Below are 72,089 nucleotides of genomic sequence, written 5' to 3'. Positions count from 1 at the left end.
TTGGTGGGGACACAGATCCAATGCATATCAGGCACACATGGCTGAGCAGTTTCTGCCTTGTCTCCCAATGTAGTCTATTAGAAGTGGCTGCTTGAAGTGCTGTGTAGAGATAGATAAAGCCACATCCAGCCTCAGGGGAAAAGAGTGCATGATTAATTAGTAATGTCTTATCATTAGTACAGGATGGAAATAATAACAAGCACAAAACAGATTTGACATTTCTGTTCCAGGTGCTTGGACGAACAGATTACGATTCAGCATATATGCTCAATTCAAAGTGGAATGTTGGGGCCAGGCATGGTGGCTCACACTTGTAATCACAGCACTTTGGGATACTGAGGCAGGAGGATCTCTTGAGGCCAGGAGTTCAAGATCAGCCTAGGCAACATGGTGAGACCTCATCTCTATAAAACATTAGCCAGGCGTGATGGCATGCACCTGTGGTCCCAGCTACTTGGGAGGCTGAGGCAGGAAGATCACCTGAGCCCAGGAGTTCGAGGGAGCTATGATCATGCCACTACATTCTAGCCTGGATTCTTCTACAAATTCTTTGACAAACTTACACTCCTAATAAGTAATGGGAAGATTACAGGTAGTCTTACTTTCCCCCAGAGGCTGCTCTTATTAACTGACTCCAGCCTGCCTGTACCTTCCGGTACCTTTCTCTGCCACCTGGAAGCCTATTCCTTTGCACCAGCTTTGGCCTGAACCCTGTGGCAAGTTTATTTGCCACCAGTAGGCTGCATGATCCTGTGGCAGCCATGAGCTCTCCAAAGAAGTTTTAATCTCAGCCTTTGTGGGAAGAGAAGGGGAGGTGAAGAGGGGCCCTTCTAAGCTCTTAGTATGTCATCCTAGTTTATAAACTAGTCCTGTCCATCAGTTTTTGTCTAATCCAGTTGTATCCATAAAGTTCAGTTGTAGAAAGAAACACCCTAGCTATTTTAAGTAAAAAGGCAATATGATATGGAGAATTACATGCTTAAAAAATAATTGTTAGGGTTGAAAGGCAGCTCTGGGCTGAGTCTCCGGAAATGGTTCCTAGAACAACACACAGAAGTGGGCTTCCAGGGAAGCTGCTACCTCTGCCATAGCCGGGAAGGTGGATTTAAAAAAACTATCAAATTCAAGAACACCACCTCAAGCACCGTTCACAGCTTAAATGTGGCTCACTCTTTGCATGCTCTGTCTCTCCGAATGATTTCCCTGCTCTCCCATCTGGTTCTGTGCCCTGGAAGCTGTATTTTTTCTCTCTCTCTCTCTCTCTTTCTCTCTCTCTCTCTCTTTCTTTTCTGGCTCCCATTGCCATTGTCACTATTATATCCTGACCCAGGTTGCAGGGCTCAGTCATGACTGGGTGCTGTCAGGACAAGGGGAGCTGTAAGCCTTTGGTCTTCATCTGATTTAACCCATTATCAGAGGACTTTGCTGATGGAATTATTTTGGTATAGTTAGTGGGCATGGTTTTTTTCAATCAATGCTTTGTGTCAGAAGACTCACGTGTACCAGGGCACTCCCACTGAACAGCTGCATCTATCTTTGATCCCACCCACAGTTTACAGCCTGTCCTATTTCTAGTGTGTGTCCCACAGTCTAGCTTGCATGACCCCTGACCCTCAGGTAAGCAGTGCTCCTGCCTGAGTAATGACTGGAGCCAGCGGAACCCTCCTTCACCCCTCTAAGATGTGAGTAGGACCAAGAGATGGGCATCCCTCCTAAGCCCACTTCATGAGCGCAGGGCCCTCAGAAATCTCCAGGGGAGAAACAGCTGCCCACCCTTTTGCACAGACACGTCCCCAAACTTTGAAGGTTAGGGGCCCAATACTCCTTGAGGAAGGAGAGACAGGAGACATAAGTAGCAAGCACTTTTAATCTCTACAGATTCTGCATTCCCCTTATAAGGAAACTTAGATATCAATGACTGCTAAGGTCTCAAAAACAGAAACACCAGATGTGATGTGCCTCTTATAGTCTTGGCAAATACAACCTACAGTCCTGCCAGAGGGATTAAAGCTGAGCCTGTGTCTAGATCCAGCTGTCAATTGCCAGGAAATACAAAGGACAGAGGAACATGAAGAACTACACCAAAAGTACACAATCAGCAAAGTCCAGGCTATGGACCCTCCACAAGTCAAACAGCCTGGGTCCATCAACTGGTGAGCTGTCACAAAAGGAAGGAGATGGAGGAGGTTTGCACAGATTAAAAAACATTTAGAAGACACACCACCTTTTTTAAATGGGCTAGACTAAACCAAATCTTGGAATGTATACATGGATGATAACACTACAAAAAAATATGTGGAAGTGACATAAACAATGCTCAGGAATTTTTTTTAATGGGGAGTGGAAGGGGATTTTGACAAAGTCCTTTTCTTGTCTCTAGGTGGAGTTCACCTCATTATAATTCATTAAGCCACCATTTGAGTTCTGTGACTTCCAGTATCTGTGTCTTATTTACGATAACGATTATTTTTGGAAAATAAAGAAGTAAGAAAACAGAGGTGATTTGTTTCAGAGAGGAGAACGGCTCTGGGTGAAAGGTCACTGGGCCTGATGAGGAGTCCTGGGTTGGAGTACCAACCATCACTGTCTCTGGAAAGCCCCGCAGCTTCTTGGAGCCTCAGCTCCTTACTTATGTGGCAATGGACCAGTGTGGCCAACTCTGAAAGCTCCAATCGCCCGTATTCCAAGGACTCTATGGTCAGAAGTTTTGGCAAGATGAAGTCATGGATTGCCTCACTTTTCTTTTTTTTTTTTTCATTTTTTACAGACAGGGTCTTGACAAGGTCTTGCTCTGTTGCCCAGGCTGGACTGCAAAAGCACGACTGTGGCTCATTGCAGCCTCCATTGCCTGGCCTGAAGCAATCCTTCTGCCTCAGCCTCCCAAAGTGCTAGGACTAGAGGTGTGCATCACCATGCCTGGCTAGTTTTCTATTTTTTATAGAGATGGGGTCTTATTATGTTGCCCAGGTTGGTCTTGAGCTCCTGGCCTCAAGCAATGGTTCCATCTTGGCCTCCTAAAGTGCTGGGATTACAGGCATGAGCCACTGCACCCAGCCTGCCTCAGTTTTCAAGTTGATATGACCCTGGGCTATTACTAAAGTTCAAAAAGTACTTTCTAAAAAGGAAACTGTCATCTAGAAAAAGGACATGTTCAATACGACGGACATTAGGAGTTTGCCCAATATCCATATAGCCTGCAATCTTGTTTCCTTACTAACAGAACCCTAAGTATTGAGGGCAGCAATTTGCCCAGCTAAAAGAAAGTGGGTTTCCCAGGTACCCATATGCCAGGGGTGGCCTGTGAGGACAGTAGGTGGGGCTTCCAGGAAATCTATTGTTTGTTTTTCTGATAAAAGTAACAGGCTCAACTGGCTTATGATTTTTACCTTTTGTCCTTCCTCGGCTTCATGCCTGGAATGAGGATGAATGCCTGGAGGCACTACAGCTGTCCATTGAGCCTGAGAAAGAGGGTCACATGCTAAGTATGGCAGAGAAGGAAGATGGCAGAAGCTTGAGGGATTTTTGTTTTTGTTTTGAGACAGGGTCTCACTATGTCGCCCAGGCTGGAGTGCAGTGGCACAATCTCGGCTCACTGCCACCTCCGCCTCCCACGCTCTAGCAATCCTCCCACCTCAGCCTCCCAAGGAGCTGGGACCACAGGCACATGCCACCAAGCCTGGCTAATTTTTTTATTTTTTGTAGAGATGAGGTCTCACCATATTGCCCAGGCTAGTCTTGAACTCCTGGGCTCAAGCAATCTGCCCACCTTGGCCTCCCAAAATGTTGGAATTATAGGCGTGAGCCACTGTGCCTGGCTAAGCTTGAGTTCTTATTGGTTTCACAGAGTCACTGCTCAATCCCTGGTTGCTGCTTCCAGACTCCTGACATGTAATGAAATGAAACCTCTTGGTTGTTAAACCCTTGTGATTGGGTTTCTGTTAACTGCAACCAAATAACTCTCTAAAAGATTGAATTCCTCTATCTGCAGAATTAGAGTACTCTCAGAATTAAAGCAGGGATTTACCTGAAAACGAGAAACTAACATTGTAATAGTCACACTTATACTGCCAGGGTATCTAAGAGGCGATGTGAGAAGACCTTTGCTCTTGCCCAGATGTAGAAATGGCACCAATATAGAAGTTCCCTTGGTTTTGCTGACTGACAGTGAGGAGTAAATGTTTTCGGATAGGCTGGGTGTGGTGGCTCACACCTGTAATCCCAGCACTTTGGGAGGCTGAGGTGGGCAGATCATTTGAGGTCAGGAGTTTGAGACTAGCCTGACCAACATGATGAAATGCCGTCTCTACTAAAAATACAAAAATTAGCTGGGCGTGGTGGTGCACACCTGTAATCCCAGCTACTTGGAAGGCTGAGGCAGGAGAATCGCTTGAATCTGGAAGGCAGAAGTTGCAGTGAGCTGCAATTGTGCCACCGCACTCCAGCCTGGGTGACAGAATAAGACTCCGTCTAAGCCGGGCGTGGTGGCTCACGCCTGTAATCCCAGCACTTTGGGAGGCTGAGGCGGGCGGATCACGAGGTCAGGAGATCCAGACCATCCTGGCTAACACAGTGAAACCCCGTCTCTACTAAAAATACAAAAAAATTAGCTGGGCGCAGTGGCGGGCACCTGTAGTCCCAGCTACTCGAGAGGCTGAGGCAGGAGAATGGCGTGAACCCAGGAAGCGGAGCTTGCAGTGAGCTGAGATCACGCCACTGCACTCCAGCCTGGGCGAAAGAGCGAGACTCCGTCTCAAAAAAAAAAAAAAAAAAAGACTCCGTCTAAAAAAAAAAAAATTATTCTGGATAACAGAGTGGACAATAGGTGATTCTGAGACTTCCAACAGAGTTCCCAGGAAACTAATGAGAACGTGAACATAGAAGAGCTTAATAAGCAATAGGACACCATGCACCTAGATGGGGTGGTTATGTTCATTTTAAACTCTTTTATACATGGTAAAAGTAAAATAGAGACTTCCAAAATATGAAGAACCATAGTGGGAAGAGCACTGGATTTTGGGCCAGAGGGATCAATGTTCAAGACTCGTCACTTGTTGGCTGTGAAACCTCAGGCAAGTTCAGTCATTTTGCTTCTCTAAGCCTCATTTTCTGCACCAGCTAAACGTGTGATGTGCCTGCCTTGTGAGATCGTAGGGAGGGCTGGATCTGATGATGTGGGTGAAGGTGCCCACCGCAGCCTGTGTGACTCTCAGCATGTGCTCTACAAATGTAAGCCCTTTGTCCCTTTTCTCTTGCACCCAGTAAGTTCTCATTAACTAACAGTTCAAGTTAAATCTAAACTGTGATCTCAAGACTAAACAGAACTTAATTATTCTCTGGTCCAGCCCCCTTCTGAGGCCAGTAACTCGGCTTCAATATCTCTTCCAGATGGAAAGCCAGCCTCTGCACACTCTCAGGAAAGGATACTCACTCGGCCTAAGGCAGCCCCTTCAAGCTCTAGGCAGCTCTGCCTGTTACCAGGTTATTTTCTGGACTGAGTTGAAATCTGTCTTCCAGGTCTTCCTCCCAGGAACCAGACTATAGCCCTTTTCTGACTGCTTGAGCACTGACTCCTTGAATTTGAGCCATGTGCAGCCCCTTCCTGGTTCTCTGGATGACACAGTCACTCTCTGCCAATGTTACTGCCTCTTCCATTGCACCGGGTGGTTGGTCTGCATTGGTCAGAATTACATCTGGAGTAGCCATTTCCCACAGCACACACTCCCTACAGGTCAGATGCTGGCCATCAACCCGCAGACCAAATCTGGATTGTGGATGTGTTTTTTGACCTCACAGTGTTTTTTAAAAAATGGAATTAACCAGAAGCTTTCACATTTTAAAAAATCCAGGTAGGCCGGGTGTGGTGACCCACGCCTGTCATCCCAGCACTTTGGGAGGCCGAGGTGGGTGGATCACCTGAGGTCAGGAATTTGAGACCAGCCTGACCAACATGGTGAAACCCCGTCCCTACTAAAAATACAAAAATTAGCCGGGCTTGGTGGCGGGTGCCTGTAATCTCAGCTACTCGGGAGACTGAGGCAGGAGAATTGCTTGGAGGCGGAGGTTACAGTGAGCTGAGGTTGCGCCATTGCACCCCAGCCTGGGCAACAAGAGCAAAACTCTGTCTCAAAAAAAAAAAAAATAAATCCAGGTAATTATAGAAAATTTGTCAATACCATTACCAAGTCTTCTTTCCCATATGCTAGGATTTGGCTGGAGCTGAGTAGAAGCTACCCCAGACACAGGGGCACAGGGGTCGGCCATTCACCTAGCTGTCTTACGCCCACTGGCCCACCATTTATGTTTAATACTTGTTTCCTATAGGCATTAGAGTTTGCAACCTGAACTCCACTCAACGGGGTCCTCCTTGTAGGTAAACAGTTCACTTTTAGTCAGGACCACCGTAATGCACATCCTCAAAAGTAACTTGACTTTCTGCAAAATCCTTTTTGGATACCACCTTTGAATACTCATCCTAAAGAAACACTTCCATGTGTTCTTAAGTAACATGAGTAAATATTTTATCACACTATTGCTAATAATAAAGATTAGCTGAGAATAATTTAAATACCTATCTACTTGGAAGTGACTAAGTCAATTGAAGTATCTCCATGTCATGGAATACTATAAAATAATAAAATAATATAGACATAAAATGATATAGTATATTAAAGTAGTATATTAATAATTAATATACTATAGTAATAATAAGATAGTAATAATAGTAATAGGCTATATGTTCAGACTTTAAAAAATCTCTATATTAAGCAAAAATAGTAAGTTGCAATATAATATAAAATATATAATTTATATGTAAAAAACAAATAACGTATTTACATATAGGTACATGTATGTAAATAGGTAGAAAAAGCCTGAGAAGACAACACACTAAATTTATAGCAGTAGTTATTTTTAAAATGGGACTGGAGGTTGGGTGCAGTGGCTCATGCCTGTAATCTCAGCATGTTGGGAGGCAGAGGTGGGCAATCACCTGAGGTCAGGAGTTCAAGACCAGCCTGGCCAACATGGTGAAACCCCATCCCTACCAAAAATACAAAACCTTAGCCCGATGTGATGGCACACACCTGTAGTCCCAGCTACTTGGGAGGCTGAGGCACAAGAATCGCTTCAGCCTGGAAGGCAGAGGTTGCAGTGAGCCGAGATCATGCTATTGCACTCCAGCATGGGCAACAAGAGCGAAACTCTGTCTCAGAAAAATAAATAAAATAAAATGGGACTGGAATTAGGGATAATAGTCAAGAAAGACTTTGGCTTTATTAGTATTGTTTTGATTTTTTTAGTGAGAATGTATTTATGTCTTGTTTGGGTTGTAGAAATCAAATTAAAAAGACAATTCCTGCTGTGCACAGAAGCTCATTTCTAACACCAAGACTGAATGTGAAGAAATAAATAACCCAGAATCACATTCTGTTTGTGAGCTTAGTTAACATGTCATGCATTTCTACAGAGTCTGTAACTCCAGGCTTTTTTGGGGATAGTTCCAATTTCAAATATTCTGTGTCCTCATAACTACACTCATTCTTGCCAGACGTAGGCTTCTGACTTTAGGTATGGAAAATACAGTCACTGTATACCTTATACAAATTGCTGTTTCTAAGCAACTACGTATCAAGGATATATCAAATTTACCAAAAATATACCCTGGAAGCCTTTGTGTCCCCAAACAGGGTTCCATAATGCATCACTTCTGACCAATATAAATTCTTGTGGGCTCAGAGGATGAGGGAAATTCATCCAAGTGTTCCACCTCGGCTCCAAATGACATAATGACAGCCCAGTTGAAAATAGCACGCAGAGGGCATTGTGCTGTGGGGACGTGATGCCTGCAGGCCCTCGCATTCCTTCAGAGGCTGAGCGCTGAAACTGGCCTCTACCAGCACCCCCTCACCTCCAGACAGACGCCTGGCTCTGTGTGAGGCAGTCCAGGGAGAGGCTGGCTGGGGTATTTCCACGTCTCACAGGAGCCTCCTATCTAAGACATCTGAGACAAGACTGGGATTTGGTCTCGGAGCAGAGGAGGAGAGGACTACTCACAAAATCACAGACCTTCTGATGAGACATAACCTGATGTGTAAAGGTACTAACAGGACCGGACAAGCCCAGGAGGTAAGCTTCCCCCAGAGAAGGAACTCAGCCACAGCAGAAGGATCTGAAGTTTTTTAATTTCATTTTTTTTTCTTCTTCTTCTTCTTCTTTTTTTTTTTTTAGAGATAGGATCTTGCTATGTTGCCCAGGCTGGTTTCAAATTCCTGGACTCAAGTGATTATCCCACCTTGGCCTCCGGAAGTGCTGGGGTTACAAGTGTGAACCACTGTACCTGGCCCTGGATTTTGATTGGGCCAAGAGGAGTGATACAAATGTAAAGAAAACCACAGTGAGATTCCTCTTCACACCCATTAGTATGGCTGTTATTAAAAACAACAACAGCACAAAAACAAAAAATAACACATGTTGGCAAGGATGTGGTGAAATTTGAACTCTAGTGCATTGCTGGTAGAAATGTGAAAGGGTGAGTCTGCTGGGAAAAATAGTCTGGCAGTTCCTTGAAAAATTAACTTCAGGCCGGATATGGTGGCTCACACCTGTAATCCCAGCACTTTGGGAGTCCGAGGCTGGCAGATCATGAGGTCAAGAGGTCGAGACCATTCTGGCCAACATGGTGAAACCCCGTCTTTACTAAAAATACAAAAATTAGCTGGGCATTGTGGTGCGTGTCTGTAGTCCCAGCTACTCGGGAGGCTGAGGCAGGAGAATCACTTGAACCCGGGAGGCGGAGGTTGCAATAAGCTGAGATTGTGCCACTGCACTCCAGCCTGGGCGACAGAGCCACACTCCATCTCAAAGAAAGAAAAAAAAAGAAAAATTAACTTCAGAATTACCCTATGATCCAGTAATTCTACTTCCAGGTATATCTCCAAAAGATTTTGTTTTTGTTTTGTTTTGTTTTTGATACGAAGTCCCACTCTGTTGCCTAGGCTGGAGTGCAGTGGTGCGAGCTCACTGCAGCTTCTGTCTCCTGGGTTCAAGCAATTCTCCTTCCTCAGCTTCCCGAGTAGTAATTGGGATTACAGGCATATGCCACCACAACTGGCTAATTTTTGTATTTTTAGTAGAGACAGAGTTTCGCTATGTTGGCCAGGCTGGTCTCAAACTGACCTCAAGTGATCCATCTGCCTCAGCCTCCTGAAATGCTGGGTTTACAAGTGTGAGCCACTGTACCTGGCCAGAAGATTTGAAAGCAGAGACTCAAACAGATATTTGTACACCAATATTCCAAACAAGGGCTGAAAGGTGGAAGCAACACAAATGTACCTCGACTGGTGAACAGATCAAGAAAATGTGGTATGTACATATAATAGAATATTACTCAGCCTTAAGAGGAAGACAATTTTTATTCATGCTACGACAGGAATGAACCTTGAAGACATTTTGCCAAGTGAAATAAGCCAGTCACAAAAGGGCAAATACTGTGTGTGATTCCACTTACATGAGGTACCAACAATAGCCAAATTCATGAAGACAGAAATTAGAATGGGGTCTCCAGGCCAGATGGAGGAGTGGGGAATTATTCAGAGTTACTGCTTAATGGGTACAGAGTTTCAGTTGGGGAAGATGGAAAAGTTCTGGAAATAGATAATGGTGATGGTTGCACAACAGTGTAAATGTACTTCATGCCACTGAATTGTACACTTAAAATGGTTAAAATGGTAAATTTGATGTTATGTATATGGAACCACAATTTTTTATAAAAGGATGAAACTCAGAAAGCCAGAGTCACCTCAAAGGTCTCTGCTGCTGCTCAGGCCTCAGCCTACTGTGAATGGACGGGATTGTGGGAACAAAGTCTTAGATAAGGTATTAGAGCTGGTTATGTGCCATTCCACACGAAAGGCCATCGTAATCCAGAGGGAGTCAAAACTAATGACACCTTTGGATGGGCTGAGCTTGGCTCTTTATTCTTGCTTTGGTGGTTGTCAGGAGGGTAGAAATTTATCTTCAACGCCACACAGTGTGTGTTGTGCTCAGCTTCCCTTAGAAGGTTATGCTTTTCTTCTTTACATTTTTCCCTTCCTTAGGAGGGAAAAATTTTTCAAGGAACTGCCAGACTATTTTTCCCAGCAGACTCACCCTTTCACATTTCTACCAGCAATGCACTAGAGTTCAAATTTCACCACATCCTTGCCAACTTGTGTTATTTTGTTGTTTTTGTGCTGTTGTTGTTTTTAATAACAGCCATCCTGATGGGTGTGCCTTCCTTAGGAGGCAGCCACATATGAAATCCATGTGCCTGTGTTAACGCAAAGGTGGAATTTCCTGTGGCTGGCATGCTCCCTGCACAGGGATGGAAGGCCAGTTGGGTGGAAAGGATGAGAAAGCTGAGGTCCTGGAGGGCTTTGAGGGACGGGGTATTATTGTAGAACCCTGTCGTATGTCTGCGGAAGATGGGGAATGTGAGATAAGATTGCTGCATGGCCAAGAGGGTAGGGTGTGAGTATTGAAGCACTGGAGGGGTGTGGTGTATATTACAAAAGCTCTCATTAAGAGATTCTTATCCCAACTCCAGGAGGCAGGCATGACTATGGACTATCTCTATAGATTGGATAAGAAGGTGAGGCTTAGAGACCGGGAGCGGTGGCTCACGCCTGTAATCCCAGCACTTTGGGAGGCCAAGGCAGGTGGATCACCTGAGGTCAGGAGTTCAAGACCAACCCGGTCACCATGATGAAACCCCATCTCTACTAAAAAATTACAAAAATTAGCCCGGCATGGTGGTGCGTGCCTGTAGTCCCAGCTACTAGGGACTCAGGAGGCTGAGGCAGAAGAATCACTTGAACCCAGGAGGCGAAGTTTGCAGTGAGCCGAGATCACGCCACTGCACTCTAGCCTGGGCAACAGAGTGAGACTCCATCTTAAAAAAAAAAAAAAAAAAAGTGAGGCTTAGAGAAAAGAAGAAATGTATCTAAATTGCTGCAATGAATTAGCAGTGCCGCCAGAACCAGAACCATATTTCCTGTACCCAGGTCCAAGGCATTTAGTACTTGTCCTACGGAATCTAAAAATTGAGGGTCTCAAGCACATTATTGGCTCTCACTGACACATTACATGGTAAATTAGCAAGTATAGCAATTCAGACTGAAGCTAGAATAATTATTGATACAATAGGTGTGGCTACAATTCAAAAATGGCCCCCATGATCTCTTCCCTCTGGTTTCATGCCCTTGGGTATGGGTGTGACCTGTGACCTGCTTCCAACATAGAATATGGCAGAGGTTATGGGATATCACTACTGTAATTACATTATATTGTATAGCAAGTGACAGGAGTTTGCAGATGTTATTAAGGCCCTAATCAGTTGACTTTGAATTAATCAAAAGGCAGATTATCCTGGGTGGGCCTGACCCAATCAGAGGAGTCCTTTATAAAGGGCTCAGGCATTCCCGAAAGTCAGAGATTCCAAGCAGCAGACAGTAAGGGTCCTTTCTCTCTCTCTCTCTCTCTCTCTCTGTCTCTCTCCACACACCCTCTTTCCTCTGCTGCTGACTTTAAAGAAGCAAGCTGCCATAAATTCTACAGCTACAAAGAAGTGAATTCTTTCAAAAACCTGAGGAAATTTAGAAGCAGTTCCTCCCCTAGTCTAGCCTGAAAATAATGCAACTCAGACAGCACCTTGATTTTAGCCCTCTGGGATCCTGAGAAGGGAACTCAGTTAAATCACACCTGGATTCCTGATCTTGGACTTCCAATGCAGAAAATAGTAAGGACGTTGTTTTAAGCTGCTTCATTTGTGGTAATTTGTTATGCTGCAATGGAAAACCAATATAATAGGTAAGTAAATTGGTTCTGTCCAAAAATATTTAGAGAGAAAAACCGTATCCTAAGGGGTTACCAAATGAACGTAACTTCAGAAGGTATAAGAATCCACCTACCGGCCGGGCATGGTGGCTCACGCCTGTAATCCCAACACTTTGGGAAGTCGAGGCAGGTGGATCACTGCATGAGATTGCTGCATGGCCAAGAGGGTAGGGTGTGAGTATTGAAGCACTGGAGGGGGGTGGTATTTCAATATTTTCAAAAGCTCTCATTAAGAGATTCTTATCCCAACTCTGGGAGGCAGGCATGACTATGGACTATCTCTATAGATTGGGTAAGAAAGTGAGGCTTAGAGGCCGGGCGTGGTGGCTCATGCCTGTAATCCCAGCACTTTGGGAGGCCGAGGCAGGTGAATCACCTGAGGTCAGGAGTTCGAGACCAGCCTGGCCAACATGGTGAAACCCTGTCTCTACTAAAAATACAAAAATTAGCCGGGCGTGGTGGTGGGTGCCTATAATCCCAGCTAATCAGGAGGCTGAGGCAGGAGAATTGCTGGAACCTGGGAGGTGGAGATTGCAGTGAGCCGGGATCACACCATTGTACTCCAGCCTGGGTGACAACAGGGAGACTCTGTCAAAAAAAAAAAAAAAAAAAGCACCTACCTAGCTGAATCCTTATCCTCTTCAGCTCCTCTTAAAGTTTAAAGATACATAAAACTGTGGAGTTCAGGAGGTGCTTTGGCACATAGGATTTCATTGAGTCTTGCTAACAACCATGCAAGGAAGGTATTATTTTTATACCCACTTGACAGATGAGGAAACTCAGACTCACGTTTGGAGAATGGTTCTTTTAACACATATTCATAAGGCACTTTCTCTCAGACACTGTTCTAGGTACTGATGATGCATCAGTGAAACAAACACACGAAAGGAGCTTATAGTACAGGAGAGCTTACAGTGGGCATTAAATGATGTATGCAGATATTAAATAATCTGCCTAGAATTCTGGTGAACAAAGAGTGAAAATTAGAGCCCTGATCTATCTAGCTTCCAAAGTCTATATTTTTGGCACTATAAAAAGATTTAATTTGAATTCCCTGCTCTGACATTAAAATTGTTTTGTAAATGTGTGTATACACATGTATTTTCCTTTCTTTCAGTATTGTATTCCTTAAAAGGAAGTTACTATGCAGAACCCATGCTTAAGGAGTGGGGTAATTATGCGCTCTGTTTTTTAGGGTGGAATATCCGCATAATTTATTTGGAATTCTCTCTCTCTTTTTTCTTTTGAGACAGAGTCTCGTTCTTTGCCAGGCTAGTGTGCAATGGCGTGATCTCGGCTCACTGCAACCTCCGCCTCCTGGGTTCAAGTGATTGTCCTGCCTCAGCCTCCTGAGTAGCTGGGATTACAGGTATGTGCCACCATGCCCACCTAATTTTGTATTTTTAGTAGAGATGGGATTTCTCCATGTTGGTCAGCCTGGTCTCGAACTCCCGACCTCAGGTGATCCACCTACCTCGGCCTCCCAAAGTGCTGGGATTACAGGCATGAGCCACTACGCCTGGCCAGAATTCTTTAGCATAGGATATTTATCTCTTCTCCCCCATTCATTTATTTATTCAATAATTTATTTGTATCAGTAAGGACTCAGAGACATTTATTTCACACTTTGGGTTATAATAAAATGCTATGCATTTTGTTGCTCACATTGTTCCAGCTATGGTTACTGTTACCTCTTTCAATGGACTCTTCCTGTATCCCTTTGACATATCCCCAACAAAGTTGTTGCACAAATTTGAGCACTTCCTTACTTTCTGGCACTACAAGATGCTCCAGGCTCATCTTATATATTCCGGCCCCAGTCCTAGAATCAAACATTTCTCCAAGCAGCCCTGATTGCTCATACTGAAGAATGGTATTAGCAGTCAGGATCTGCCCAGTAGGTGCACTCACTGCTACTGAGGCACTTTTACTTCTGTATTTTTAGATTGAGCACTTTATCTCTGAGTGAAGTAATTATAATTAAGTCTTCCATATTTTGTATACAGGTTGATTCTAAAAGTTAAAATAAGTAAACAGCAAAAGAATGAATTTGGGGCTGGGAACGGTGGCTCACGCCTGTAACCCCAACACTTTGGGAGGCCAAAGTGGGAGGATCACCTGAGGTCAGGGGTTCGAGACCAGCCTGGCCAACATTGTGAAACCCCATCTCTTCTAAAAATACAAAAATTAGCCGGGCTTCGTGGCAGGTGCCTGTAATCTCAGCTACTCAGGAGGCTGAGGCAGGAGAATTGCTTGAACCCGGGAAGCGGAGGTTGCAGTGAGCCAAGATCATGCCACTGTACTCCAGCCTGGGCAACAAGAGTGAAACTCTGTCTCAAAAAAAAAAAAAAAAACAAACAAAACAAACAAACAAAAAGAATAAATTTGGATCTCTACTTCACAACATATGTATAAAAGTAACTCAAAATTGACCAAAGATCTAAACGTAAGAGCAAAAACTTAAATGCTTAGAAGAAAACATAGGCATAAATCTTTATGAACTTGGATTAAGTAATAATTTTAAAAATACGACACCAAGAACATAAGTAACCAATAAAAAAGTAGGTAAGTTGGACCTCGTCAAGTTAAAAACTTTTGTGGTTCAAAAGACGTTATCAAGAAAGTAAAAAGACAGCACACAGAATGGAAGAAAATATTTGTATATCATATACGATCTTACATGATAAGATTCTAGTACTAGAATATATAAAGAACTCTTAAAACTCAACAGTCAAAAAGACAACCTAATTATTAAATGGGCAAAGGATTTGAATAGACATTTTCCCAAACAAATATACAAATGGGCACTGATCACATTAAAAAGAAGCTCAATGTCATTAGTCATTAAGGAAATGCAAATCAAAATCACAATAAAATACCACATCACACCCACTAGGATGGCTATAATAAAAAACTTGGACAATAATAAGTGTTGGAGAGGATGTGGAAAAATTGAAACCCTCATAGATGGCTGGTGGGAATAAAACAATTTTGAAGTTTCTCAAAAGGTTACATCTAGAGGCCGGGCATGGTAGCTCACACCTGTAATCTCAGCACTTCGAGAGGCTAAGGCAGGCGGATCATCTGAGGTCAGGAGTTCGAGACCAGCCTGGCCAACATGGTGAAACCCCATCTCTACTAAAAATACAAAAATTAGCTGGGTGTGGTGGCTGGCGCCTGTATTCCTAGCTACTCGGGAGGCTGAGGCAGGAGAATTGCTTGAACCCGGGAGGTGAAAGTTGCAGTGAGTGTAGATTGTGCCATTGCACTCTTGCCTGGACAACAAGAGGGAAACTCTGTCTCAAAAAAACGAAAAAAACAAACAAAAAAAAGAGGCTGGCACAGTGGCTCACACCTACAATCCCAGCACTTTGGGAGGCCAAGGTGGGAAGATCACCTGAGATCAGGAGTTCGAGACCAGCCTGACCAATATGATGAAACCCCGTCTCTACTAAAAATACAAAAATTAGCTGGTCCTGGTGGCATGCACCTGTAATCTCAGCTACTCGGGAGGCCGAGACAGGAGAATCATTTGAACCCGGGAGGTGGAGGTTGCAGTGAGCCAAGATTGCACCATTGCATTCCAGCCTAGCCAACGAGAGCGAAACTCTGTCTCAAAATAAAATAAAATAAAATAAATAAAAGGTTAGATCTAGAGTTACCATATGACCCACAAATTCTATTCCTAGATATCCTAGATATATATTCAAGAAAACTGAAAGAACATGTTAATAAAATGTTTATATCAACATTATTCATAATAGCCAAAAAGTGAAAATAACCCAAATGTCTACCAACTGATGAATAGAGAAAGAAAATGTGGCATGTCCATACAATGGAATATTCTTCAGCATTAAAAGGGAATGAGGTACTGATGCATGCTACAACATAGGAACCTTGAAAGCATTATGTTAAGTGAAACAATCCAGACACAAAGGCTACATGTTATATTATTTCATTTATATGAAATGCCCAGAATAGGTAAATCCATAAAGACAGAAAGTAGATTAGTAGCTGCCAGCAGCTAGGGAAAGGGGCTATGGGGTGTGACTGCTAATGTGCACAGGGTTTCTTTTTGGGGTTATGAAAATGTCCTGAAATTAGCTAACAGTGATGGTTACCCCCTCTGTAGATCCGCTAAAACCCACTGGATTTTATACTTTAAAGGGGTGAATTTTATCACATGTGAATTAATCTCAATCAATAACTAAAGCTTAGAGATACTTTTAGGCTTAAAAAATGTTTATAGCAACATTATTCACAGGCTGGGCACAATGGCTCATGCCTGTAATTCCAGCACTTTCGGAGGATCACTTGTGCCCAGGCGTTCAAGGCTGCAGTGAACTGTGATTGAGCCACTGCACTCCAGCCTGGGTGACAGAGTGAGACCTTGTCTCAAAAAAAAAAAAAAAAAAAAAAACTTTTAAAAAGTAATAAGCAGCATTACATTATATAGTAATTAGATACATAGATGATAGATAATACATGTTTGAGTCACGTGGGGTAAATTCCTATGAGTGGAACTTTTACATGAAAGTGTGTATGCATTTTTTTTTCTCTAGACCTCCTCCATAGTCAAGTTATAATAAGTGTTTTTTTAGTTTAGTTTTGTTTTTTTAAATAGAGTCTTCTAATGTTGACCAGGCTGGTCTGAAACTCCTGAACCCAAGTGATCCTCCCACCTTGGCCTCCCAAAGTGTTGGGATTACAGGCATGAGCCACCATGTCCAGCCTTGTATGCATTTTCAATTACAATAGATGATATTCCATGGAGGTTGTCCTAATTTACACTCCCTACAACAGTTTATAGGGGTGCCTTTGGCCCCACACCATTGCCAACAGGGATATTACTCAGCATTTTAGCTCTTCCACATCTCATAGTGTCTCACTGTAGTTTAATTAGCATTTCTCTTATGTGTAAGAATAAGCATCTTTTCATATATTTTTAAGACATTGTCCTTTTCTTTTGTTTGTCCATGTTCTTTGCCCAATTTTCTATTGAATTATTGGTCTATATTTCATTGAGTTTTAAGAATGTTTAATACACTACTAAAATTAGCCTTTACTGATTCATTGATTCATGTGTTCAAACAGTTTCCCCAGGCTGAGCACGGTGGCTCACCCCTGTAATCCCAGCAATTTGGGAGGCTGAGGCAGGGAGATCACTTGAGGTCAGGAGTCTGAGATCAGCCTGGCCAACATGGCTAAAACCCATCTCTACAGAAATATAAAAATTAGCCTGGTGTGGTGGTGGGTGCCTGTAATCCCAGCTTCTTGAGAGGCTGAGGCAGGAGGATTGCTTGAATCCGGGAGGCAGAGGTTGCAGTGAGCTGAGATCGAACCACTGCACTCCAGCCTGGGCAACAGAGAGAGACTGCGTCTCAAACAAAAACAAAAACAAAACAGAACAAACAAACAAACAAAAAACACTACAACATCAAAGTTTGCTAACTGCTGTATACAATCTGGTGTTGCTTCAAGAGTTCCAGTGACCTGTCTTTCGGGATGTTTCATTCTCCTGCTTCAATCCACTCTACTTCTTCAGGTCTCTTGCTCAATTGTCTGCTGGGACAGCCTCTACTGCTTGCCGGGTTGGTTTCACTGTTCATGGAACCCGTGTCTTTATTTTCCTGGTATTCTCCTTCATTTTCCTGTTGCACTTTTTGGTTGTTGTTGTTGTCCCACTGCTTCACTGCCCTTCCCCCACCAGCAGAACTTGGACACTTTTGAGCTCTGTGATTTGGGACAAGCAATGGGACCTCCCTGACCCTCAGCTTTCTCCTCTGTGAAGATGATAACACCTTCCCCACAGGATGAATTGAGATGATGGAGTGGAGAGTGCTCAGGGCTGTGGCTGGCATGTTGTAGGAGATCAGAAATGGTGGCCCATCTGGAGCTAAGCAGTGACGCAGCTAACTCGGTGTTTCGGTGCTCCTCCTCCCTCCGCTCCTCTCCCCATCTCCCTCAACAGGACTTCTTCTCCAGCCCTCACCTTCAAAGAAGGATTATATGGTCATGCGCACCAAGGCATCTCCAGGAATCAGAACGGTTCATGAGTTTTCTAAAAAGTATTTATTATGGAAAATTTCAGATGCACACAAAACTAGAAAGAATAGCATAATAAATCACCATGTACCCAGCTACAGCATGTATTAACCCATAGACACGTTTATTTTATCTGTGTCTTCATGCATTCTCCACGCCCCACTCTTCATACATAAAGGATCATTTTGAATCATATCCCACATCTCACATCATTTCACTTGTAAATATTTCAGTAGGTAGCTCTGAAAAATAAAAATTAAAAACATACAATGCCGTACATGCATCTACAAAATTAAATAATTTATTAGTATAATACCATCCACTGTTTAGATTTCTCTGATTTTATTATAATTTTTAAAAATGGTTGGTTTGTTGCAATCAAGATGCAAGCAAAATCCACGTATGGGGTTTGGTTAATATGTCTCTTTAGTCTTTTTTAGTCTAAAGGCTTCTTCTCTCTTTTATTTTCTTCCTCTTGCCATTTATTTGTTGTTGTGTTTTCACTTGCGATTATTGTCCTATATCTAGATTTAGCCACATTCTAGGGTTTGCCAGTTGCAACCTTGGGATGTCATTCTACCCAGAGGCTGATTCTTTGGTGCCTTTGGTCCAGTGTAGACATGCAGCATGCAAGCAGGAGGGGGCTCAATGAAAGAGCAGTAGGTCATCTTTTCCAACCTTGCCACGTCAGTGCCCTGACCAGCCACACCACTAAAGTGCTCTGGTGAATTTCTTTTCCAACACCCTAATGCTGAGGCTTTCCAGCCATCCACCCATCCATCCATCATTCATTTCCTTGGCCATCCACCAGCCATTAAATGTGAGGATACTATGGCCCAGGCACTGAGCCTAGTGCTGAGGATACAGGGCTGAATCAGACCCAGCCTTGATCCTCAGGGTGGTCAGGGCCAGTGCAAAAACAAGCAAGGAGATAAAATATGCTGGTACTAGGCTTTCCTGCTGCATTCTCATTGCAGACGTGTGAAAGGGAGCTTACAGCAGGAGTCCCACTGGACATTAGAAAAAGCTTCCTAAGGCCAGGTGTGGTGGCTCATGCCTGTAATCCCAGCACTTTGGGAGACCGAGGCAGGCGGATCACCTGAGGTCAGGAGTTTGAGACCAGCCTGACCAACATGGAGAAACCCCATCTCTACTAAAAATACAAAATTAGTCGGGCGTGGTGGTGCATGCCTGAAATCCCAGCTCCTCGGGAGGCTGAGGCAGGAGAATCGCTTGAACCCGGGAGGTGGAGGTTGCAGTGAGCTGAGATTGTGCCACCAGACTCTAGCCTGGACAACAAGAGTGAAACTCCGTCTCAAAAAATAAAAAAATAAAAGAAGAAGAAGAAGAAGAAGAAAAGAAAAAGCTTCCAAAGTGGCTCCTGAAATGTCTGTCACAGGACTCAGCCAGGCAAGGGGGAGGGAGTGAAGGGCGAGGAGGAAAGAGAGAACATTCAGAACAGGCGAACTGCAGGTGCAAAGGCCCGGAATCTAGGGAAAGCAGAGTCTGTGGGAGGAACAGCCAGTGTTTCAGGATGGCTAAAGCAGAGGTTGTGAAGGGCAGGGACGACTTTAGACCTTAGAGGCCCCAGGCACTGTTATTTTCCAAGGCCCCACCCCCACACTATACCATGCTTATTAAAATTCACCCACATCACACAGGAAATATGAGTTATATATGGCTACCTAAGGTTGAGGCCAGTTGCAAAGACAATTGACATGTTACATTTTGTAGACATTTAATTACATATTTATCAATTACAACTTGACGGCTTTCTTGTTTTATCAGTTTTGGAGGATGTACATAAATATATAGAATGAGAGTCTCAAAACTAATCTTGTAGCTACGCCTGTGATGGGCTAATTGATGAATCAGTGCTGGAGAATGGGTCACAGTGGCAAATGAGGCTGGAGAGGCCCGTGAGCTGCCGTCCCAGAGGGCCTGGGATGTCCTGCAGGGAGCTTGGCATGAGAAACCTTGGAGAGTTTTCAGCAAGGGCTGATGTGGGCTGCCTAGAAACGCATGGATGAGAGAAGCCTGGAGACAGGGATCCCAGGGAAACACCCATGCAATTAGTCTATTTCTGCTGCAAGTAAGCATGCATTTGTAGGCTTGATGCTTTTTTTCTGCTTCTCCAGCCCTGGCCTGGGTCAATCCTTGGGGCCCAGACTGAGCACGTGATGGCAGAGGAAAGGAAGCCCTGCTTCCTCCAGAGGGCGTCATAGGACAGCTTTTCCTAGACAGGGGCTAGTATGTGCAGCTCCTGCACCGGGATACTGGTTGACAAGTTTGGCTGGGCTGGAAGCCAGCACCTAGGGAGGTCCCTGGAAGGGGCCAGCCTCACCAGGAGAGGAGGGACCTGGCCCTTCAGGGTCGAGCTCAACAGAGGAAAAGATCTCAGGGCACCCAGAACCCAGTGGCTTTCAGCACCTGCATGAAAATCAGAGATCAACCAGATTACCCCATATTGCCCAAGAGAAAACTGAGGCCAGAAAGTGATGGAGCTTGCCCAGGACCCCAGAGGGTGTTAGAGGCAGGCCAGAACCAGGGGACAGCTCTGTCCCAGCACTTGCCCTCCTTTAATTAGGTGGGTGGTCATATCGCAGTGGTCAGAGACATTGCAAACAATAATAATAAATATTGAGCACTTGTTACATGCAGGGCACTATGCTAAGCACCTTGTATTTGTTATGTCCTTTCATCCTAGCAACTTCTCTGGAAGCGGAGTAATATCTCCCCCATGTCCTACATAAGACAATGGATACACTGGAGGGTTAAAGCCATGCCTTGCCTAAAGTTACACAGCTGTGCTTAACAGCTGGAAAACCCCAAAGGGTCCCTCTGACTCAGCCCCTGTGTGCTCAGTTTTAATTTTGGGAGGGAAATAACAATGCCACCTTATAATACTTTCTAAGAACGAGAATTTTGTTCAGTGAAGTGGCCTTCTAGAGCTGGAAAATGAATTCATATACTCTTCATATTTTTAACAAGGATGTCGTAGTTAATTGATCCGTAGCCAGGAAGTTAGATTAACCAGGACACTTCTGGCCCCAAGCACTCTAGCTAGTTGATTAATGGAGACATTGCCATGCCAGCTAAGTGGCTTTGGAGTGCAAAATAGGATGAATTGCTCTTAGCAGAGACCTAAATCCTAAACTCAAATCCTCGCATTTGGGCAGGTGATCAATGCTTAGGGAGCATCTCCTGCCCAAATGCAAGGATTTGAGAGGGACAGTCGCCTATACAGGTTCACAGAACTGACTGGCAGGACCCACGAGTCCTCTTGTATCCGAAGCCCAAACCCTTAATCTTGAAGCTCAGTAGCAAACCAACAAAAGACTGTTGCAGTCAGGCGTACGCCACGTTTACTTTTCCATTGCCAGGACTGGTAAGCCGAAAAGTCACCACAGAGGATCCATGAGAACGTGTACGTAAAGCATACAGATTAGAATTTTGGCTTTGTCAAAAAGGCACTTGAAGGAGTCAACCCCTTGGAGGAGACTTTCAACATTCATTCAACAAATATTTACTATGGGCACTGGGGAGCCCACAGTGAACAGGATGTTCAAGGCCTGGGCTCTCAAGGATTTTACATTCTAAGGACGAAGAAAGTGGGGCTGGGTGGGGACGGGGAGAGACAAGAAATATAAAGAGAGTGTTAAGTGCTATTAGGGCAATAAAACTGGATAATATGACAAAACAGGGATGGAGTGGGACTGTTTAGTTAGTAGCCAGGTATGAGAAATTTGAGTTGAGATCTGCATGATATGAAAGAAGGAAGCTGGTTGGGCGCAGTGGCTCATGCCTACAACCCTAACACTTTGGGAGAACGAAGCAGGTGGCTCACTTGAGCTCAAGAGTTTGAGACCAGCCTGGGCAACATGGCAATACCCTGTCCCTACAAAAAAATACAAAAAAATAGCTGGGCGTGCTGGCAGGTACCCATAGTCGCAGCTACTCAGGAGGCTGAGGTGGGAGGATCACCTGAGCATGGGGATTCGAGGCTGCAGTGAGCCATGATTGCACCACTGCACTTCCAGCTTGGGCAACAGAGTGAGACCATGTCTCACAAAAAAGGAAAGAAAGAAAAAAGAAAGTCATGCTGAAAGAAAAGCATTGCGCGCAGAGAGAAAAACAACTGCAAAGGCCCTGAGGCAGGAATGAAGCCTGGCCCATTGGAGAACGTCTGGAATAGCTCTGTCTAACAAATACAGTGTGAGTCATGGGCATCATTTTAAATTTTCTAGCAGCACATTTTAAAAACAAAAAGAAACTGGTAAAATTAATTTTAATATGTTTAATTTATTACTATTATTATTATTATTATTTTTTGAGACGGAGTCTTGCTTTGTTGCCCAGGCTGGAGTACAGTGGCATGATCTGGGCTCACTGCAACCTCCGCCTCCCAGGTTCAAGTGATTCTCCTGCCTCAGCCTCCTGAGTAGCTGGGATTACAGGCGTGCGCCACCACGCCCAGTTCATTTTTGCCTTTTTAATAGAGACAGGGTTTCACCATTTTGGCCAGACTGGTCTCGAACTCCTGACCTCAGGTGATCCACCCGCCTCAGCCTCCCAAAGTGCTGGGATTACAAGCGTGAGTAACCACACCCGGCCTGATTTTATTATGTTTTATTAAGCCAAGAGACAAAAAAAAAAAAATTAATGACATTTACCTTTTTTTTTTTTTCCTACTAAATCTTCAAAGTCTGGTGTGGGTAGGAGCACATTTCAAGCGCTCGGTGGCCACATGCAGGTACCTAGTGGCTAGCATTGGGCAGGCCAGTGTGGGTGGTCCTAGGAGCCTTGGGAGGGTTTAAAGTCAGGGGTCAGAACTAATGGATTCTAATGATTCAGAACATCCCAGCTAGTTCTTGGAATCTCAGAGGCGAAAGCTCTCCTTGTACTCTTTGGCGACGCTGCCTCCTGGCGCAGGTCGCCGCACACAGAAGGGAAAGCCCCCAGCTCTCCTTCCCGGCGGAGGCTTCTTCCCTCCCCCCAGAGTCTGGTTCAGAGGAAGCCAACGCCTGTGCACGTGGGAAAGCAGCGTGGCTGGCCCTGGGCCTGGAGCCACCTCCCGGGCCCACTCTGCCAGGCCCCATTCTAGATGCCAGCAGGCCGGCCCCGCCCTTTGGACATGGTTTTGGTTTTCGGGTGCAAACAGTCTACATTCCTCTGAAGAGGCCCGCTCCGGCCTCATCAGAGCTGGCGAAATCAACGAGAGAAACCGGGGACGTCGGCCCGCAGTTCCCGCGAGCGCCACGAGGGGCGCACGCAGATGAGGCTCGCAGCGTTGGCTGCCGCTGAAGCTCCTGGAAGTCCCCCTTGTCCTCTTCCCCGTGGAGACCCCAGGCGTACCACCACGATGTTCCTTCCACCAGCCTCACCCTGAACCCAGTAAACTCTCCCTCGAGCGATGACTTAGGTTCTCCAGGGTCCCAGGCCTTGTGGGAAAGTGCCCGCAGAGCAGGCCAGAGACAAAGGAGAGAGCGGGTAGCTGAGACTCGGGAAGCCCATCCGCTTGATATGGGGATAGGTGGAGACTACGGTGAATCCAAAGTCTGTGGGTTCCGAGACTGGAGCCAGGAACAAAAAAAGATTCCACTGTTCAGATGTTTTCATCCCTGAGGCTGAAATAACAAATGAGGCCTGACTACTCACGTGGTGTCTGTGGCCAGAATAGGACCCACATAATAATGGCTTAGCTCAGGGAAGGGACTTTCTCATTCCATGGCGCAATACCGTCATAAAGGCAACAACAATGGACGCCTCGCCTCTGCCCTCTCCATATTTCTGTGCTTTCCAATGGCATCCCCAAAACAGTGTGACAACGCTTCACTACTGGAGGACCCTGGAGGGACCTAGAGTTGGCCGATTGCTAGAGGAGTGAGAGATTGGCCCAGATGGTTCCTCACCTGTTAGTTCACCCTCCCTCAGCCACTTGTTAGCAAGAGAAGGCTGTTTGGGGTGGGCTTTCTGGTAGGGAGGGGGTCATACTCATCTTTCTAGAAAAACTATCCCTGAAGGGGGTCATACTCATCTTTCTAGGAAAACTATCCCTGGATTGTGTTTGACAATGCTTTTGCAAGAAAGCATCCAGCTTGAGGAGTAGCTTACCTCAAACAGCCCTAATGATATGGCACAGCCAGCTCACCAAGGAATGTACAAGCTGCATTTCCAAAGCTGCAAGATGAAACCAAATGACTACGTATGCCCTGGACAGAGTACGATTAGGAGGATATGAAGAAAGCAAGCCTTGGCCAGTCGCGGTTGCTCGTGCCTGTAATCTCAGCGCTTTGGGAGGCCGAGGCAGGGGGATCATTTGAGGTTAGGAGTTCGAGACCAGCCTGGTCAACACGGTGGAACCCCGTCTCTATTAAAAATACAAAAACTAGCCAGGCGAGATGGTGCACGCCCATAATCCCAGCTGCTCCAGAGGCTGAAGCAAGAGAATAGCTTGAACTTGGGAGCCAAGTTCGTGCCACTGCACTCCAGCCTGGGCGACAAAGTGAGACTCCATCTCAAAAGAAAAAAAAAAGGAAAAAAGAAAGCAAGTCTTGGTTTGGGAAGAGCACATTGACGAGGTGGGTCATAAACAGGAAAAGTCAAAGAAAAAGAAAACAGTCTGGGTGGGGCACAGTTGCTCATGCCTGTAATCCCAGCACTTTGGGAGGCCGAGGTGGGCAGATCACCTGAAGCCAGGAGTTTGAGACCAGTCTGCCCAGCGTGACAAAACTCCATCTCTACTAAAAATACAAAAATTAGCTGGGTGTGGTGGTGCACACCTGAAGTCCCAGCTACTGGGGAGGCTGAGGTGGGAGGATCACCTGAGCCCAAGGAGGTCAAGGCTGCAGTGAGCCATGATCACGCCACTGCACTCCAGCCTGGGCAACAGAGTGACACGCTGTCTCAAAGAAAATAAATAAATAAAGAAGACAGTGTGGAAGGGGCCTGAGAAAAGTGTAGGATTTGGAAACGGAAGGAAGAAGAGAAGAGTGTGACCTCTTATTAAGTGCCTTCTGTACCTCCAATGGACCATAGCCTCTACTAAAAAGTACTTGCATGTACTTTGAATGTATTTAGTCCTCATAGTAACCCTCTGAGGGCAGGTCCAAATCCATAATGTCTGCAATTCCAAGTTTCTGAAAGCTCTGAAAAAGTGGAAACACTTTTGTAACTTATTTGGTGGTGAAACCTAATTTATAATAACATGAGTATCCCACTCAGTGTGAATATTAATACTTTTGCTGTGAAAAACAGTAATGTGTTTGATATTTGCGGGCTGCCCTAGACTCCAGTTGGGTGTTGTGTAATATATATACATGTACTTGCTGCCTTTCTAAAATCCAAAACATTCTGAATTGAGACATATCTGGCCCGGAGAGGTTTTTTTGTTTGTTGTTTTGTTTTGTTTTGTTTTGTTTTTTTGAGACGGAGTCTGGCTTTGTTGCCAGGCTGGAGTGCAGTGGCATGATCTCTGCTCACTGCAACCTCCGCCTCCTGGATTCAAGTGATTCTCCTGCTTCAGCCTCCCGAGTAGCTGGGACTATAGGCATGCGCCACCAGGCCCAGCTAATCTTTGTATTTTTAGTAGAGACGGGATTTCACCATGTTGGCCAGGATGGTCTCAATCTCTTGACCTCATGATCCGCCCACTTCGGCCTCCCAAAGTGCTGGGATTACAGGCGTGAGCCACTGCGCCTGGCCTGGCCTAGAGAGTTTTAAGTCAGGGATTGTGGGCTTGTATTATTCCCACTTTTTTTTTTTTTTTTTTTTTTTGAGACAGGGTCTCACTCTGTCACCCAGGCTGGAGTGTAGTGGCACAATCACAGTTCATTGCAGCCTTGACCTCCTGGGCTCAGGTGATTCTCCCACCTCAGCCTCCCAAGTAGCTGGGAGTACAGGCATGCTCCACCATGCCCAGCTAATTTTTGTATTTTTTTGTAGAGATGGTGTTTGCCATGTTACCCAGGCCAGTCTCAAGCTCCTGAGCTCAAGTGATTAGCCTGCCTCGGCCTCCCAAAGTGCCAGGATTACAGGTGTGTGCCACTACACCTGGCCTATTATTCCCACTTTACAAATGAGAAAGCTGAGGCTCAGTAAGGAAAGCAACACGTACTGGGCCACTGAGGTGTCAAATTTGATGTCAAAGTTGAAGACTGCAGTCCTGGTTCAGTTTCAAATAAGGGACTGTGATGCCACGAAGCAGAACAAAGACTGAGCCTGGATCACAATGCAATGGCCTGGCTGGAGAGAAAGTTGCATAGGTCATTTATAGCTCACAGAGGCAAAGGTAACCTACCTAAGAATGGATCCAGAAGGCGAAAGGGACTGGCCTGCCCTCAAGAGATGTCGGTATCTCCAGTGTGCTGGGACTGGGGCTCTAAGTAGGGCAAGATGCCTCGGCACGGTGGCTCTGAGATCTGAATCCAGAGATCCACAGCTGTGGATTAGCAAGCTACTCTGTTTCTCTATATGTTGGTTTCGCCTTCTACAATATGGAGCTAGTAATCATATTTGCCTCCTAGAGCTGACATCAATATTAAATAAAATATGTTTGAAATAATTGAGCATAGTGCCTGGAACATAGTGAGCCTTCAATGAACATTAGCTATGACTATTATTACTCTGAAAGATGAGCATGCATACCTCTTGGGGAGTTCCAAGTCTCAGTATAGATGTGGTGAATATTCTTGGATTGCCAATTTTACTTGTTTTCAAGTAATTTAAGTCTTTATCCTTTTCCCCATTAAAACTGGCACAGAATGAATATACTTAAAACTATTGAAACTTAAAAATAGTTGGGCCGGGCGTGGTGGCTCACGCCTGTAATCCTAGCTCTTTGGGAGGCCGAGGCGGGTGGATCACAAGGTCAGGAGATCGAGACTATCCTGGCTAACACGGTGAAACCCCATCTCTACTAAAAATACAAAAAAATTAGCCAGGCGTGGTGGTGGGCACCTGTAGTCCTAGCTACTCGGGAGGCTGATGCAGGAGAATGGCATGAACCCAGGAGGCGGAGCTTGCAGTGAGCCAAGATCACACCACTGCACTCCAGCCTGGGCGACAGAGTGAGACTCCGTTTCAAAAAAACTAAAAAAATAAAAATAGTTATGATGGTAAATTTTACGTTTATTTTACTACAATTAAAAACTGGTGAAACCCTGTCTCTACTAAAAATACAAAATTAGGCTGGGCGCAGTGGCTCACACCTGTAATCCCAGCACTTTGGGAGGCCAAGGTGGGTGGATCACGAGGTCAGGAGTTTGAGACCAGCCCCGCCAACATAGTGAAACCCTGTCTCTACTAAATATACAAAAAATTAGCCGGGCGTGGTGGCGGGCGCCTGTAATCCCAGCTATTTGGGAGGCTGAGGCAGGAGAATCACTTGAACCTGGGAGGAGGAGGTGGCAGTGAACCGAGATTGCGCCACTGCACTCCAGCCTGGGCAACAGAGTGAGACCCCATCTTTAAAAAAAGAAAAAAAACCTAAAATTTTAAAGACTGGCACAGATCTATTAGGGAATAGAGTGCAAAAGCACTTGAATAAAAATGAGATTTTAAGGACTTTCTAGCAGTTGGGGTTTGGGGGATATGGACTGAATGGGGGGAAGGTAGAGAGGCAGAGTTTACAAATAAACTCTCTCAGAGGCCTTGTCTGCCCACTTTACTGAACTTGACCCAGGGTTATAGAGTTTGATGAGCTTTGTAAGCATAGGCAAATCAAAGTTCTGCAAATCTTCAGAACACTAATATTCACGGGCACTTTTGTCACATGTTTTAGGTCCTACGCTGGACATCAGGGCAGACACAGGTGTGACAAGCTCCCTGGGTTAATGGTGGGAACATAAATGTATAGAGACAACATTAACAAGCACAGAACTCACTAAGTGCGATGAGGGGTGTTTGGAATTCTGTGAACACTTTGAAGGGCTTTGGGGAAAGAATAACTATCTCTGCAAAGGGAACAAGGAGTTGGGAAAATGTTGTAAAAAAAAAACAACCCCCAAGCATGGTTGAGAGTGCTTTCACTAGTCAGTGATTCTCATCAGCAGCACCTGGAGAGCTTGTTTGAACACAGGTGGCTGGTCCCCATGCCCAGTGTTTCTGATTCAGTAGGTTTAAGATGGGGCCCAACGTTGGCATTTCTTTTCTTTGTTTTTTTTTGAGACGGAGTCTCACTCCGTCACCCAGGCTGGAGTGCAGTGGCGCGACCTTAGCTCACTGCAACCTCCACCTCCCAGGTTCAAGTGATTCTCCTGCCTCAGCCTCCTGAGTGGCTGGGATTACAGGTGCCCGCCACCACCCAGACTAATTTTTGTAGAGGTGGGGTTTCACCATGTTGGCCAGGCTGGTCTCAAACTCCTGATCTCAGGTGATCCGCCTGTCTCAGCCTCCCATAGTGCTGGGATTACAGGCGGGAGCCACTGTGCCCAGCCCACATTGGCATTTCTAACAAGCTCCCTGGTGATGCTGCTTCTCTGGCCCAGGGGCTGCACTATGAGAACCACTGAGCTGGATCAAGAGGAGGAGAAAGGACCTACCACGAGGTTGGGGAAAGGATGTGCAAAGACACAGAGGAGTGAGAAGGCAACAGGTGTTCAGAGGGCGATGAGCAAATCCGTGAGGCTCCAGCATGTGGGCTGCCAGGTGCCAGATGATGGAGGGTTCATGTGCCAAGCCCAGGAGTTTGGACTGGATCCTGGAAGTGAAGGACATCTAAAGGAGGTTCTTGTGGAGGGAAGAATACAAACAGACTGGCAGTTCTGCAAGATCACTTTGGAGGACAGGTGGGGTGGGGAGGAGAAAATGGAGGCCAAAAGACTAGTTAGGAGGCTGTCACCACTAGTCTGTCAGATCCCACTAGCCTTGATCTTATGCTACCCAGAGTCCCAGGAGTAGGGAGAAATCAGAAACTTAGACAAGCAGCAGTTCCTGTAAAAGAGCAACCTGGACCACCACTGAGTGGGCAGTAAGTAGTGAGCCCAGGAGCAAATACTTTATGTGCTTCACCTCTTCACATACTCCTCACAGCCTTGGGATCAGGTGTTCACATCAAAGCTCAGAGAAGTTCAGGAACCAGACCAAGGTTAGGATGCAGCCAGATTCAAACCCGGGTGAAACCCATTCTCTCTCCAGCACTCCGCATTTCCCCACAGTCTAGATTCTTTAGGAGACTGCCCCATTATTTCAGGTGCTTTGAGGCTATGTGTGCTGTAGGCATATGTGTTGTGAGTGCTCAGTGTGTGTGTTGGGTGGGTGTGTGTTCCGGGTATGTGTGTGTCGTGTGTGCACGTCTAGGTGGGTGTGAGTATGCAGTGTCTGTGTTATGTCTGCTGGATACTGCTAGATAGTTGCCTCCCAATCCCCTCCTCTCCCTCTTGTCACTGAACGTGAAAGAGTCTCTTTGGAAATATTCATGGGGACAGGGAGAGCCAGGAAGGGAGGACTTTCCCATGCATTCAGTTTTTCCCATGATACATCAGGCAGTAAAGAAGAATGTCATCCTGACCATCGGCTTCCCTGACATAACGCTGAATAATTCTCAGACACTCGCAGGCCAGTTGAAGACAGCATAAAGCCAGCCCTGCAAAAATCCCGGTGACAACAGGAACAGTGGTGAGAACTTACTTGTCAGGTAGAGGTTTTTTTTTTCATGGACTCAACTCAGGAACCAGCCAAAGGGAGAGATGTGAAATAATGAAAGAGGAAAGGATGGCAGGCTGGGAAGGACTCATTGACTTGGAGTAAGAAAAGCTGAGTTCGGCCAGGTGCAGTGGCGCACGCCTGTAATCCCAGCACTTTGGGAGGCCAAGGTAGGCAGATCATGAGGTCAAGAGATCGAGACCATCACCAACATGTGAAACCCCATCTCTACTAAAAATACAAAACTTAGCTGGGTGTGGTGGCATGCGCCTGTAGTCCCAGCTACTCAGGAGGCTGAGGCAGGAGAATCGCTTGTACCTGGGAGGCAGAGGTTGCAGCGAGTCAAGATTGCGCCACTGCACTCCAGTCTGGTGACAGAGTGAGACTCCATCTCAAAAAAAAAAAAAGAGGCCGGGCACGGTAGCTCACTCCTGTAATCCCAGCGCTTTGGGAGGCCAAGGCGGGCGTATCATGAGGTCAGGAGATCAAGACCATCCTGGCTAACACGGTGAAACCCCGTCTCTACTAAAAATACAAAAAAAAATTAGCCGGGCGCGGTGGCGGGCGCCTGTAGTCCCAGCTACTCGGGAGGCTGAGGCAGGAGAATGGCATGAACCCAGGAGGTGGAGCTTGCAGTGAGCCGAGATAGTGCCACTGCATTCCAGCCTCTGCGACAGAGCGAGACTCTGCCTCAAAAAAAAAAAAAAAAGAAAGAAAGAAAAAGAAAGAAAAGCTCAGTTCAGGACTCCCAGCAGCCACTTACTGCTGTGTGACCTTGGACAAATCCCTTCCCCTCTCTGGGCCTCAGTTTTCTCAACCAGTCAAATTCAGTAAATGGATTAGATTAAGCCCCTTTCCAGCTTTGATGTTCTGTGCTTTTTCCTTTTTAAATGTACCTGACTGTGACTTTTCCAGGAAAACATCAAACATTTCAAAGGGCAAGCTTCTATGTTTGCCAGACATCTTTTGTCACTCTTCGGCTGGCCTTGTCTACACTTCGTGTTCAGGGGATTTTCTGTGATGCATGTGGTCTCTAATTTCTCAAGTTATATTTCCTTGTTTCTATGGGTCGACTGTTGCAGAAACAGGGCACTTTTTTTTTTTAAACAAATATGCAGTCCCATGCCAACAGGAATATCCTGTTTACAGAAGCCTCCTTTTACAAGGTACCAGCTGTTTGAAAACATTTGTGTATTGCCACATAGAATAATCTCCCCATAAGCAACTATTTTTTTCCTAGTAACATCATTTTCTGCAATGCAATCATATAGTGGGATAGAGCCCCTTAAAAAGCAAATATCCCACGTGCTTATCATGTTAATCTGGTTTCTTCCTCTCCTTCTATATTAGTTTTCTCAGGCTGCTGTGACAAAAGATAGTCATGTGCCACATAATAAGGTTTCGCTCAACAATGATCCCCATATACAATGCCTGTAAGTTTATAATACTGTGTTTTGACTGTCCCTTTTGTATGTTTAGATAGGTTTAAATACACAAATACTTACCGTTGTGTTACAGTTGCGCACATAATTCAGTATGGTAACATGCTGTCCAGGTTTGTAGCCTAGGAGCGCTAGGCTATGCGATATAGCCTAGGTGTATAGTAGGCTCTATCAGCTAGGTTTGTGTAAGTGCACTCTATGATGCTTCAATGACAAGATCGCCTAACGATGCATTTCTCAGAAAATATCCCCACTCTTGGCCGGGCACAGTGGCTCATGCCTGTAATCCCAGCACTTTGGGAGGCTGAGGTGGATGGATCGCCTGAGGTCAGGAGTTTGAGACCAGCCTGACCAACACGGTTAAACCCCATCTCTACTAAAAATACAAAACTACCAGAGTGTGGTGGTGCATGCCTGTAATCCTAGCTACTTGGGAAGCTGAGGAAGGAGAATCACTTGAACCCAGGAGGCAGAGGTTGCAGTGAGCCAAGATCTTGCCATTGCACTCCAGCCTGGGCAATGAGAGCAAAATTCCGTCAAAAAAAAAAAAAAGGAAGGAAGGAAAGAAAGAAAGAAGAAAGAAAAAGAAAGAAAGAAAGAAGAAAGAGAAAGAGAAAGAAAGAAAGAGAGAGAGAGAAAGAAAGAAAGAAAATATCCCCACTCTTAAGGGATGCATGACTGTACTGCTACCTGAGTGCCTTAAACAACAGAAATTTATTGTCTGACAACTGTGGACGCTAGAAGTACAAGATCAAGGTGTTGACAGGGTTGGTTCCTTCTGAGGGCTGTAAGGAAGAATCTATTCCATGCCTCTCCCCTTGCTCCTGGCAGTTGTCTGGTAACCTTTGCTGTTCCTTGACTTGTAGAAGCATCACCACAGTTTCATCTTCACATGGCATTCTCCCTGTGTGCATGCCTGTGTCCAAATCTCCCTTTTATTTTATGTATTTATTTATTTAATTTTTTTTTAGATGGAGTCTCACTCTGTCACCCAGGCTGGAGTGCAGTGGCCCGATCTTGGCTTACTGCAAGCTCCACCTCCCAGGTTCACGCCATTCTCCTGCCTCAGCCTCCCGAGTAGCTGGGACTACAGGCACCCGCCACCATGCCTGGATAATTTTTTTTGTATTTTTAGTAGAGACAGGGTTTCACCGTGTTAGCCAGGATGGTCTCACTCTCCTGACCTCGTGATCCGCCCGCCTCGGCCTCCCAAAGTGCTGGGATTACAGGTGTGAGCCACCGCGCCCGGCCCCAAATCTCCCTTTTATAAGAACACCAGTCATACTGGATTAGGGGCCACCCTACTCCAGTATCACCTCATTTCACTTAACAAATTATACCTGCAACAATGCTGTTTCCAAAGAAGGTCACATTCTCAGGTACTGGGGTTAGGAGTTGGACATATGAATTAGTGACATGTGAATTTGACATATGATTTTTTTTTTAAAGTGTGCACTTTTATTCAACTGGTCCAAGTCAGTGTACAGGTGAGCCCTGGCTGCCTCCAACCACTCCCAGGGAGACAGAAGACTTTCATACATCTCAAGTTGGGGGACAAAAAAGGAGGGGTCACAAAGGCTGATCATTCAAAATAAAACAAAATAAAAAAGTATTAAGGCGAAGATTTAAAAAATTTTGCACTTTGTAATTTTGTTTTGTTTTGAGATGGAATCTCGCTCTTGTCGCCAAGGTTGGAGTGCAGTGGCGCAATCTCAGCTCACTGGAACCTCCACCTCCCGGGTTTAAGTGATTCTTCTGCCTCAGCCTCATGAGCAACTGGGATTATAGGCGCCTGTCACCACGCCTGGCTAATTTTTGCATTTTTAGTAGGGACGGGGGTTTCACCATGTTGGTCAGGCTGATCTCAAACTCCCGACCTCAGGTGATCCACCTGCCTCAGCCTCCCAAAGTCCTGGGATTACAGGCATGAGCCACCGCACCCTGCCTGCACTTCGTAATTTCCATGAAAGCAATGCTATCACCTCCCTTGTGTGGACTCGGGAAAGGACTGGGCCATTCTCCTTAGAGAGGAGTAGGGTGCTTTTGGGAGGGCAAGGGACTTCCTTTGACATATGAATTAGTGGGGGAAGAACACAAAACAGAACACCTTTCCTCATCAACTTTTCTGTGAGGTGTGCAGTACTACCTTGGGGCTCAAGAAAATTCTGAATGTTCAGGTTCAGCGTCAACATAGGACTACCCTGCTCTTCACAGTAACAAAATCCTTTGCAGGAGTTTGCCATGAGCAAGACTCTTCATATATATCCTCTCCTTAGATACAAATACCAGCTTCTGGAGGTGGGTTGCGAGGAGAGAGACAGATTGTCCAAGCTGGAGGATTCCAATAGTCTTGGATTTGAATCCCAAGTCAAACAATATTGGGTGAGGATTTTCTGATGATTATGCAAAAAGAAAACTAAAATCCCCCACATTTCTGACTAAGGAGGACAGCTAGTTAGATAGAAAGTGTTCCATTGTTAAACAGCTGTCTTCTTCAGCAATCACACAGAAAGGAAAACACCTTAGAGTATATGGTAGCATATGCTTTTGGGGGAAAACAAAAGTATCATATGGCCAGGCACAGTGGTTCACAGGCATTTTGGGAGGCTCATGTGGGAGGATCACTTGAGCCCAGGAATTCAAGACTAGCCTGGGCAACGTAGTGAGATCTCATCTCTACAAAAATTAAAAAAATTAACCAGGTGTGGTTGTGCATGTCTGTAGTCCCAGCTACTCAGGAGGCTGAAGTAGGAGGATTGCTTGAGTCTGGAATATTGAGGCTGCAGTGAGCCATGCACTGCCCTCCAGCCTGATTGACAAAGCAAGACTCTGTCTCAAAAAACAAACAAACAAACACAGTATCATATATGTGTTTTCAGAGATAAAAAGGTTACCACTCTCTAAGTGAGCGAAAACATTTAGGAGACACATTGAAACCAGAAGTGCAATCTTTTGTTTACAAATAATTGTTGAGCACTTAGTATGTTTCAGATGTCTGCTAACTAGCTTTGAATATATACAGATTACCAAAAAAGAAAATAAGCCCACAACACCTTAAATAGTCCCCCCGTGTGACACAGGTATGCAGCCATGAGGAGTGCAACTACAAGGAGAGTAGTTAACCATACCCGACCCAGAGGCTGCCGTGAAATCTATCACTGTTTTTGTACCAGCCACACTTCCCACAGGCTGCTTTTTGGTTTGACTGAGTGTGGCAGGCAACCCACAGCAGCCCTGTTCCTAGAGATGCTGGACTCCTGTGATAGGTGCCACTGGTTCAGGGACTCCCCAACACACCTGCTGAACTTTCTTTAGACTGAATGGCAGCCTAGGATGCCTCTACCCACGCTTCCTCCCTTATTGCCTTCACTTTGGGACAGAATTGCATCCACCTGCGGTCTGCCTCTTGCGACAACTCTACAGACAACTTATTTCCCTTTCCCACCCCTGGAGCTCCCTCAACCTCCCACTACTCCCTCCTGGTTTTCTCTCACAGGCATTTGTCCTAATGAAATCCCTGTGTGTTTAAACCCATCTTAGCATCTGCTTCTTGGAGGACCTGAACAAGAGGTGACTAAGACTTAGTAGCTTCACAACCATGAGGAGATATCACCTTGCATCCCTTAGGATAGTGATATCAATAAAAACAACAACAGAAAAGATCAACTGTTAGGCCGGGCGCGGTGGCTCACGCCTGTAATCCCAGCACTTTGGGAGGCCCAGGCAGGTGGATCAGGAGGTCAGGCGTTTGAGACCAGCCTGGCCAACACAGTGAAAACCTGTCTCTACTGAAAATACAAAAAATTAGCTGGGCGTGGTGGTGGGCGCCTGTAATCCCAGCTACTTTGGAGGCTGAGGCAGGAGAATCGCTTGAACCTGGGAGGTGGAGGTTGTAGTGAGCCAAGATGGCGCCACTGCACTCTAGCCCGGGCGACAGTGTGAGACTCCGTCTTAAAAAAAAAAAAAAAACCGTCGTGTTGACTGTTGCACAACGATGTGAATGTATTTAATGTCAGTAAACTGTACATTAAAAATGACTGAAAGGTCAAGTGTGGTACCTCACGCCTGTAATCCGAGCACTTTGGGAGGCCGACATGGGTGGATTACCTGCAGTCAGGAGTTTGAGACCAGCCTGGCAAACGTGGCGAAACCCTATTTCTACTAAAAATACAATAATTAGCTGGGTATGGTGGCACACACCTGTAATCCCAGCTACTTGGGAGACTGAGGCATGAATATCACTTGAACCCGGGAGGCGGAGGTTGCAGTGAGCCAGGATTGCGCCACTGTACTCCAGCCTGGGCTATAGAGACTGTCTCAAAAAATAAAAATAAAAATGACTAAAGCAACTGGGTGCAGTGGCTCTCGCCTGTAATCCCAGCAGTTTGGGAGGCAAAGGTGGGCAGATCACCTGAGGTCTGGAGTTCAAGACCAGCCTGGCCAACATGGTGAAACCCCAGTCTCTACCAAAAATACAAAAAAATTAGCCAGGCGTGGTGACACGTGACTGTAGTCCCTTCTACTCAGGAGGATGAGGCACAAGAATCACTTGAGCCCGGGAGGCAGAAGTTGCAGGGAGCCAAGATCATGCCACTACACTCCGGCCTGGGCGACAGAGTGAGATTCTGTCAAAAAAAAAAAAAAAAAAAAATGGCTAAAGTGACTCGGGAGGCTGCGGTGGGAGGATCACTTGAGCCCAGGGGGTCAAGAATACAGTGAACTGTGATGGTGCCCCTGCACTCCAGCCTGGGTGATACAGTGAGACGCTGGCTGAAAAAAAAAAAAAAAGAAAAGAAAAGAAAAGAAAAGAAAAGAAAAATAAATTAAAACATAAAAATGATTAAATGATAAATTTTTATGTTACATATATTTTACCACAAATAAAAAATGTTTTAAAAACAATAAAATTCTTGACTCTTGGAGAGTGACAAACCTGGAAGTCAGGAACCAGGAGGCAGTTTGGTTTGGGGTGGAGAGCCCTGGGCTTTAGGTCAAGGGACACTGGTTTAAGGGAGTGATACGGTCAGAGCCTCTGTGTAGGCCAAGGAGTCCCTGATGTTGCCTCCAGGCTGCCGGACAGCTCACTGTGTCACCCTCATGAAGTGACTGCTCACATTTCTCTAGAAATAGGGAGCTCCCTCTGCCACCAAGCAGTGCTGACTTGTTAGAAAGTTCCTCTTGAGGAGCTCCAGTGGCACTTGGTTAGGGCATGGTACTTATGCAGAAAGGACCTCTTGATATGGAGCCCAAGTTTGCATCGTTGTTCTGACCTTTGGGAACACTCAGGACAACTCTGTTTCCCTTCCCAGCCCTTCTCCATCTGCATGCCAATTGCTCCCTCACTCTACCCTCCTCCCAGAGGAATGCTGTTTACTCCAGGGACAAACAGCCCAAGGCAGGATTCCCAGCACCCCTTCACCCCTCTACCCAGCACCTGTCCATGGGTTGAAACACCCATGGATGAATGCCAAATCCTGTTGAAAAGTGCTTGGGGGTACCTGGATGAAAAGGCCAAAGAGGCATAGGGCAGGGTGTTTATTCTTCAAAAGACCTAAGTGGTCCAAAGGCCTGTGTTTGCCAGTTTACCACTTGAAAACCGAAACTAACCTAATCTTTTCACTGTCAAGATAGTCCGTGTTTATACCTCATTTCAAGGAGCTGCATGATTCACCAGACAGCTGATAGTGATCAGAAAACATGTTTAGTATTCGTTTACTACTTTATAAGCTTGTATTTTAGACAACAGAGGGGTCAGAGGCCAGGTACAATGGCCCAGCACTTTGTGTAATCCCAGCACTTTGGGAGGCTGAGGCAGGCAGATCATCTGAGGTCAGGAGTTCGAGACCAGCCTGGGCAACATGGCAAAACCCCGTCTCTACTAAAAACACAAAAATTAGCCAGGCGTGGTGGCACATGCCTATAATCCTGGCTACTTGGGAGGCTGAGGCAGGAGAACCACTTAAACCTGGGAGACAGAGGTTGCAGTGAGCAGAGATTGCACCACTGCACTCCAGCCTGGGCAACAGAGCAAGACTCTGTCTCAAAAAAAAAAAAAAAAAAAAAAACAGAAAGAGAGAGGGACAGAGAAAGGCAATGGCTCTTAGAAGATTTCCCCTAAGTGAGCCGTTTTGGTCATTTAAATAATCCTTTGTCCCCCACTATACCAAGAAAGCACTAGATGCCACATGCATACATGGCCAGGCTTTTCTATCTGGGAGTTTTTATTTGCAAAGAGATAAAATATAGACCTAGGCACAGGTCACAGTGGTTTGGCCAAATATCCAGAAGACAGAAAAGGAGAAGATACTTCCTTTCATACTTTCCTTTTAGCCTTTTATCTTCGAACTGTGATTATGAGAAGTTGTCAGGGGCTTGGGCTTGTCAAGGAACCCAGGTTCAAATCCTAGCTTTTATATACCGTGGACAGGCTATACAATGGCTCTGGGCCTCAGTTTTCTTGTCGGTAAATTTGGGATAAAAATAGTGACTCCTGGCCGGGCTGGGTGGCTCACGCCTGTAATCCCAGCCTTTGGGAGGCCGAGGTGGGTGGATCATGAGGTCAGGAGTTCAAGACCAGCCTGGCCAAGATGGTGAAACCCCGTCTCTACTAAAAAATACAAAAATTAGCTGGGCTCGGTGGCGGGGGCCTGTAATCCCAGCTACTCTGGAGGCTGAGGCAGGAGAATCGCTTGAACCCGGCAGGCGGAGTTTGCAGTGAGCCGAGATCATGCCATTGCACTCTAGCCTAGGCATCAGAGCAAGACTCTGTCTCAAAAAAAAAAAAAATAGTGACTCCCATAGAAGGGTATGAGTATGAATAACAGCCAGAAATTACTGGAAATTTTCTGTGGGCTAGGCATCGTGCTAAATCATTTATATACATTGTCTCATTTAATCCTCAAGCCCAGGATGATCTAATCCCAAAGCATATGATCTTAACCACAGTGTGACACCTCATTTTATTAATTGAGGGATGCTTGTTAAAAAAAAAAAAAAGTAAGCCCAGCCTCAGTACAATAAGTTGTAGCATTTCCTTTCTACATGTGGCATGTGGACCTGAGATTCAGAGAGATTAAACAAAGCTCTCTAGAGTCACAATGCCAGGAGATAATAAAGCCGGGGCTTAGCACTGGGTCTTTCCTCCCCAAACTCAAACAAAGTGTGCAAAGGCACAGAAGAGACTATCAGGCAGGGAGGAGGGGCTTTGAGCCAGACTTTAAAAGAGGAAAGGAGAGGGAAGAGGGGCAGGGAGGTATTCCAGGCAGGAGACTAGAGCATGGTTAAAGTCCTAGAGACATGGAAGTGCAGGGTGAATCAGAGTTCCGGAAATGGCACATAGGGGAGTGGGCTTGGCTAGGGATGTGGGAGCCAAGCGGGAGCATATCCTAGGCCAGGTCACAGACACCTCTGAATGCCAGGCCAAGAATATACATCACCATCTGAACATTCACAGATCTTACCACCCAGCAATAAACTTCTTGAGATCTATACCCTAGATAAAGCCCTGCTCCTGTGCACCAGGAGATATACGTAAGAATGTTCATAGCAGAATTGTAAATAATGGTTAAAAAAAAAAACTACAAATAAGCATAATGTCTACCAACAAATAAATAAGATTTCTTTGGCTGGGTGCGGTGGCTCACGCCTGTAATCCCAACACTTTGGGAGGCTGAGGCGGGTGAATCACCTGAAGTTAGGAGTTCAAGATCAGCCTGGCTAACATGGAGAAACCGCTCTCCACAAAAATACAAAAATTAGCCAAGCATGATGATGGGTGCCTGTATTCCCAGCTACTTGAGAGGCTGAGGCAGGAGAATCACTTGAACCCAGGAGGCAGAAGTTGCAGTGAGCCGAGATTGCGCCATTGCACTCCAGCCTGAGCGATAGAGGGAGAATCCATCTCAGAAAAAAAAAAAAAAAGATTTTTTTTGTCTATTCACACAATGGAATACTACACAGAAGTGAACATGAATGAATTAAAGCCACATTCAATAACATGGAAATAATAAGTAAAGAAAACAAGCTGCACACAAGGAAGTATTATTCAGCCTTAAAGAAAAGGAAATTCTACGATTTGTGACAACGTAGATGACATTATGTTGGAGGACTTTATGCTAAGTGAAATAAGCCAGCTATAGAAAGACAAATACTGTCCCAGCCACTGGGAGGCTGAGGCAGGAAAATTGCTTGAGCCTGGGAGACGGAGGCTACAGCGAGTGAAGATTGCGCCATTGCCCTCCAGCCTGGGTGATGGGAGTGAAACCTTGTCAAGAAAGAAAAGAAAGGGAGGGAGGGAGGGAGGGAGCGAGAAAAAAATACTGCATGATCTCGCTTATACGAGGCATCTAAAATAGTCAAACTCACAGAAGCAGAGAATAGAACAGTGGTTGCCAGGGGCTGGGGGAAGGGGAAATAAAGACTTTTTGCTCAATGGGTATAAACTTTTGGTTATGCCAGATGAATAAATTCTAGAGATCTGTAGTACAACACAGCACGTAAAGTTAACAATATGGTGTGGTGCACTTTATGTTAGGCAGAGAGATTTCACGTTTAAGTGTTCTTACTACACACAGAAAGGGGAAAAAAAGAATACAAGGAAGTATTTGGAAGTGTTGGATACGTTCAGAACCTTAGTTGTGATGGTATCACAGGTATAGGCATATGTCCAAACTCACACAGATGTACACATTAAATATGTGCAATTTTTGATATATCGATTATACCGCAATAAAACTTTAGAACATTAGAATATAATGCCTTTTTATAAAGCTCAAAACAAGCTAAAAAGGCCAGGCGCAGTGGCTCACGCCTGTAATCCCAGCACTTTGGGAGGCCAAGGCAGACAGATCACCTGAGGTCGGGAATTCAAGACCAGCCTGGCCAACGTGACAAAACCCCATCCCTACTAAAAATATAAAAATTATCCGGGCATGGTGGCCCATGCCTGTAGTCCCAACTACCGGGGAGGCTGAGCAGGAGAATCCCTTGAACCTGGGAGGCGGAGGTTGCAGTGAGCCGAGACCACGCCACTGCATTCCAGCCTGGACCACAGACGAGACTCCGTCTCCAAAAAAAAAAAATAATAATAATAATAAATAAAATAATAGATTGTTTTCTTACAAATACACTTGGAGTAAACCCATTATAAAATAAAGGGAATGCAAACACATGGGGCCATGGGGGGTAGTCTGGGGTGGTCTTCTACGGATGAGTTAGGAAGGACTCACCCCAGTGGATGCAATAACACTAGGAATGTTCTAATCCTTAACTTGGGTGGTGATTTATATGTATTCATCTTGTATTATATAAAAACATATAATTTGTATATTTTTTATCTAAAAGCATATATACTCAACTTACATATGTAGTACATGTAACTTTTGCATGCATTATATTTATATTGCCTCCTAATACTAATTTATTTATTTATTTTAATTTTATTTTTTATTTTTTTAAATTTTAAATAGAGACAGTGTCTTGCCACGTTACTTAGGTTGGTCTCGAACTCCTAGCCTCAAGTGATCCTCCCACCTCATCCTCCCAAAGTGCTTGGATTATACCATGCCCGGCCACAATTTTTTTTTTTTTTTTAGTGTAGAGGAGTCTAGTAGAAATGCTCAAATGAATTAAATGAGTGAGATCTAAATTACAGCCCCTTGTAACTTTTTTCTTTTTGAGATGGGGTCTCACTGTGTTGCCCAGGCTGGAGTGCAGTGGCACGATCTCATTTCACTGCAACCTCCACCCCCTGGATTCAAGCAATTCTCCTGCCTCAGCCTCCCTAGTAGCTGGGATTACAGGTGTGCGCTACCACGCCCAGCTAATGTTTGTATTTTTAGTAGAGACGAGGTTTCACCATATTGGTCAGGGTGGCCTTGAACTCCTGACCTCAAGTGATCTGCCCTCCTCAGCCTCCCAAAGTGCTGGGATTACAGGCATGAACCACCGTGCTCGGCCCCCTTGTAACTCTTGAGAATACAACAAGGTCACTGGAGCAATTCTATTAGATATGTAATACTGTTTCAATCTTTCATTCATTCAGCACCCATTCTCAGTTCCTCTATGTTCCAGAGATTTGGAGATAAAGAATTGGTCCTTGCTCTAGAGGAGCTCAAAGTGTTGGGACAGGTGTGAAATGTAGGAACCCAGAAATACCAAGTAGAGCAAAGCCATGGAATTAGCTCCTGGCTCCTCTGGGCCTCGGATGGTGGCCCCAGGGATGTGCTGTAGAGGAGGCCACGGTTGGCAGGGGTGGAGCTGGTTTCATCACTGGCAGATGTTGTCTTCTGTGCAGGGCCGCCTGTTGCTCTCTGCCCAGGTAGAGGCACCATCACACTGTTACACTTCCGCCAACCCGCTATCGAGCGACTGTTTGCAGTCTGACTTCTTGACTTCTAGCTAGTGTGCATCCTCCCATACCCTCCCACCCCCAGTGCCCTGCACAGGACTTGGCAAGTCAGTGTTTGTTGGCTGTGTGAGGCTGTCAGAGTGTCCTGATATTGACCTTATATTTATCAGCTGCTTTGACCACTATGCAGAGTGTGCTGCTTCACACTGGGCTTTATGCTGGGAATATAAGACACAGCTCCAGTCCTCAAGGAGGGCTCACAATTTAGTCATGCCTCTCAGTGCCAGCCTGTTCCTCTCCTCAAACACTTAGGTCATTTTAAAACCCACTGGAAAGCTAGATGTGGTCACAGGCACCTGTAGTCCCTGCTACATGGGAGGCTGAGGTAAGAGGATGGCTTGAGCCCAGGAGTTCAAGGCGGTAGTGAGCTATGACCATGCCTGTGAATAGCCACAGCACTACAGCCTGGGCAACGTAGCAAGATCCCATCTCTTAATTTTAAAAAACCCTCTGAAAAATAAAGACATTATATTTTTCTTGTGAATCATGTATAAGATGATGAATCAAGTATCATTCCTTTTCTTCATCTTAAAACAACCTCTTTCTCATCTGTCTTGCAGTGAGCTCTTCTCCAGAAGTTGGAGTTAAATCTTAGGGTTTCTGCAGCACCGTGTGTCGCTGAGTGCTGGTGCACACCTGTAATCCCAGCTACACCTTGCATGGAGTGACTTATTCACATGTAGGTTCTCCCTGCTGGAATCGATCCTTTTGAGGACAGAGACACATCCTTTATCTTCAATGTTGCCAGAGCCTGGCACAGTGGTGCTGCTCAAGCAGGAGCTGTTGAATGTCTGAAGGAAAGAAATTGTTTCTTGATTTTGATCATACATCTCTCCTCTCAGGCTTTGCCCTTTGAAACCCCAAAGCCCTAATATCCTCCGTGAGCTGCCTGTGTGTGCTGTACCTCGCAGCATCTCAAAAGAGGCCTAAAGCCACATTCTGTAGTCAGGGTGTGTGTATGCATGTGGGTAAAGATGCACAAACACGCACTCCGGTTATTCTGGTTACACAGCATCGCACTGAAAACCCCACAGTATCAGGCTGTTCTCATTTAAGTGCTTAAAAACAACAACCCCTTCCATTCACTCAAAAGTGCTTCATGATTTCCAAAGTGCTTCCACGTCCATTCACTGAGCTCAAAACTCACGGCCACCTTAGGAGGTGAGTAGGGCTCATTCCTTTCATTTTACAAATAGGGAAACCGAAGCTCAGAGAGGGAAACTATTTTGGCCAAACTCAAACAGCTCCAGGTCTTCCAGTCCCAAAGTCAGAGACTTCCTGGCACATAGTGACGGGTTGGTATAGGAAACTACATGGTGCTTAGTTTCTGTCCAGGGATGAAGTTGCATTACTCTCATGCCCTGGCTTGTTACTAAGACTGGGGTCAGAAGCTTGTTTCTCAGGCTGAGCTGAATGGGAAATAAAAACTTCACAGTAGAAAAGCAGTGCTCCGGCTGGGCGCGGTGGCTCATGCCTGTAATCCCAGCACTTTGGGAGGCTGAGGTGGGTGAATCACAACGTCAAGAGTTCAAGACTAGCCCGGCCAGCATGGTGAAACCCTGTCTCCACTGAAAATACAATAAATTAGCCAGGTGTAGTGGCGGGTGCCTGTAATCCCAGCTACTCAGGAGGCTGAGGCAGGAGAATCACTTGAACCCGGGAGGCGGAGGTTGCAGTAAGCTGAGATCATGCCACTGCACTCCAGCCTAGAAGACGGAGCTAGACTCCATCTGAAAAAAAAAAAAAAAAGAAAAGAAAAGAAAGAAAGCAGTGCTCCATGTCTTGCAAGTTCAACAACTGTAGCTCTTCAGAGCCTCCACTCAGTATGGCTTTATAGTAGGCAGTCTTATTTCTGAATTAACTTAGCTATGTGTCCTTCCTCCAACGATTCGCAGAGGAGACACCTGACCCAGCCTGGGGTAGGAGTGCTGGGTATTGGTAAGAGAAGCTTCTAGAGGAATGAAAGCCTGAGCTACTCAGCTCAAGGATGAGTGGCCATTAGCCAGGCATGGGGTACAGTGAGTGAGGATACACAGAGGTCAGGCAGGGAGAAGGACATTAACCTAGGGAAAGAGCTTAAGTGAAGATAGACTTCATGTCTACACATCCACCTTCATGATTTTCACTCCATAAGATTGCCACCTATACGATATTTATGTAATATTCGTATTGGACTATATTTAAAATTTAAATATAATTAAATAAAAAAGACATAGTAGGTCGGGTGTGGTGGCTCACTCCTGTAATCCCGACACTTTGGGAGGCCGAGGTGATGGATCACCTGAGGTCAGGAGTTCAAGACCAGCCTAACCAACATGGAGAAACCCCATCTCTACTAAAGCCACATGTGGTGGCGGGCATCTGTAATCCTCAGGAGTCTGAGGCAGGAGAATTGCTTGAACCCAGGAGGCGGAGGTTGCTGTGAGCCGAGATCACGCCACTGCACTCCAGCCTGGGCGACAAGAGCAAAACATCGTCTCAAAAAAAAAACAAAAACAAACAAAAAACCCCACATAGCACATCATGGGTTTGCTTGCTGCTTTTTTCTAATATACATTAAAATAAATACCTAGCTGGGCACGGTAGCTCACTCCTGTAATCCTAGCACTTTGGGAGGCCGAGGCAGGAGGATCACCTGAGGTCAGTAGTTTGAGACCAGTCTGACCAACATGGAGAAACCCCATCTCTACTAAAAATACAAAATTAGCCAGGCATGGTGGTGGGCGCCTGAAATCCCAGCTACTTAGGAGGCTGAGGCAGGAGAATTGCTTGAACCCAGGAGGCAGAGTTTGCAGTGAGCCGAGATTGCACCATTGCACTCCAGCCTGGGTGACAAGAGTGAAACGCCATCTCAAAAATAAATAAATAAATAAATAAATAAATAAATAGATACCTAATTATTCAAGTGAAAAAACAGTCATCCTTTTATTCCCACAAAATCCTCTGGTATATCCAGGTAGAATGAGTACCACATTTGGGAATCTGTAAACAAAGGCACAGCGATGAGTAAGAGTGTGGGGGTGATGGGGCTGTTGAGAAAGCGGCGGGAAAGGGCAAGAGGGTGGGCAGGAGTGGTGGCTAATGCCCGTAATCCCAGCAGTTTGGGAGGCCGAGGCAGGCAGTTCACCTGAGGTCAGGAGTTTGAGACCAGCTTGGCCAGCATGGCAAAACCCCATCTCTACTGAAAATACAAAAAAAAATTAGCTGGGCGTGGTGGCGGGCGCCTGTAATCCCAGCTACTAGGGAGGCTGATGTAGGAGAATCACTTGAACTTGGGAGGCGGAGGTTGCAGTGAGCCGAAATTGTGCCACTGCACTCCAGCCTGGGTGACAGAGCAAGACTCCGTCTCAAAAAAAAAAAAAAAAAAAAAGAGCAAAAGGGAACTGGGATGTGAGGACAGGGGACTGAACAGGACCCGAACTTGGAAAGGTTTGCATGCCTGACTCAGGCTGGATCATCTCAGAGTCGTGGAGAGACAGCCACTGAAAGGCTGTGCTATGAACAGGTCACAAGGCCAGAGAAAGCCAGGACTTCTTTCCTGTGGCTCAGGCTGTACTTTGAAGATCTAGACCTCAATTATCAGGAAGCCTTGAGGAGGCAGATTTCTAACCTAGAACGAGGCTTTGAGTGAGAAAACCATCATCCTGACACCTACATGACTGTGGGCAAGTCATATGACTATCTGTGGCCTCAAGTATGCTGTCTGTGAACTGGACGCATACCAAGGCACCTGGGCGGGACCTGGAGGTTGTGGGCTCCAAGTCTCTTTGCCCACTTCCCTCTAGATCAGGATTTCTCAACCTCGGCCCTATTGACATTTGAGGCCAGATAATTCCTTGCTGTGGGGAGCTGTCTTGTGTGATGTAGCATGTTTAGCAGCATCCCTAATCTCTACCTATTACATGCCAGTCGCATCCTCCAAGCTATGACAACCAAAAATGTCTCCAGACATTGCCAAATGCCCCTGGAGGAGGAGGAGGATGACACCCAGACTTGTCTTTAGAGAAGTAGAGTGAGTGCTGGTGGTGTCGGCCGTGTTGGCTGAAGCTGGACCTAGGAGAGCAGAAGGCTTCCAGCAGATGAACCGGTGCCACCCAATTTCAGAACCCCAGATGGGAAAGGAATAGTCAATGAAGGAGTTTTTATCACTGCCTTTGTCACTGAAAGTGTGACTCATTGATTCCCTAACATTCATTGACTATCGATTGTATCATCTGATGTGCAAGGAAAGACATCTCAAAGAGGGTCACATGCTTCCAGCACTCAAAAGCATGACCCATTGCTTTCCTGCTTGGGCCTGTCTTTCGTGGGAAGGCAGCCAGCAGCAGGAAAACAGACCCTTGTTTGGAGTTTAGAACAACTATGGGAATAATCAGGACAATGAGCCCACATGGCAGCAGATTCACACAGTTTCCAGGTCCTAGAACCTGGTCAACCTGTTCTTTGACTCATAAAAACAATTATGGTAATAGCATCACTTGAGCATCTACTGTGTACATTGCACACACTTATCTAATCCACACAATTCATTATCCCTATTTGATACATGAGGAAATTGAAGCTCTGTGGGATTGGCCAACTTGCACAACATTGCACAGCTATTAAATAGAAGGCAACCAGTCAAAAGTGTAGACAGCTGACTTTAGCCCAGGACTACCTGATTCCAAGTCCTTTGTTATTTCTCTTATGTCAGGCTACAAATTCTCCTTCCTGGTGGTATTGTGAGGAGGAAAGACAGCTGTAAATGTGCTAGGGTTTGAAGTACCACAGTCATTGGCTCCTTACCTGTTGTGTTGGTGTCAGAGCTTCAAGCCACATGCACATAAAATTGCAGAGTGCTACTTTTGATATTTTTAGTCTTGTCTGAAGCTGAGAAACAAAACCACAGAAATCTAGCTTAGTGAATTATTATGAGGCACATCTCTTTTTAATCACCACTCCAATCAGGAAATAGAACTTTGGCCAGGCACAGCGGCTAATGCCTGTAATCCCAGTACTTTGAAAGGTTGAGGCAGAAGGATCGCCTGAGGCCTCATGTTTGAGACCAGCCTGGGCAAGGAAGCTAGACCCATCTCTAATTTAGAAAGGAAGGGAAGGAGGGAAGGAAGGGAGGGAGGGAGGGAGGGAGGGAATTTACTAGTCATCCCAGTAACCATCTACCAACCCCGTCCCAATCATGGCTCCAATCCTCCCCCAAAAGTAACTGTTGTTCTCACTTTTATTTATTTTGTCATTTTATTTTATGTTTTGAGACAGGGTCTCACCCTCTAACCCAGGCTGGAGTGTGGTGGTACAATCATGATTCACTGCAGCCTCAACCTCCTGGGCTCAAGCAATCCTCCTGCCTCAGCCTCCCATGTAGCCAGGACCACAGGCACATGCCACCATGCCCAGCTAGGTTCTCACTTCTTCAACACTCACTTTCTCGCATTCATCATCCAGTTAGGCATCTCTAAACATAATAATAATTTTTCTTTTTTAAAAAATTTGATATGTCTCTTAAGTCTACTTAATCTATTGATTTTATTATTAAAACTATATATTTAAAGTATATTACGTAGGCTGGGCATGGTGGATCACACCTGTAATTCTAGTACTTTGGGAGGCTCAGGCGGGTGGATCACCTGAGGCCAGGAGTTCGAGACCAGCCTGGCCCACGTGGCGAAACCCCATCTCTACTAAAAATACAAAAATTAGCCAGGCGTGGTGGCGGGCACCTGTAATCCCAGCTACTCGTGAGGCTGAAGCATGAGAATTGCTTGAGCCGAGGAGGTGGAAGCTGCAGTGAGCTGAGATTGCACCACTGCACTCCAGCCTGGGTGACAGAGTGAGACCCTGTCTCAAAAAAATGTAAAAAGATATAAATGAAGTATATAATATGATGATATATATGATATATATATGATACACATAAAAATGTGAACTAATTACTACTGTCAAGAAAATATCCTATCCATCATCTTTCTTTTTTTTTTTTTTTTTTTTTGAGATGGAGTCTTGCTCTGTCACCAGGCTGGAGTGCAGTGGGGCGATCCTGGCTCACTGCAACCTCCGCCTCCTGGATTCAAGTGATTCTCCTGCCTCAGCCTCCCAGTAGATGGGACTACAGGCGTGTGCCACCACGCCCAGCTAATTTTTATATTTTTAGTAGAGACGGGGTTTCACCATGTTGGCCAGGATGATCTCGATCTCTTGACCTCGTGATCTCCCACCTCAGCCTCCCAAAGTGCTGGGATTACAGGCGTGAGCCACCTCGCCCAGCACTATCATCTTTCATAGTTATCTTTGTGAGTGTGTGTGTTTGGGTGTGTTGCATGCATGTGCGTGTGGTAGGAGCACCTAAAATTTACTTTTTAGCAAATTTTCAATATATAATACAGTTTTATTTATTTATTTATTTATTTATTTATTTATTTATTTATTTAGAGACAGAGTCTCGCACCGTTGCCCAGGCTGGAGTGCAGTGGTGCAATCTGGGCTCCCTGCAACCTCCACCTCCCAGGTTCCAGCAATTCTCCTGTCTTAGCCTCCTGAGTAACTGTAATTACAGGCACATGCCAGCACACCCAGCTAACTTTTAGTATTTTTAGTAGAGATGGGGTTTCGCCATGTTGGCCAGGCTCGTCTCGAACTCCTGACCTCAAGTGATCCACCTGCCTCAGCCTCCCAAAGTGCTGAGATTACAAGAATGAGCCACCGCGCTCGGCCTACGATACGATATGATTAACTATAGTCCTCATGAAGCATATTAGAGCTCTAGACTTAGTACATAACTGCAAGTTCATACCATTTGACCCACTTCTCCCTTTTTCTTCCCCTCCCTGCTCCTGGTAACCACCATGTTCTACTCTGCTTTTATGTATTTGACTTTTTTTTTTTTTTTTTTGAGATGGAGTCTCACTCTGTCATAGGCACGCACCATCACGCCAGGCTAATGTTTGTATTTTTAGTAGAGATGGGTTTTCACCATGTTGGCCAGGGTGGTCTCGAACTTCTGACCTCAAGTGATCCACCCGCCTCGGCCTCCCAAAGTGCTGGGATTACGGGAGTGAGCCACCTAGCCTGGCCTGCATTTGACTTTTTTTTTTTTTTTTTTTTTGTCTGATGGAGTTTCCCTCTTATTGCCCAGGCTGGAGTGCAATGATATGATCTCGGCTCACTGCAACCTCTGCCTCCCATGTCCAAGCGATTCTCCTGCCTCAGCCACCCCAGTAGCTGGGATTACAGGTGTGCGCCACCACACCTGGCTGGCATGTATTTGACTTTTTAAAAGATTTACTTATACTTGAGATCATGCAGTCTTTTCGTTATGCAGCCTGTCTTGTTTCACTTAGCATAATGTCCTCCAGGTTTACCTGTGTAGCAATCCCTCTGTTGGATATATACCAAAGGGAATGAAATCAGCACCTCATAGAGATATCTGCACTTCCATGTTCATTGCAACATTATTCACAATAGCCAAATTATAGAAACAACCTATGTGTCCAGTGATGGATGAATGAATAAAGAAATTGTGGTCTGCTAGGAGCAATGGTGGTGGCTCATACCTGTAATCCTAGCACTTTGGGAGGCCGAGGTGGGTGGATCACCTGAGGTCAGGAGTTTGAGACCAGCCTGACCAACATGGTGAAATCCTGTCTCTACTAAAAATACAAAAATTAGCTGGGGTGTGGGGGGCGTGGTGGGTGGTGGCACATGCCTGTAATCCCCGTTTCTTGGGAGGCTGAGGCAGTAGAATCACTTGAACCGGGGAGGCAGAAGTTGCAGTGAGCCAAGGTCACACCATTGCACTCCAGCCTGGGCAACAAGAGTGAAACTCCATCTCAGGAAAAAAAAAAAAAGAAATTGTTTTATGTATATACACACACATACACACACACACACATCTATACACACATATACACACAATGGAATATTATTCAGCCTTTTAAAAGGAGAGCCTGCCATTTGCAACAACATAGATAAACCTAGAGGACATGATCCATACATTTTATATTTTTCTTAAAGTCCTCTGCAGATTGACCTTATGAAAATCTTATAAGGAGACATTTTCCCTCACATATTATTTGGTGGCTCAGTGATGAAGTTCACCTATTACATTTGATTCTGGAGAAAAAGAAAGTGCCTTTTTATATAAGACACTGATTTCTCATAGTCTGTGTCTTCATGTTTTCCCATCTTTCCACACTTTAATTTCTTCTGTGTCTTTAAATTCAGCCTTGTCTATTAGATAGATCATCTTATCATTTCCTACATGCTCAATCTTGTCTTATCTCAGTACTTCTTTAAGCAACCCATGCTATTACTAACCCTGGTTCCACCTGCCTTTCAGAGCCATGCTTTGGGAAAGCATTTTTATACTCATTCACTCTCCTTCTTTATCTTCTCTTCTACCTTGGATCGTAGACAGCTGGCTTCCATCCTCACCCTCCAGGGAACCCACTCCAGCATGTTCACCTACAACCTCCATTCAGCTAAATTTATGTGAAACAAGTTTGGCCATGAGGACCCCTCAACAATCAAGGGACAGGGACACACGAGGGTTATTGATACAGGGTCCCACATCATGAATGGTCTTAAACCTAGGCTTCTGACATCATCTCCCAATGACAGTACATGTGTAGTCATTGCAATTGATGTGTTTGTATGTTCAGGGCATTAATTTGTGAAATATAATATAATAGTTCTCCCCCTTTTGGCACTGCCTCCATTAAAAAAAAAAAAAAACAAAATAACAGGGCCCTCAAAAATGAAAATGGCCCCAGTCTCACTCAGTCTCCAAGAAGCCCTGTAGGACCAGTTTGGGAGGCATGGCTGGGGTGACACTGGGGGACAGCATAGAGCAATATAGGCCCAGGTTAAGACCTCAGTCCCAGCTGGGCACAGTGGCTCATGCCTGTAATACCAGCACTTTGGTAGGTCAAGGCAGACGGATCACTAGAGGTGAGGAGTTCGAGATCAGCCTGGCCAACATGATGAAACAACATCTCTATTAAAAATATAAATATTAGCCGGTCATAATGGTGCATGCCTGTAATCACAGCTGCTCAGGTAGCTGAGGCAGGAGAATTGCTTGAACCCAGGAGGTGGCAGTGAGTCATCTCACCACTGTACTCCAGCCTGGGCAACAGTGAGACTATGTCTCAAAAAAACAAAATAGATCCCAGTCTCAGATCCATAGATCCCTCTTTCCCCTCTGAACTTCCACTTTTTACCTCTCACCTCACTGGGTTATTGTGAAGATCCAAACTGCAGTGAAGTCACATATGTACAAGAACTTTACAAAGGACAGCTGTTACTCAGAAAAGTCACCCAGGATCCCTAGCAGTGTTTTTTCCTTAAATGAATCAGAATAGAATAAATCAGAAATTCTCAGGGGGCACCGCCCATAGAAAGGGTGAGAGTATTGTTTCTGGGTTTGTTTGTTTGTTTCTGATATGGAGTCTCACTTTGTTGCCCAGGCTGGAGTGCAGTGGCAGGATCTCAGCTCACTGCAACCTTCGCCTCCCAGGTTCAAGCAATTCTCCTGCCTCAGCTTCCCGAGTAGCTGGGATTACAGGCATGTGCCACCACGTCCAGCTAATTTTTGTATTTTTAGTAGAGACGGGGTTTCACCATGCTGATCAGGCTGGTCTCAAACTCCTGACCTCATGATCCGCCTGCCTCAGCCTCCCGAAAGTGCTGGGATTAGAGGCAGGAGCCACGGCTTGAGAGTATTGTTTTATAGAATTTATTGCAGTTATATATACATGGACAGATATATGTTTATACTAGTGGTGATATAAAATGTATTTCTTACTATAGGCCACATTTTTCTAATGTTTGAAAAACAGTGCATGATAGGCACCTTTACATACATCTCCCTTGAGAATGGGTCTTCTTATCTTCATTTACAAATGAACACATTGAGGCTCAGAGAAGATAAGTGGCCAGGGATATATAAGCCAGGTTTAGACCTAAGGTCTTGAAAATCTACTAAAATGTCTTAAGTTTATGAATCACCTGGGGGCATCTTTTAAATACTGATTTCTGGCTCTCTGCGGAGGTTCTGATGGGGTGAGGGAGGTAGTTATGAATGTGCATTTTTAATATTGCCTTCAGGCAATCTGAGTGCTGGTGATCCTGCCTGCCACACTGTACGTCACTAGTTTGGAGCAGTGGTCCCTCAAGAGGTTTGCCTGACCTACTGTGGGGCTGGAGAAAAGCATTTAAACTTCAGTTTCTACTCGTGTTCGTGCCATTCTTTCATAATATCTATGTGCCTATAATCTACATATTATACAATTGTACATATATAAACACCCATATGGGCATATAATGTATGTCTGGCCCCATGAACACCTGGCTTTATACAAGTGCACATATGAGCACACGACACAAACACATTATGGGCATATAATTGGGCAATGTTATATTATCAGTTTTCACTGGTTGGGAAACAACGAGGAATAGGAAGGAGATTGCTGCTCTGAGCTACCGTCACCACCACGTGAAGGCTGTTTCAGAAAGACAATTGTTCTTGGTTGCTCATCTGAGGAGGTCATAGGCAGTTCCAGACCTTGTAGGGAGTATTGTGTACACAAAATACAATGAGAGGAGGCCAAGGCAGGCAGATCACCTGAGCTCAGGAGTTCAAGACAAGCCTGGGCAACATGGTAAAACCCCGTCTGTACAAAAAATACAAAATTAGCCAGATGTGGTGGCGCAAACCTGTAATCCCAGCTATGTGGGAGGCTGAGGCAGGAGAATTGCTTGAATCTGGGAGATGGAGGTTGCGGTGAGTTAAGATCGCACCACTGCACTCTAGCCTGGGCAACAAGAGCAAAACTCCATCTCAAAAAAATACATAAATAAAAAATAAGAGCTCTGGTGGCTGGGCATGGCAGCTCACACCTAAAATCCCAGCACTTTGGGAGGCTGAGACAGGTGATTGCTTGAGGCCAGGAGTTTGAGAGCAGCCTGGCCAACATGGTGAAATCCCATCTCTGCTAAAAATACAAAAATCAGCTGGGCATGGTGGCGCACACTTGTAGCCCCAGCTACTCGGGAGGCTGAGGCAGGAGAATTGCTTGAACCTGGGAGGTGGAGGTTGCAGTGAGCAGAGATGGTGCCACTGCACTCCATCCCGGGCAACAGAGTGAAACTCCATCTCAAAAAAAAAAAAAAAGCTTTTGGTGAGGGGACCTGAATGGACAGGGTGTTGTCTCTGTCACACTGAAGAAACCAGCTCCCCTCTTACCTCAGTTGTATGGTCCTTTCTGATCCAAACAAGATTAAGATGGCCCATTCATCACTTGTCAAGAGGAGGTCTGAAATCCTAGGAAGGGGGAACTTGGAATCAATCATTCAGTCAACGCTTGTACAGATCATTCTGAAAATGCCCAGTGAGGTTGCAGGAAACCTAGGAGGAGACAAAACCATATAAGATGTGGCAATATAACAATGTTTGGGGAGAAAAGATGTAAAAACAGCCAGGCGTAGTGGCTCACGCCTATAATCCCAGCACTTTGGGAGGCTGAGGCGGGCAGATCATGAGGTCAAGAGATCGAGACCATTCTGGCCAATGTGGTGAAACCCCGTCTCTACCAAAAATACAAAAATTAGCCGGGTGTGGTGGTGCGCACCTGTAGTCCCAGCTACTCGGGCGGCTGAGGCAAGAGAATCGCTTGAACCCAGGAAGCGGAGGTTGCAGTGAGCCGAGATCACGCCACTGCACTCCTACCTGGCGACAGAGCGAGACTCTGTCTCAAAAAAAAAAAAAAAGGAAGAAAGAAAGAAACAATATGAAAAGGTAAATACGGTAATAAATGCCAGCATATTTCTTTCCTTATGTTTATATGATTTTGAAACACATTGTTAATAAAACACCTGGGGGTTTCCTTTTAACTGCAGATACAGTCTGTGGAGTCCATGCTGAAAGCACACAAAGCCTGTACTGTGGCTGAAATTGATTTCGTTTTAATCTTCTGTAATGATGCCATTATTTTTACAGCTGCTTCTACAACCCCATACATGATTTACATGCAAGTGCTGGCCCTCTTTTTATATAGGTATGTACTGTCCCCTGTAAACTGTAAATTCCCCCAGGGCAGGGCTCATGTTGGCACAGGGTTGGGGGTGGGGGAGAAAAGAGCACAGGGTTTGGAGACCGGTGTCTCGAGACTCAAAGCCTGGCTTTGACATATATTGGCTGGGCAACCTTGAGCAAGCTATTTAATGTGTGAGCCCCTAGAGGTTAATTAAACCTTATCTAGTAACTACTCGTGGCTGAAATGAAAGATATGGCATAAAAGCCTGTCAAGTGATTGGCGGCCTGAATAGGATTTGCATATTCCTCGGAACTCAGTGTTTTATAATGAAGTATTTGCTTGGGAACTTTTGCTCCAGAACCTCATCTATTTGCTTTATAGTGCTCATGTTAGTTGAGGAAGGATTAACAAGAAAGTCATGACTTCCTTGTCCCTTACTAGGTTTTTGTTTATTTTTCGTTTTGTTTTGTTATGCTTTCAGACTGTGTCCAGCTTTATTACAGAAACTTTCTATAAACAATCATGGTATTTCAGACAGGACATGGGTAGACAATCGTTAACGGTATATAACAACCTTCAAACTCCTTTCTTCAATGGACTACCAAAAATCAGGAAGCCACTATAAAGCCTGATGAAGTCTTCAACTGATGCTCTGAACAGGGAAAGTTTAGAGTGAGGGTTGACATTTCACATTTAGCATGTTGTTTAACAACTTTTCACGAGCCAATCCTGATTTTCAGGAAATGAAATGAAAATGGCAGAATTTATCTGAAGATCCACAATCTAGAGATGGAACCATGGTTCTTTTGAGGGGCGCCATCTCAGTGGCATCACTGGAAAGTCCAGATTGCCTGACACACTGGAAATCAGTGACTGGGGGTAAGGTCCCAACAGATGTCTGGGCTTAAGGGAGTTAAGTCTATGCTGAAAGATGGAAAGGGAGAAGAGGACATAAAAATGAATTTGTTTTTTCATACCACAAGGCTTTTGTGCCAAGGTGGCCAAGTGTGTCAAAGTCAGGGAGTCCTTCCTCCTGGGAGCCAAGAGGAACTCTCTCAAACCTAGAAGGGAAATGTGTTTTCCCCACATCAACCCAGCTTCAGAGACATTCTATTAGTGACATATGCCCCGTCCCCCCAAAACAACAATGAAGTGTTCCGTGTGCTCACAGCATAGCTTTAAAAAAAAAAAAAAAAAGGCCGGGCATGGTGGCTCACGGCTGTAATCCCAGCACTTTGGGAGGCCAAGGCGGGTGAACCACAAGGTCAGGGGTTTGACACCAGCCTGGTCAACATGGTGAAACCCATCCCTACTAAAAATACAAAAAATTAGCTGAACGTAGTGGCAGGCACCTGTAATCCCAGCCACTTGGGAGGCTGAGGCAGGAGAATCGCTTGAACCCGGGAGGCAGAGGCTGCAGTGAGCCGAGATCATGCCACTGCACCCCAGCCGGGCGACAGAGTGAGACTCCGTCTCAAAAAAGAAAAAAAAAAGGAAAACAAAATTCTGCATTTTTGTAAAACTTGATAAAAATAGTATTTCAAAGGGCCGGGCGTGGTGGCTCATGCCTGTAATCCTAGCATTTTGGGAGGCCGAGGTGGGCAAATCATGAGGTCAGGAGATCGAGACCATCCTGGCTAATATGGTGAAACCCCGTCTCTACTAAAAATACAAAAAAATTAGCCAGGCATGGTGGGCGCCTGTAGTCCCAGCTACTCGGGAGGCTGAGGCAGGAGAATGGCTTGAACCCAGGAGGCGGAGGTTGCAGTGAGCCAAAATCGTGCCACTGCACTCCAGCCTGGGCAAATACTTCATTATAAAACACTGAGTTCCCAGGAGTATGCAAATCCTATTCAGGCAGCCAATCACTTGACAAACTTTTATGCCGTATCTTTCATTTCAGTCACGAATAGTTACTAGACAAGGTTTAATTAACCTCTGGGGGCTCACACATTAAATAGCTTGCTCAAGGTTGCCCAGCCAGTATTTGTCAGAGCCAGGCTTTGAGTCTAGAGACATCTGTCTCAAAAAAAAACAAAAAACAAAAAAAATAGTATTTCAAACTGTACAGTCAGCAGAAGTACACAAGTTATCAAAAATACAGACAGTACACTTGGCGTCTCCAGCACCTTCAGTTTTCTGTGCCTGGTCTGATTTAGCATCTCCATTTTCTGCAGGGTTATTCCCCTCCTTGCCAGCATCAGCTTTTCCCTTTATCCTTTGGGTACCTTCTCTCCCTTCTTTGCAGGGGCCTTTTTAAGTTTGGGCTCTGGCTTTGGAGGAGCAGGTTTAGCAGACAACTTCATGGATTTTCTCTGTGGTTCGTCCTTAACTTTGGATTTATCTCCTTTAGCATCCCCTTCACCCTTTCTCTTGGGCATGGTGGTGACGATGGCAGCAGGATGTGGGTGCTGGGTATGGGATGCAAGGGCACAGGGCTTTGGTCGGTCCAGGGGTTGTTCTTGCCTCTTCTTCTTCACACTGCTCCTAGGTTTTTATTTTTAAATTTTTATTTGGAAATAATTTTTAACTTGCAAAAGCACAAATAGTATAAGTCACCACATATATCCTTTACCCAGATTCACCTATTGCTAAGATTGCACTCTGTTTGAGGGTAAGTTACAGGCATCAATGCCTTTCACCCCTAAATACTTCAGTGTGCATTTACAAAAGATAGGAATATCCAACTTTATTCAACTTCACTTATCATTTCATACATTTACATTGATATGGGACTTTTGTCTTATGTACCATCCATATTCCAAATTTGTCAGTCAATTTATATTAAGTTTTGACTGTCTGGAACTCATCTCAACATGCCAGATGTGGCCCCTTGGAACTTTCAACTTGCAGCCATGGGGAGTGAAATTAATATGGATTCTTTTCCACTTTCAGGGCAAGGAATTGAAATAGAATAGAAGTATAATGACAAATTGTTTGAGGTCCCCCAAGTTATAGCAAAGAGCATGCTTGGTGCTCTTAAAGACCTAGATCAATTCTTTTAAATGACTAGTGAAGGAATGGGGGAACTAAGGTGTAAACAGGGGAAGGGACTTGCCTTAGACTCTAAGACCATGGGCCAGTGAGTAGATGAGCTAAAGCTGGAAATCATCAAGCATCAGAGGCCCTAGGAACTTCACTCCAACAATCTCTTCTTAGAGATGACATTATCAGCATTATTTAGGAACTGTACCTCAGCTTGTACTCCTTGTCCCAATACCCTGGAAATGTGACCTAGTTAATAATAATGATAAAAATAGCTAGTGTTTATGAAATGCTTCCTATGAGGTAGACACTGTTTTAAACACTTATAAGCAGTATCCCATTTAATTCTTATTAATGATCTTAACTTTAACAAGCCCTATTGTCTTCATTTTACAGATGATGAAACTGAGGCTTTGCTAGGTTAAATAATCTAAACCAAAGTCTCACCCTTAACCTTGGCTTTATCTCCACTTGAGTCTAGGCTTCCAGTTTCAAATTTATTTAACCATAGCACCATGAAGAGGGGAGTAAGCACCATGGATCTTTGGAGGCCAGTGTTTGGGAGGAGCTGGAAAGGGTCAAGTAGGGCTTCTCAAATGTATATCAAAACTCATATTCATAACATGTAAGTGTTGCAGAGACACTTCCCATTGGTTGCTTCCTTGTGTCCTTCCAACCGCCCATTTAAAAAAGGGTAAACATAAGGTTCAGAGTGGTTCAAGCTGGGCACAGTGGCTCATGCCTGTAATCCCAGCACTTTGGGAGGCCGAGGAGGGCAGATCACCTGAGGCCAGGAGTTCGAGACCAGCCTGGCCAACATGATGAAACCCCATCTCTACTAAAAAAAAATTAGCCAGACGTGGTGGCATGCACCTGTAATCCCAGCTACTCGGGAGACTGAGTTGGGAGAATTGCTTGAACTTGGGAGGTAGAGGCTGCAGTAAGCTGAGATCGCGCCACCGCACTCCAACCTGGGTGACAGAGCAAGACTTCATCTAAAAAAAAAAAAAAAAAAGGTTCAAAGGTTCAGTGAGTTCCACAAGGTCCCATGGCTAATCTGTGACTGAGCAGAGATTTGACCCAAGTCTGCCGTTTTCTTATTCTGTCACCAAAGCAAGCAGATGATATGTGATAAGTTATGACATTACATATTTAGAGACTTCAGGATTCATGTTGTAAATAAAGTCATAATAGCTCTGTTATCTAAGCAAACTTCAAAGCCACCTTGCTGGTTTAAGCACTACTTGCTAATTGGCAGAGTAGAGTCTCTGGGTCAATGCCCCATAGAGCTGAAGACCCAATTCTGTCTTATCTCACCCAGAGTCTGAGGGAATCAACATAGTTAGAATGTCTTGGGCAGCTAAGAACAAAGAAAAGGGGTGGGACTCTCAGAAGCCTACATGTAAATCTCAACAGCCAGCTCACAAATCTCAGCAACTGGCCTGTGGGTCTCAGCAGCTGATATGAATATTAGCAGCCAGCACAGATATCTACAGCCAGAGCAGATCTCAGCAGCCAGCTCAGCTCTGCGGGACTGGGAGAAAGCACACAGTCCTGAGACTTCTCTTTCAGGAGGGAGAGCTTGCACCCAGCAACCAGCATCTCTGTGCATAACCCCAGGGAAAAAAACTGGACAGCTCTCAGCACCTGGCAGAACACTGCAGGATCAGGAGGAGGCGCACAATCCTGAGACTTCTCCAGCAGGAGACAGAGAGAGAGGAGTAAAGTAGGCACACACACAGAAAGATCTGAGAGATTCCCAGAATCTCTAACTGGATGGATTGGTGAAGGTCTATCCCTGCCTAATGTACAAAGACTGAAAGAGGTGGTTACTTATTCAGATGTGCAGACAGGAATGCAAAACTACAAGGAACACAAAGAATCAGGGAAATATGACATCAGCAAAGGAATGATATAAATCTCCAGCAACCAACCCTAAAGAAATGGAGATCTGTGAATTGTCTGACAAATATTCAAAATAATTTTTTTTTTTTTTTGAGACGGAGTCTGGCTTTGTCACCCAGGCTGGAGTGCAGTGACAGGATCTCAGCTCACTGCAACCTCTGCCTCCTGGGTTCAAGCGATTCTCCTGCTTCAGCTTCCCGAGTAGCTGGGATTACAGGCACGCGCCACCACGTCCAGCTAATTTTTGTATTTTTAGTAGAGACAAAGTTTCACCATTTTGGCCAGGCTGGTCTCGAACTCCTGACCTCAAGTGATCCACCTGCCTCGGCCTCCAAAAGTGCTGGGATTACAGGTGTAAGCCACCACGTCTGGGTCAAAATAATCATATTAAAGCAGCTCAGCGAGCTACAAGAGAACGTAGATAGAACACTAAATAATACCATGGAAGCAATACATAACTAAAATGAAAAAAGTCAACCAAAAGACAGAAACCATAAAAAAGTAGAAATGCTGAGGATCAAGGAAAAAGAAAGGAAAAGAAAACTATTTATCTGATAAAGAGCTAGTTTCACTTACGCAAGTGAAATAAACCAGCCACAGAAAGCCATATTATACATGATCTCAATTATACGAGGTATCTAAAATAGTTAAACTCATAGAAGCATAGAGTAAAATGGTGGTTGTAAGGGGTTGGGGGAAGAAAGAAATGGGGAATTGTTGCTTAATGGGTATAAAATTTTTGTTACCCAAGATGAGTAAGTTCTAGAGAACTGTTGTATAACATAGCGCCTGCAGTTAACAATATGGCATTGTGCACTTAAAAATTTGTTAAGACCTCATGTTAAGATTTCATGTTAAGTCCACAAACTACACACACAGAAAGGGATACAAGAAAACATTTTGAGAGATGGATATGTTTATTACTTTGATTGTGGTAATGAAATCATGGGTATATCTAAACTCATCAAGTTGTATATATTAAATATACAATCTAGATGTACGCATATCTCAATAAAGCTAATAAAGCAAAAAACAAAAAATAAAACTGTTTATTGGGCTGTGCGTGGTGGCTCATGCCTGTAATCTCAGCACTTTGGGAGGTGGGAGGATCGCTTGAGCTCAGGAGTTCAAGACCAGCCTGGTCAACATAAACTTTGAATGTAATGTGGTGGGAAGAGAAGGATCAGATCTAAATTTGAATGCTGGCTGTGCTGTGAATCAGCAAATCTCTTCCCCTCTCAGAGCCTCAGTTTCTTCATGTGAAAAAGGGGCTAATGCAAGCCCTACCTATGTAAGAGCCTGTTTTGGCTCAGGCTTCCAACAACTGTTTCTCACCCATGCTTTTCATGGCTTGTCCTCAGAAGTTCCCCACAAAGGGGTCCTATGGTTGTTCCCACTTTACAAATGAGGTGACTACTAGACACATTTATATAGTTGTCTCTCCTATCAGACTGCGGACCATTTGGTGACAGAGATTATATCATATCCCTTTGCGTGTTTCCAAACACAGAAATTAGCATACTGTAATTAGCAAATGCTTAGTAAAGAGCTTTTTTAAAAACACACACAGGCTGGGCACTGTGGCTCACACCTGTAATCCCAGCACTTTGGGAGGCCAAGGCGGGTGGATCATGAGGTCAGGAATTCAAGACCAGCCTGGCCAAGATGGTGAAACCCGGTCTCTAATGAAAAAAACACAAAAGTTAGCCAGGTGTGGTGGTGGACACCTATAATCCCAGCTACTCAGGAGGTTGAGGCAGAGAATTGTTTGAACCCGGAGGCAGAGGTTACAGTAAGCCGAGATCATGCCACTACACTCCAGCCTGGGCAACAGAACGAGACTCCATCTTAAAAACAAACAAAAAATAGACACACACACACACACACACACAACATGTATCACACAAATAAAATATTACATTTTCAACTGCCTGGCATTTACCAGTTTGAAAGTGGAGCCGACTGCTTTACGCCAGAGGATGATAAACCCTCTCATTTTTAGTTTGGCTTCTAAGTATGCTCATCACCTGATAGTAACTTATTTTTGCTTCCTGTGAGTCAGAGAGCAAAAGGCACTGTCTCCAAGCCACCAGGGCAACCTTTAAACAAACGGCCCCATAATGAATAGTTTTGGTAAAGTAACAGCCTGCTGCATGCCTTGTCATAATATGTAAACACTCTCTAATTTGTTCAATGTTCTGTATTAATAAAGTTTGTGTCCTATCATTTCCAAAGAGTCTCAAAGAACGCTTGCTCAGATGGCCGGTGAAAAGTCCCACTTTGTCATACCTAGGAAAGCAGCATCTTTTTTTAATTTTATTTTTAAATAAATAGGCTGAGCTTGGTGGCTCTTGCCTATAATCCCAGCACTTTGGGAGGCCGAGGTGGGTAGATCATGAGTTTAGGAGATCAAGACCATCCTGGCCAATGTGGTGAAACCCTGTCTCTACTAAAAATGCAAAAATTAGCTGGGTGTGGTGGCATCATGTGCCTGTAGTCCCAGCTACTCAGGAGGCAGAGGCAGGAGAATCGCTTGAACCCGGGAAGTGGTGGTGGCCGTGAGCCGAGATCGTGCCACTGCACTCCAGCCTGGGCGAGAGAGTGAGACTCTGTCTCAAAAAAAAAAAAAATTTTAAATTAAAAAATAAATAAATAGAGTTGGGGTCTTGCTATGTTGCCCAGACTGGTCATGAACTCCTGGGCTCAAGTGATTCTTTTGCTTCAGCCTCTCAAAATGCAGGGATTACAGGCATGAGCCACTGCACCCAACCCAGCATCTTTGTCTAACAGCATAGAGATAAGGCTGAATTGAGAGAAGACTCTGTGTTGTAGAGATGAGCACTGTCTCCAGTCACTCTACCTCTTTGAGGTTCATCTGGAAAATGGGCTAACTGACAATTAAATGGATATAATGTACACAGAAGTGCACTGTGACTGGTGAGGCCATGTAAATATTGAACACTGGTTTTCTGTATTTTTTTTTCTCACTTAAAGTTCATCATATTAGAGAGCTTGAGAAGTTACCGGGATGGGACCGCAAAGTTGCTGGTGCCTTATCACACAGTCCCAAAATTTGGATTGCTGGCATAAAATATTGTATTACGGCCGGGAGCAGTGGCTCACGCCTGTAATCCCAGCACTTTGGGAGGCCAAGGCAGGCGGATCACCTGAGGTCAGGAGTTCGAGACCAGCCTGGCCAACATGGTGAAACCCCGTCTCTACCAGAAATTCAAAAACATTAGCTGAGCATAGTGGTGGGTGCCTGTAATCCTAGGTACTCAGGAGGCTGAGGCACAAGAGTCGCTTGAACCCGGGAGCGGGAGGTTGCAGTGAGCCAAGATCACACCACTGCACTCCAGCCTGGGTGACAGAGTGAGACTCCGTCTCCAAAAAAAAAAAAAAAAAAAAGAAAAGAAAAGAAAAAGAAAAAGAAAGATAAGTTTACTGGGCTGGGCGCAGTGGCTCACGCCTGTAATCCCAGCACTTTGGCAGGCTGAAGCAGGCAGATCACCTGAGGTCAGGAGTTTGAGACCAGCCTGGCCAACACGGCGAAACCTCGTCTCAACTAAAAATACAAAAATTAGCCAGGCATGGTGGTGGGTGCCTGTAGTCCCAGCTACTCAGAAGGCTGAGGCAGGAGAGTCACTTAAACCTAAGAGGCTGAGGTTGCAGTGAGCCAGAATCATGCCACTGCCCTCCAGCCTGGGTGACAGAGTGAGACTCTGTCTCAAAAAAAAAAAGAAAGAAAGAAAAGAAAAGAAAGAAAGATAAGGTTACTGGAGTTCAGAGAGGTTGCAGGAGAAAGATAGCCAGGAACCAACTAGCAGGGCTGCCCTTGACAGTCAGGTCCTCTGACTGTGCATTCCATTGCACTATGTCTCAGGACTGTGTGTTATTATTTTATTTCTAACATCACCAATTTCCAGAAAGGATCCCAGGCATTTGTGGAAGGGGTGTCAAGGGGAGAGAAGGAAGAAGAATCCCAACAGTTAAAACCTCCCACAGCCCAGGCTTCCTGGTCACAGACAGGGCTGCAAAAGGCACCCTAGATGGGCTAGCTGCTGTGGGTGGGCGAGACTTGCACTGAGTACCTACTATGTGTTTCAGGAAAAAGGACCCTGAGCGTCGTGGCTCACTCCTGTAATTCTAGCACTTTCAGAAACTGAAGTGGGAGGCTTGGTTGAGGCCAGGAATTTGAGACCAACCTGGGCAATAAAGGGAGACCCTCTCTCTACAAAAATAAATTAAAAAGAAAAGAGCGCCGCCTGTGAGTAGGGTCAAATGTTATGCACTGCACCTGCTACGTGCTACAGATACAGGTGGTCTGGGACCCGCCAGCTGACAGTGGGAGTGAGTTTGCCCCGAACAAGGAGTCCTCCATTTCTCATCTTGTAGCAACTCTGTGGGTGGAGTATGATTACTCCCATTTTGCAATGAGAATATTTAGGTTCAAAAAGGAGACAGCTGAGGCCACAGCCATAGATGGAGTTAGTGGCACTGCAAGACTGGACCCCAGCTGGGTGCTCAGGTTCCTTTTCTACCTCAAAGAAAGGTAGAAACCATCCCTATCTGCCACAGAGGAGCAGACTCCAGAGAAGCCAAAGCCTAGCCAGCGAGTAATCATAACAATGTCCGTCTTTTAGCGAGTATTTGTCATGTAGCAGACACGTTATTGCACACTCCCACTTAATGGTTACATGACCTTGTCCGGTCTATTTTCACGTTAGCCAAAGGGAAGCCTAGAAGTCCACAGTCCCCGGGAGCTGGAAGCCAGGCAGTGACAGCGCCAGCGTATTCTCCTTGACTTGATTGTAAATTTCACAACTTTGGTAGCTTCAATAGGGAGGAAGAGGAGGGGCGCCGGCTCCCTCCAGCAAAGGCGGCGCGGAGCGAGTAGCCAGGTCCGGAGCCGTCCTGTGCCGGGCCGTCCGGTGGGGGGCACTGCAGACCGCGCGGGCGCTGCGCCCGCCTCTAGCTCCGGGCGCAGAGGGGTGGCCACGATCTCCTGTGTCGCTCGCGTCCCTAGCCGCGCCTGGGAAAGCGGACTGGCCTCCCAGAGAGGATGCGGGGGAAGCCGCACAGGGGCCCACTGGGACCGGGTAAGGGCGCGGGATGGGATCGGCTCTGGATGTGGGTGCCCCCCGAGCCGCGCCCCACCCCGCGAGCACTCCCATTTGCACCTCCACTTGAGCACGGAGCTTCAAGAACGGGCTATTCTGGGGTGCGGGTTCCGACACTAGGCCCCACACGGATCTGGGGACTGGTTTGGCTACGACCTGGCGGAAGGGGGGAAACCTGGCCTGAGAACGGAAACTGCGGGACGATCCGGCGGCGCACTTAAATCTGGCTCCGCTGCTTCCTCGCCCCGCCCCCGCTGTCACCTTCCTCTGCTTCTGAGCAGCGATTCCACACCCCACTCCACCCCATCCCACCCAGACCGCTCACCCGATTCTGACTTTGAACCCAAAAGCGATCAGGCGTGTTCTGGGCCCGGCCACAGCCAGTGGGCGCTCTGGCCCTCGCAGAAGCCGCCGCAAGCGGGCATCGCTGTCCCCGGGGAGGGGACCCCAGCTAGCACCAGTAGAGGTGCAGTCACCCTTTTTATGGTTACTCGGAGGGTAGATACGGCATCCACTGACCTTGATCTTTTCCCACAGTCACCTGGGACCCAGGCATATAATGTGGGCAGTTTAATGAGGTGTAAACGAAGTGCAAATGGCCTAGAAGCCCCTTGAATTTGAAGCAGGATGGAGGCTTTCTTTAGAAGGGGGGTTTTACTCACTCTGGGAATTCTGGTAACAGCAATAGTCTCTGATTGTTAATTGGTCATAATTACTTTGTTAGAAGTCTGTACACCATTCCAAGTTCTAAGGCGACAAGAGAAAGAATATTTCTGACATTTACAACGGGAGGGAAACAGCATATTACTTTCTGCATTAGGGTATACATTAGCATATTGTTGAATTGAATTTTCCGCCTTCACTTTTGAATATATTTCCAATTTCCAACTACTCCCTGGAAAATTTTAAAAAGGGGCAGCAGAAGGATTGGTGATGTGCATGCCACAGATGGAGATGGAAAAACTGCCCAGAACATGTTGACATTTGTAAAAAAGTTAACATCCCCCCACACTTTAAAACTATGATATTAGGAACAGTATAATGGCAAAAGTTACTCGTACAACATCTGTTCCTTCCAATGGGAGGATTTCTTTCCTGCCAAGAATTTATGAATTTTCTATAGGAGCTTGGTTCTGTTCGGGGAAGAGGGAAGGAAGCCAGCCAAAGCAGCCCCTTGGCTTCAGGGAATGCAGGGATGCATTGCTCCTGGCTTTTAGATGGCTCCTGAAGCTGCTGATGGGGCCAAAGTCACCCTTCAGAAGGACTTGGCTGCAAACAAGAAAAATCTCCAACAGCCACCCATGGTTTAAAGTGACTAGGCCGTCACTAAGAAAGGTCAAGGCCATATGGCTTGAGGAGACAGATGAGTTGGTTATAACTCCCATTCGCAGAAGACCTAATCCTTTTTGGAGGGCAAAGGAAAGAGTTAATTATAGGGATAAAACCCAACCAACTCATATCAGTTCATTTCAAATGTTTCATTCATTTTCACATTGACCAGATAAGTGTTTGTTCACTCATCTCAGAAACTTCAATCTCTTCATCTACCATCAATTGTCTTTTACCCTTGCTCAATTGAATCTCTGGTGACTGGAAACTTTTATCTTTCTAAAAAAGCATGATGTGAGTGCTCAAAACAGCCATCTGGGTGAATAGGACGCTAAGTGGATTAGCAGTTGAAACATTAATGATTCACTTTTGACTCAAAGCAAGTTTATCTAAGCAGATTTTCTTCTCTTTTGCAATCAAAAGAACTTTCTGCTCTAGAGAAGCCTCTGTCCAGGAAGGGGGAGATTACCTTTTTGCACTTTAAAGTGGACCATTTTAGGTTCTTGATTTTTGTTGTTGAAGAGACAGGGTCTCACAAATTTGCCCAGGATGGCCTTGAACTCCTAGCCTTAAGTGATCCTCCTGCCTTGGCCTCCCTGGGATCACAGGAGTGAGCCACCATGCTTGGCTTTTTTTTTTTTTTTAAGACAGAGTCTCTCTGTCACCCAGGTTGGAGTGCAGTGGTGTGATTTCGGCTCATTTCAATGCCCCCCCCCACACACCTACCCTGACCCCACCACTCCGATGCCAGGTTGAAGAGATTCTCCTGACTCAGCCTCCTGAGTAGCTGGGATTGCAGGTGCCTGCCACCATGCCCAGCTAATTTTTGTATTTTTAGTAGAGATGGGGTTTCACCATGTTGGCCAGGCTGGTCTCACACTCCTGACCTCAGGTAATCTGCCTGCCTCAGCCTCCCAAAGTGCTGGGATTACAGGCATGAGCCACTGCACCCAGTCTTTTTTCTTTTTTTTTCCACTTGGAATATTTTTAACGAAACATGAAGAAAAACTTTCAATCCATTTAAGATCAGGAATCTAAATTGGGTGTCTGTCTGAGCCTACTCTGGCTCAGGAAGCTGCCTTATAAAAATAATAATAATGATAATAATCTAAGTTGTTCCCATTTGGCAGTGGTTGCGGGGTGGAGGAGGACAACAGCAACCAACATCAAGGGTTTGGTTCAGTCTTTCAAATCAACAATGTTTATTGAACACCTACTACGTGCCAGGTAGTTTCCTAGGCATTGTCCTCCTCCTCATTCTAGAGGGAAGCTAGAGAATAAATAGATCCAGTATATGTTACAGTTCAGGTAATCGTAAGTGTCATGAGACAACATCAAGCAGGTTAAAGAGATAACAACATGAGCAAGGTGGGAGGGCTCTTTTAGTATAGTCAGAAAAGGCTGCTTCAAGGAATTGGCATTTAAGTGGCCCTTCTAGAATTTTCTGAGTGCATATATACCCCCCAACACATAAACATAAATGTATTTTACCAAGTTGGATAGTACTTTCTAAGCTCCTCCCCTTCACCCCGCCCCCTCCCCGTTAACTTCTGAACATTCTTCTGCATATAATGAGCAGGTGGCTCAAGAATATGGGTCTGAGTAGAATCAGGTTTAAATTCCAGCTCCACCACCTGCTTGTTTTGTGACTCAAGGCAGGTTACCTAAGTTCTTTTTGCCTCAGATGCCTCGTCCCTAAAATGAGAACAGTCATGACTACCTTATAGGATTATTGTCGGGACTGAATGAAAAAAAAAAGCCTGTGAAATGCTGAGTACAGAGACAGCATGGAGTAAACCTTCCTAAATGTTGGCCCTTATTTATTATTGTTCGTTTGTTTTTGGAGACAGAGTCTCGCTCTTGTCGCCCAGGCTGGAGTGCAATGGCGTGGTCTTGGCTCACTGCAACCTCCACCTCCCAGGTTCAAGCGATTCTCGTGCCTCAGCCTCCCGAGTAGCTGGGATTACAGGCACCCTGCCACTGCCCCCAGCTAATTTTTGTATTTTAAGTAGAGACGGGGTTTCACCATGTTGCCCAGGCTGGTCTCGAACTCCTGACCTCAGGTGATCTGCCCCACTTGGCCTCCCAAAGTGCTGGGATTACAGGCATGAGCCACTGCTCCCGGCCCTTACTATTGTTTACTAGATAATTTTAATGGCACACAGGAGTCCATTCTAGGGATGTCAGAACTTATATAACCAATGCCCTACTGTTGGGCAGAGATAATGGGATATATAAACCTAGCAGATGACGTGAATGAGCTAAAGGAGAAAAGTGAAACAACAACTAAACAAAATAAACAAAACCCAACACATGTAGAAAATAGTCCAAATCAACACATTTTCTAGGAGAGACTCATTTTTCTTCTGCTATCCCTGATGCTAAACATACCCACTCATAACAACCTGCCTGCTTACCTACCACCTGCGTCTTGGTTAGGAGACCCCCTAGGTCTTGCTTCTATGACCTCATGTGCAGGCGGAGGATGAGGGTCAGGAAGTGTTAGGTTGGAATGAAGTTCTGCAGTGGCCTAGCTGTTGGGAATGTGAGGTCTCATCTTCCTCATTTGTGCAAAGCAGCCTTGAAATAAAATATTCTTTGGGGTTGGGCACAGTGGCTCATGCCTGTAATCCCAGCACTTTGAGAGGCCGAGGCAAGTAGATCACTTGCAGTCAGGAGTTCGAGACCAGCCTGGCCAACATGGTGAAACCCCATCTCTACTAAAAATACAAAAATTAGCCAGGCATGGTGGCGGGCGCTGTAATCCCAGATACTTGGGAGGCTAAGGCAGGAGAATCACTTGAACCTAGGGGCCAGAGGTTGCAGTGAGCCAAGATTGTGTCACTGTACTCCAGCCTGAGCGACACAGTGAGACTCCATCTCAAAAAGAGAAAAAAGAAATAAAATGTTCTTCGGAACACCTTTCAGCTCTGTCACTCATTTGTTCCCAGACTATGCTCTGGTGCTCCAAAGAGCCTTCCTTGCTTCTGAGATCTGAAATGGCTCTCTGAGTCATTTGTTCATGCCCAGTGACACAGACCCAGATCTATTTTAGGCTGAGGTCCTGTTTAGGGGAAAGAAATTATCTTTAAATATTGGTAGCATTAGGAGAATGTTGGCAAAGCATTTTGGAAGATGGGCAAAGAAGCAGGAGTGTTTCCCATGGGCCATGGCTGAGAATGTGGGCTCTAAGCACAATACTCGAATGTGCCGCTCCTGGGGTGAACTTCCTTTCCCGCGTTCTCCATTTAAGGAGGCCTCAGAGTGTGTGAACTTCAGAAAAGATTCTTTCTTCGGAGTACTTCCAATTGGCCCAACTATAAAAAGGGCTGCTAGTTTTTGTTTCAATAGATTGAATACATGCGTAAAATGCTTTGAAATCCGTGAGTGAAATACCCGGGAAGAAAGGCAATGACCTATTTACTCTTGGTGATTTTATAGCGGTTGTGGGGATGCTATCATGCAGAAAACTATTGCCTTTTCTTAAGTCACTATCCAAACTGGATCCTAGAAGAATGTGGTGTATTTTTAATCGAGCCACAGATAGGATTCCTTGCCTTGCCGGGCGCGGTGGCTCACGCCTGTAATCCCAGCACTTTGGGAGGCCAAGGCAGGCGGATCATGAGGTCAGGAGATTGAGACCATCCTGGCTAACACGGTGAAACCCCTTCTCTACTAAAAATATGAAAAAATTAGCCGGGCGCGGTGGCTCACGCCTGTAATCCCAGCACTTTGGGAGGCCGAGGCGGGCGGATCACGAGGTCAGGAGATCGAGACCATCCTGGCTAACACAGCGAAACCCTGTCTCTACTAAAAATACAAAAAATTAGCCAGGTGCTGTGGCAGGCGCCTGTAGTCCCAGCTACTCAGGAGACTGAGGCAGGAGAATGGTGTGAACCCGGGAGGCGGAGCTTGCAGTGAGCCGAGATCACACCACTGTACTCCAGCCTGGGCGACAGAGTAAGACTCCATCTCAAAAAAAAAAAAAAAAAAAAAAAAAAGATAACTTGCCTGTATTAGAAAAGGGGTGGGTTAGGCCAATCTTGCCCATATAGCTTCACGTGCACCAAATACAACCCTTGTTTAGAAGAAAAAATCAAACACACATTCTAAGGAGGTAAGGAGCAGATAAAGCAGAAGTTAGCTTTACTTTATCTGAGAAATGGTGTGATATGGCAGTAGGAGCCTGGGCTTGCAATCCGGCACATCTGGGTTCCAATGACAGCTCTGTGACCTTGGACATGTCACTTGACTCCCCTGGGCCTCGGTGTTATATAATAACAAATTCCTAAACATCTAGCAGAGTTCTTGGCATACCATAGGTGTTCAATGAATGTGAATGCCTTTTTCTGTTCTACCTCTAGCTCAATCAACCAGCAACTCTAAGTTTATGTTTCCCAGTACATTCATCCTGACATGCAAAAAATGTTTTCCTGTGGTCAATGACAAAGATAAAGGAGCAAGAATCTGAAGCGTTAAAAAGAAAACAAACAAATAAACCACGTGACCTAAACCCACACTCTGAGAAATTGTCCCTCCTCACGCAGTTTCTATTCCAGGCTTCACGTGGCCAATCTGAGAAGGTTCTCAAAGCAAATGTTAATTAAAAATGTTTACCACGCTGGACTTGGTGGCTCACGCCTGTAATCCCACCACTTTGGGAGGCTGAGGCGGGTGGATCACCTGAGGTCAGGAGTTCGAGACGAGCCTCACCAACATGGAGAAACCCTGTCTCTACTAGAAATACAAAATTAGCTGGGTGTGGTGGCAGATGCCTGTATTCCCAGCTACTCGGGAGGCTGAGGCAGGAGAATCGCTTGAACCCGGGAGGCAGAGGTTGTGGTAAGCCGAGATTGCACCATTGCACTCCAGCCTGGGCAACAAAAGCAAAACTCTGCCTCAAAAAAAAAAAAAAAATGTTTATCAGGGCTGGGTGTGGCGGCTCACCCTTGTAATCCCAGCATTTTGGGAGGCCAAGGCTGGTGGATTATCTGAGGTCAGGAGTTCGAGAACAGGCTGACCAACATAGCAAAATTCCATCTCTACTAAAAATACAAAAATTATTCAGGCATGGTGGTGGGCACCTGTAATTCCAGCTACTCGGGAGGCTGAGGCAGGAGAATCACTTGAACCCGGGAGGCGGAGGTTGCAGTGAGCCAAAATCATGCCACTGCACTCCAGCCTGGGCAACAGAGCAAGACTCCTACTCCATAAAAAAAAAAAAAAAAAAAAGTTTACCAAAGGACAAGTAGTTAAACATTGTGTACAGCTGAGAGTATTGTTATCCGAAACCTAAAATACATTTTCTCAAACCTTTATTTATAAAGAAAGACATTGAACAAGAGTGTTCAAATATGTCCCCAGGCAGTCAGAGGCTTTTCTCTTTCATTCCTTCTGCAGATCCACTGTCTGACCATATCTCTGTGTGCTTTCTTTCTCTAACAAAGAGCCATGCATTCTAATTAAGGAAATCAATGAAACGTGCAGACCTCTACCCTATGAGTTATTTGTCAGTTGGCAAATAGATTACTGGCTCGGTTTTGCTGGAGCCCAGGTAGACTCTACCATTCACAGAGAAGATCAACGTATCACACTTCCTAATCAGTACAACCATTCGACCAAGCAGTTTTATCAACTTTTTAACAAATAGTATCATTTGTGTATCAGAACAAGAACATGAAAATAAAAGAGAACTAAACCTCCAATGGGGTCATGTGTTTCCAAATGCAAATTGAGATCCAAACATTAAACAATTGAGATCATCTAATCCTTTTACAAAGACCCAAATTGCAAATCCAATTCCCATGTCAGAGTGGCTTTGTCTAACAAAGTCGTTAATGCAAAGAATCCCCTAGGCAAAGCCTCTTCTCTTTCTGTGGGCTTTGGCACAGCGAGAGCTATATGTGATGTCAGTTATGCTCTCTCGCTGTAAAGCTAATTGTGCTTAAAACAAAATCACGTGTTCTCGTGGTCTAGATATGCAGTTTCCAATCCATAGCAACCCAAGGTGTCTTGGTTTGAAAATTAAGACCCATTCTGACCAAATTATTAATTCCAACATAATTTTGTGATATTTTTGAATAGGGCCAAAACCTTCATGCTGAATCTGAAAAACACATCTTAATATGCCTTAACATGCACCCGATAAACAAGTTAAATGTATCTAAAAAATAATAAGCAATCGGCCGGGCACGGTGGCTCACACCTGTAATCCCAGCATTATGGGAGGCTGAGGTGGGTGGATCATGAGGTCAGGAGTTCAAGATCAGCCTGGCCAAGATGGTGAAACCCAGTCTCTACTAAAAATACAAAAAAATTAGCTGGGCGTGGTGGGCACCTCTAATCCCAGCTACTCGGGAGGTGGAGGCAGAGAATTGCTTGAACCCAGGAGGCAGAGGTAGGAGTGAGCTGCGATCGCGCCACTACAATCCAGCTTGGGCAACAGAGCAAGACAAAGTCTCAAAATAAGAAGAAGAAGAAGAAGCAATCAAGAAAATTGTAGGGGGGAGAATGGTATATGTGGTTGTAGTTAACATGGTTGAGTCTTGCAAAGAATCATGTATCACTCTTTTAAGAAAGGTAACAATTTTTTTACTGGGGCTAGAAAGCTGATTTTCATTTAACTTACACTTTATGCCCTTTGCAGAGCAGTTGCAGGAGGAAACATTACCTGTAAACCTGCGTATTCTTTTTTTTTTTTTTTGAGACTGAGTCTCACTCTGTCTCCCAGGCTGGAGTGCAGTGGCATGATCTCAGCTCACTGCAACCTCTGCTTTCTGGGTTCAAGTGATTCTCCTGCCTTGGCCTCCCAAGTAGCTGGGATTACGGGTGCCCGCCACCACACTCAGCTCATTTTTGTATTTTAAGTACAGATAGGGTCTCATCATGTTGACCAGGCTGGTCTCGAACCTCTGACCTCAGGTGATCCACCTGCCTTGGCCTCCCAAAGCGCTGGGATTACAGGTGTGAGCCACTGCGCCTGGCCATATTTACAGATTCTTACTCATCTTTGCTTCTCCTGCCCTTTGCACAGTGGCTAGTAAAGTAGATCCTTGAATTGATTACATGTGTTTGAATCAATTGCATGGAAAGAGAAAGTGGAACAAAGCCAGAATGATACTATAACATTTTGAGGGAATGGTTTCTATGTTCTCTCTAGAGGGAACACAGTGACCAGTGAGTAGTCCTGTCCTAGCTGGCCGGTAACAGAGCACTATACAGAAGGATGATAAAGCATAGTAAAATAGTTTTGGATGTTAGAGCACAACATTACATTGAATTTAGAACTTTCCAGGGCCAGGCACTGTGGCTC

At 45.3% G+C, this 72,089-nt stretch overlaps 1 long non-coding RNA gene across 3 annotated transcripts; it reads right to left on the bottom strand.

The window, feature by feature from the left end:
- Window positions 1-40,456: 40,456 nt before the first annotated feature.
- LOC104007973 (uncharacterized) lies at window positions 40,457-64,113 on the bottom strand. 3 transcript variants are annotated; one of them, XR_001720946.3, is made up of 5 exons: window positions 63,968-64,108; window positions 52,649-52,810; window positions 46,195-46,278; window positions 44,303-44,391; window positions 40,457-42,200 (listed from the first exon to the last, which is right to left on the bottom strand). It is a non-coding gene; the product is annotated as an uncharacterized LOC104007973 (long non-coding RNA). The 3 variants fall into 3 exon arrangements; XR_001720947.3 differs by lacking the exon at window positions 44,303-44,391 and having other exon boundaries at window positions 41,007-42,200; XR_001720948.4 differs by lacking the exons at window positions 40,457-42,200; window positions 44,303-44,391 and adding an exon at window positions 44,849-45,019 and having other exon boundaries at window positions 63,968-64,113.
- Window positions 64,114-72,089: the final 7,976 nt, after the last annotated feature.

This window comes from Pan troglodytes, chromosome 11, assembly GCF_028858775.2.
Source record: "Pan troglodytes isolate AG18354 chromosome 11, NHGRI_mPanTro3-v2.0_pri, whole genome shotgun sequence".
In the NCBI taxonomy this organism is placed as follows: Eukaryota; Metazoa; Chordata; class Mammalia; order Primates; family Hominidae; genus Pan; species Pan troglodytes.
The sequence above is the reverse complement of the archived record's forward strand: the minus strand, read 5'-3'. Positions and strand labels throughout refer to the sequence as shown.